This window comes from Neltuma alba, unplaced genomic scaffold (assembly GCF_004799145.2).
Source record: "Neltuma alba isolate B1F8T4 unplaced genomic scaffold, ASM479914v2 tig00000123_pilon, whole genome shotgun sequence".
In the NCBI taxonomy this organism is placed as follows: Eukaryota; Viridiplantae; Streptophyta; class Magnoliopsida; order Fabales; family Fabaceae; genus Neltuma; species Neltuma alba.
Window position 1 is genome coordinate 1,342 of NW_021631927.1, and position 72,083 is coordinate 73,424.

General features: G+C 33.0%; 5 protein-coding genes across 5 annotated transcripts in view; 3 read left to right on the forward strand and 2 right to left on the reverse strand.

Annotated features, from left to right (window-relative positions):
• LOC114746086 (LMBR1 domain-containing protein 2 homolog A-like) overlaps window positions 1–8,194 on the reverse strand; it is a gene marked incomplete at its 3' end in the record, with an annotated part of 9,495 nt that extends 1,301 nt beyond the window's left edge. The window contains exons 1-13 of the mRNA XM_028934301.1: window positions 8,027–8,194; window positions 7,573–7,649; window positions 7,170–7,328; window positions 6,854–7,067; window positions 6,289–6,375; window positions 6,045–6,184; window positions 5,844–5,924; window positions 3,340–3,434; window positions 2,874–3,049; window positions 2,226–2,356; window positions 1,837–1,924; window positions 763–982; window positions 333–439 (exon numbers count right to left, since the gene is read on the reverse strand). Coding sequence (XP_028790134.1) covers window positions 333–439; window positions 763–982; window positions 1,837–1,924; window positions 2,226–2,356; window positions 2,874–3,049; window positions 3,340–3,434; window positions 5,844–5,924; window positions 6,045–6,184; window positions 6,289–6,375; window positions 6,854–7,067; window positions 7,170–7,328; window positions 7,573–7,649; window positions 8,027–8,194 — 1,743 coding nt within the window. The remainder of the gene's footprint in view (window positions 1–332; window positions 440–762; window positions 983–1,836; window positions 1,925–2,225; window positions 2,357–2,873; window positions 3,050–3,339; window positions 3,435–5,843; window positions 5,925–6,044; window positions 6,185–6,288; window positions 6,376–6,853; window positions 7,068–7,169; window positions 7,329–7,572; window positions 7,650–8,026) is intronic.
• A 1,135-nt stretch (window positions 8,195–9,329) lies between these two features.
• LOC114745996 (beta-xylosidase/alpha-L-arabinofuranosidase 2-like) lies at window positions 9,330–15,799 on the reverse strand. The gene is made up of 7 exons (XM_028934203.1): window positions 15,261–15,799; window positions 11,766–12,053; window positions 11,494–11,663; window positions 11,297–11,394; window positions 10,818–11,168; window positions 10,284–10,694; window positions 9,330–10,104 (listed from the first exon to the last, which is right to left on the reverse strand). Exons 1-7 carry the CDS (start codon window positions 15,729–15,731, stop codon window positions 9,521–9,523), a joined length of 2,373 nt encoding a protein of 790 aa, XP_028790036.1. The 5' UTR covers window positions 15,732–15,799; the 3' UTR covers window positions 9,330–9,520.
• Window positions 15,800–29,395: 13,596 nt separating this feature from the next.
• Window positions 29,396–37,283, forward strand: LOC114746254 (BRASSINOSTEROID INSENSITIVE 1-associated receptor kinase 1-like). Its single transcript, XM_028934515.1, has 11 exons — window positions 29,396–29,734; window positions 30,559–30,691; window positions 30,767–30,838; window positions 32,607–32,750; window positions 33,964–34,035; window positions 34,135–34,206; window positions 34,292–34,371; window positions 34,890–35,018; window positions 35,115–35,456; window positions 35,813–36,207; window positions 36,701–37,283. The coding sequence occupies exons 1-11, from the start codon at window positions 29,623–29,625 to the stop codon at window positions 37,013–37,015; spliced, it is 1,866 nt and encodes a 621-aa protein (XP_028790348.1). The 5' UTR covers window positions 29,396–29,622; the 3' UTR covers window positions 37,016–37,283.
• Window positions 37,284–42,603: 5,320 nt separating this feature from the next.
• LOC114746354 (BRASSINOSTEROID INSENSITIVE 1-associated receptor kinase 1-like) lies at window positions 42,604–50,280 on the forward strand. Its single transcript, XM_028934606.1, has 11 exons — window positions 42,604–42,699; window positions 43,524–43,656; window positions 43,732–43,803; window positions 45,590–45,733; window positions 46,854–46,925; window positions 47,024–47,095; window positions 47,181–47,260; window positions 47,779–47,898; window positions 47,988–48,329; window positions 48,686–49,080; window positions 49,602–50,280. The coding sequence occupies exons 1-11, from the start codon at window positions 42,606–42,608 to the stop codon at window positions 49,914–49,916; spliced, it is 1,839 nt and encodes a 612-aa protein (XP_028790439.1). The 5' UTR covers window positions 42,604–42,605; the 3' UTR covers window positions 49,917–50,280.
• Window positions 50,281–51,250: 970 nt separating this feature from the next.
• Window positions 51,251–58,030, forward strand: LOC114746173 (BRASSINOSTEROID INSENSITIVE 1-associated receptor kinase 1-like). Its single transcript, XM_028934403.1, has 11 exons — window positions 51,251–51,675; window positions 52,401–52,533; window positions 52,612–52,683; window positions 53,290–53,433; window positions 54,273–54,344; window positions 54,444–54,515; window positions 54,603–54,679; window positions 55,988–56,116; window positions 56,213–56,554; window positions 56,911–57,305; window positions 57,413–58,030. The coding sequence occupies exons 1-11, from the start codon at window positions 51,573–51,575 to the stop codon at window positions 57,725–57,727; spliced, it is 1,854 nt and encodes a 617-aa protein (XP_028790236.1). The 5' UTR covers window positions 51,251–51,572; the 3' UTR covers window positions 57,728–58,030.
• Window positions 58,031–72,083: the final 14,053 nt, after the last annotated feature.

Below are 72,083 nucleotides of genomic sequence, written 5' to 3' on the forward strand. Positions count from 1 at the left end.
ACATAAGATATTAAATAGAAAAATTGTTGAAAGCTTTCCTATTGTAAAATTTATTATTTAAAGGCACCTGAGATTTGCTTATGGACCCATGTACAACTTATTTTCAGTAAATATAACTCTTTTTCGGCTTTGTGTAATTTACTTCAATTATGTGCAAAACAAAAGACATGTACACATAATTGAATATATGTTGCTGTTCATGCAGCCAAACAAAAGTTGCATTCGCTCAAGGACACGAGTCATTGGGTTATCTTTGGAATAAATTTTATAATGAGAAAATTTTCAGCAATTTCTCCCATTAAATATTGCAATTGAATTTGATAGTGACAAACCAAGGTATTGTTGTTGGTGGACTCAACATCAATACTAATGCTGAAACTCCTTGCTAGAGGGAAAACATGCTCCGCAACCTTGTGCCCCTTTTGCAGAAGGGAACGCTCTGAAAAGAAAATGAGAAACTATTCCTTTTCATCATTCCGATTAAGAATTACTCAAAACTTCCTTAATAAGTGCAATCTACAGGGGGAGTTTTAAAATAAATTTATGAAATAAAATAGATTGATATGTTACATTTATGGCTAAAATAATTTATGTAGAAAACATACTCCTCTACTAGCTCTTACATTTAGAATTGGGGGGAGTGAATTTTTTTTTTTTTACACTAATTGTACTATATCTAGTATTTCCAACTAATATGTGTGTGTGTGTGTGTGTGTGTGTGTTTTCTGGCATTAATTAAATATAGTATCGCAGTAATTGGACTGACCTTTTGTAGAATGATTATGCCAGAAGGGTCAAAACCATCCATATCTTCTGCATCATCTCTAAAAAACTTGAAAATCTTCAAATTTCCAAAATAATCAATGATGCGACTAAAAAAGTTGCCTGCTATTAGAAGTGTGTATACAACCATAATGAGCGGGTAAATTTTGTTGAATCCATCCCCAAAGAAAGGTACAGCATCGTCAATATTTCCCATCCTCTACACAGACAATGAATATCAATATCATGTAACCAACTCCAATCTGCTCAAATCAGAAAATAACATCGGTATGTGTTTGATAAAAAAATTTCCAATCCAAATACACCCTTTCAACTCAGTCTCTCTGGACGTTAACTTGGTATGACTCAATTTTTATAATTTTGACTCAGTGGTATTTTGATCCTTGAATATTTACTCCTTTGTCCTATTTACTGGATAGAGAGAAAAGACAATGTTTTGTACTATTTATAAGGCCATGAGAGAAAATTTTTGTATAGATATACCCTTTATTTATTATTGTGTTACTTTTATTTATATGAGATAATATATATTGAACAGGCATAAAGTTGAAAAATTATTAAATTTTAAATGAGAATTAATAAAGTTTAAGGTTTTTTTACCTCTATGAAACATGTTAAAAGTGATTTATAAATAAGACCAGAGGAGTGGCTCGACACAATTCAGTCCCTATAGTTTAATCACTTAAAATTATTAATCTTTGTATTTTAGAAAATAAAATTATATAGTTCATAAAGTTTAAAAACTAAAGTTGAAATGGTTAAAATTACAGAGATTGAGTTTTAGTGAATTAAAGTTAATTAAGGCATTGCGATTCAATTGAGTCAAAATTGTTGGATTAAGTTGCACTAAGTTAAAGTTTAAGTTGCAATCAAGTTAATAATTTTCTCAATAATAAATCAATTAAGGCTAAAGCATATGTTTAGTCATTTATATTTGTACCAAGTTTCATTCTAGTTCTTTAAGTTTATAAAGTGCACTTTTAATTCTTCAATCTTAATATCATTAATAAAAAATGCTAATTTATCAAAGTAATTACAATGCTAGAAAATGACCTGTTCAAAAATGGTTTTTTCACCCCCATCAAGGTGAATAAGGTTGAGAAAGTTGTACGAAATGGGAGGCGCATATCGTGCAACCATCCTACAAAACACGCCACAAGAAGAGCCAATTTTTAAAATGATTGTTCCGATAATCAAATCATCAATATCATCAAATAATAATATGAAGCAAAAAAAATTTATAGTAGGCCGTATAATTTATAATAACCTATTCACTATCCGTATTTCCTCTTTTTTTTTTTTTATAATGTGGGAAAGTGATTCATTTTGAAGAGGCTTTTAATGTTTTGGCGATTTGAAATTAAAAACATTAGATCAAGATCATTCAAGTCATCCACTTTATTATTAATCCATTTAGAGAGGGATGTGATAGAGAAACTTACGAGCAAATCATAAGCAAATTTACGGAGCTGGTTTGTCTTGGAGTGAGGGAGTAGAACATGAGCATTCCCATTTTGAACAACGAATAATATGTACAGACACACATATACATCAATGGGATGAAAGCTGCTAACTGCCCAAATCAAACAATCTAATAAATCCAAAAATAAGTCATATTATTCGTAAGCTATAAACAATACAACTCATTTATGATTCTTGTGCTGCGTATTGATTAAAAAAAAATAATGCTGATGTTTACATTCTTTCTGGAAAATCACTACGAGATTCTAAAGAATAAATATAATCATCAAAAAGTCTCACAAATAAGTAACCAGCGTCAGCTTGCTGTCATTTTTTTCCATTGAAACTAGTCATTCGCATATTGCAGGACTTTTGGGTGATTAAATTCTTTTCTTAAGATCTATGGTAATATTCTTCCCCCTTTTCAATTAAAAGGGGTAAAAAAAAAGGAATCTTAAACTATTGTTTTGACAAATTTAACAATGTAACCAGCGTTCCTTAAGATGCATGAGATAGTGAGAAATACCTTAAAACGTAAGAAATCAAAGTATCTTGGCCCTCACTTAAGAGGGAAGGGATTAGTACGTAAGAAAATCTGTCAAATTTGGAATTGGCATGATGAGTTATACCTGCACAAGCATCTCTTTGCTTGAGACAGCACGGATTAAGAGAGAGAAAAGGGAGAGATCAACACCGCCGGGTAGAATGGTGGCCTCTGCTAATAGAATTGCCACTGACATGCAACCCAATGCCACTGCCAATGATTTCTCAAGTTGCTTCTTCAATATGCACCTCCACACAAACTCTGACAATTAATTAAGAGATAATCAATTAAGAAAGTGGCATATATACTTATGTATGTATATAAAAGAACATCTCTATTAACTGTCTTGATTCTTCATCATCATCTGTGTTTCACTGTAAGGCTTGGTTTGGATGAAGAGGAAAATAGGAGAGAGAATACTATGAAGAGAGACTTCCAAACATAACAAAATCTAAGGGTAAGTTATTTGATGCATAAAGTAGAAAGTTGGTATGGTAAAAATGTTCCCAACATAGTTGAACTGTAAAAGACAAAATCTACGTGTACTTTACTGAATTTAAGTTTTTTGAGGTAAAGCGTACCAGTTGTATCCAAAACTCCAGCCAATCTTCCAGTTCGTTCAGGCCTGAAGCATGAAACATATTTCCTATGCAACGATGGAATATTACCTTAGTTTTCTAATGAGCAAAAAGGAGAGCAGTGAAATTATTTAGCTACATAGAAATAATATTTTGTTCATCTTAATGAGGATTTAGCCTATATATTGACTTAAACCTTAACACTAGAATATATTCCTAGAAATAACAGCAAAGAATTTGTCTCCCTCTGTCTGTGTATACCTCTTTCTTTTTTCTTTTGTTTGAACTCTTCAAAACATTTATGATCATCACTATCTATAGTATCATGCAGAAAGGGCTTGAGAGAAGCTTCAGTTTACATCGTTGTTGGACATAACTACAAAGAGAAGCTTCAGTTTTTTGTGATCATAATAATACAGGTATCATGAGTTTGCAGAAACTAAACTTAAGAAAGAGGGCTATTAAATCCTGCGACAGGAGTTTTTGGCACGAATAGGGATTCCTTGGAAGAAAGAGGAGTTGAAACTAAGCATCCTGGTAAGGAGTAACCAATACATAAATTGTGAAGTAATCTCTTTTTTAGCTTTGAAGAAGAGATTTTTTTTATCACTTTCACCTATGGCTATAACACTGCAGCTGAGAGAAAAGATACTGCCTCTGATCATAAATAGAAGATCTAGTTTATATAGTACAAATTGCACTACCAATTAGGTTTTATATTTCGGACTAGAGGTAGTATAACATTGACACATGAGCCAGTGCTATGAAGAACCGTGGGTTGTAATGGAGGATTTCAAATAATGTTCTGATGAATTTTGATGATCTCCTTGGAGGTTCAACAATCAACGCTATTGAAATGGATGATTTCAGAGACTGTATCGAAGCTTGCTCACTGACGGATCTAAAAGGCAGGGGTTTTCTCAAAAATTGATAAGAGTTTTAGTGAATTAGAAATGTTATGATCTTTTTGAAGATTATGAGGTTTTATTCATGAATGAAGTATCTCTGACCACTCCCTTTGCTGGTTAGATTGGAAACCATGTAGAGGAAGAGAGAAAAGCAGTTTAAATTTTTCAATACGGACTAATATCTGACAAGTTGGAAACATTGGTTTAAGAACATTGGAGATCGACGTGAGGCTAACGGCTCCAAACTAATGCATGTAATGGTAAAACTAAAAGCTCCTAGGCCGAAACTGGGAAGTCTTATAGAAATTGTTTACCAAACATCCTTGAACAAGTTCAAAAGGGCCTCTCCAAAATGATGTATGGAATACTGAACTACAGGAGGAAGAAAGGAAAGTTCACTTAAATGATCTTAGAGTGACTGCTATGACAGGCAGTTTCTATAAACAAAAAGCAAAGGCAGCCCAGTTGAGAAATGTGGGGCCTTAATACAAAATATTTCCATGGGATTTTGAAAGCTAGAGTGAGAAGGAATAAAATTCATGCTTTTCAGAATAGTGAAGGTTAGTGGTTGTATAATTATTTCCAAGGTATCTTGGGAACCATTGAAGCCATTAATGAAGGCCCAACTCTGAACGTTATGCAGCAGTGTCAATTGATCAAACCTCTTACCAAAAAGGATGTCAAAGATGTCATGTTCTCTATTGCATCCGATAAGAGCCCTAATTAAGCCTAATAGTTAGAGTAGTGAGTTTTTCAAGTCAACTGGGGATATCATTGGAGATGACATCTCTGAGGCTATCCTGGAAGTAATCAATAAAGATGCTTCTGTCTTAAGCTAGTCAATAGCATTATCTAACACTCTGTATAAGTGTATTTCAAAAATGCTTTTGTGAAAGTCTGGAAATGGTGTTGCCAGAGTTAGTCAATGAGTACCTCTTCTGGATTTATGATGAAGAAAGATATTAAGAAGGCTTATGATTCTGTGGCACGGAGCTTTGTTAAGGAATTACAAAGCGGGTTAAATTTCCCTGCCAAATTTGTTCAGTGTATTATGACGTGCATTAAAACTTCAACGTTTTCTTCATTCTTATCATGGCTTTTTCAAAGGTCAAAGAGGTATGAGGTAAGGTGAACCAATTTCTTCTTTATTTTCTGTGTTTGATATGGAGCATTTGAATAGATTATTATATCTTTTTGCTAAAGCTAGACCATTCAAGTTTCAACCTCAATGTAGTAAAGGAAATGTTGACTCATTTGAAATTTTAATAGAGGCACTCTCTGAATTTTCTGAAGCTACAGGTTAATTTGATTGCTAATCCTGACAAATCCCACTTATCCATGAGTGGTGTTAAAGATGATACCAAGGAGGAAATTTGTGGCTTGACTGATTTTAATATTCGGAATTTTCCTATGAAGTATGGGTGTCTCCCTTTCTATCTCCAGATAGAGGGATAATGACTACAAGAGCCTCATCCAAAACAAGACTGCCCCGGTAAACCAAAAATCCAGACTTGACTAATCAATGGAGACAAGACAATCAAAAGTAACAAAAGTTGGTTCAGGGCAAACCATCCAGTATTTTTGCGACCTCCAAAATTTTTTATGGTATCCTCCAGCTCCAGGGCTTCTAAGACGAACTTTATATATTCACTGCCAAAAAAAAGAAACAATTAAGCCAATTCAATCAATCTATAATCAACTTAAAATTAATAAAGCTCTAGAAGGAAAGATAAATATCTGATCCATCAGCCCAACCCTTAATGCATATACCTCCTATATCTGTAATACTCCTCCTGAGATCTTTTAAGGTAACGCCGTAGTGCTGCCATTGACTTCACGTCAGTGTCATAATCCATGTCACTTTCCCCTAATCTCCCTCCCTGTGGTTTGAAGGACGGATCTTCCTTCAACTATTAAGAAAATAAAAAAAAAAAACAATAATTACAATCAAGCATTAGTTGAACGAACTCTGAAACTCCAGTAGTCATATGCACAAAGTAATAATAGACCTTACCATCTGAAGCAGCATGTTATCAATGACATTCATGTAGGGTTTCAGAGGATCTCGCTTGGACATCTGCTTTGAGGTTGCTTGTGTGATCTGGTAATGCACACCATCATCACAAATTATATATGTCTGCAAAATATAATATAGTAGGAAAGAGTTTGTTTTTTTCCCCTTTTGAACAATACCCGATGCCCATGTTTTGATACAGTTTAGTTTTGTCAAATGGCTTCATCACACCGACAAAAGAAAAGAGTTTTAGGTAATACATCGACTAACTAGCTTCTACATTTAAAGGGGTGTTTGGCATCGTATAAAAGTGCTTTTGAAGAGCACTTTTTTACAAATCAAGACAAACTCTTTCATATATTTACTTCGTATATCTTAAAATCACTTTTCAAACTATAGTTTGGTTTTCATCCAAACACACCCTTAGGATCGAAGAAGTGCTAGTTTAATTATCTAACTGGAGGTGGTGCTAGCTTCTATCATGTTTGGTTTTTTTCTATTCATAATTTCATTCCATTATTGAATTGTACTTTGTTATAATAGAAGTAATTAAGAAGTGGCTTACCACAATGGCATTGGAAAAGTCTTGATGAGCATTGTCTAATTTGACAGCCATTTTTGCAACTATGTGAGAAAGAACCTTTTGGCGAGTGTTCCAATCTGCATTAATCCAAAGGCTCCTTGGAATTTCACTCAATCCAAATCCAAGCAGAAACGCACCAGTCACCAGACCAAATGTATTAGAGCAAGCCATCGCAAACCCCATAATATTTCCTGTCCTAAATAATTGAAAACATTTTAATTAAACATTAATTAATAATAATAATTAGCCCAAAATTCATGCATGATTATATATGGACAAAAGTATATAAGAAACAAACCAATCTGTGTGGAAAATAACCAGTAACATGAGTCCAAGAAGGCTGACAAGACCAATAGAGAGATAGAAAACTAGGTTTCCATGGATGCTTGTCTTTAGTCTTGCTTTCACTGTAAAGTCTCCAGCATCTTCATAACCCTGAATAGTGGGAACCACAGCCCTGTTTAGACCAATAATTAATTTAATACAAAGATCTCTCTGAGTTTGTAATTCTACCAACCTATTTATACTTCATCATCAACTCCCCCCCCCCCCCCAATTTTCATTAATTAAGGTTCAGGTAAGGCCAAGGTTCGAAACAACGTCGTATCTATATCATGTAGATCTCAAGGAAGCAGATCTACCAACATTAAGAGTTTTAAATGAGTAATCGTTGAAGAAAACTCCATAAAGGAGAAGCTTACCATGTAAGTAAGAACGTACTCCAATATGACAAACTCCACAAGATGGAAATCTCACCATTATAATCTCCATGAATCGTCTATTTCACGAAATAAAATGACTAGGATAAGGTTGCATTTCAGATAATATAATGCACTTAAATCTATATAAAACTAAGATCAGGATCCTTCAGAACACATATAAACAGCTTTATAATACATTTGAGTCCCAAGGAAATCAAATATTATGAATAATCCTTAGAAATTATCTTGTTTTAATTCCTTGCCTTATGAAAATATGAACGTTTTAAACAGATATGTAAAGCTGTCAACAAGAATGTCTTGTAACTCAACTGAATCGAGTTTTATCAGATAATTACCAACAGTACAAGAATACTACTGTACGTAAGTATAATCATATATACATATATATAAATATATAAAGCTAAAATATAAAACTATAACGGATTGGAAATACCGTCCATATGTCGGCTGGGACAAGGACAATGATGGAGATGGAGCAGAACCAGGTATAAGCAACGGTGAAGAACACATACTTTGGGACATCAGGTCCAGCAAAATATTTCAACGTGAAAATCACCATACCAATTGTTAGAGCCAACGAGAACATATAAAACAACCCCATTATTCTTAAATTGTTTTAATTATATGATTGTGTGCGTGTGTATGTATATCTATCTCCCTTGTCTTACATCTGCATGCGTGCATTTGTATGTTGGTGTTCTTCTTATTTAATTTTCTCTCCCGGTCTTTCTTCTCCTCTGTTTTTTCTGCAGAAGAAAGACAGAAAAGAGAATCATCGATGGAGTGAGGGTAGAGATCTAGGGTTTGGGAAAATAAACGAAATTGAAGAGCATTTTAAGTTAATGCTTAACTTGAAAGCAAGGAGAACCGGTCAAGGGGAGATTTTTTTGCCCTTAATTCAGTACCTCTAGCTCTTTTAGCATGCAATATAACAAAGACGTGCATTTACTTTATTTTATTGAGAGTTATTTTCGCTTATTACCATTGATTAATAATCACATTTTGACGTAAAATACATATTTGTACAATCCTTTCTTATGCATATTTTTCTTATTATGCTAGTCTGATTTTTTCCCGCAAAGAACCATACAAGAAAAGCGCTTGCCAGATGAAAGAATAAAATATTTCTTAATCTTAATGAAATAAAGTTTTGGCCCAAAAAGAAAAGAATAAATAATAGTTCTTGCATGGAATAGTCTGTTTGAATTTGCTTTGGTTTTCTTTATCCTAAACATATCTAATTGTGTGATGAGATTTTAAGCGTTGAAAATAATCTTTCTTTTTTTCTTTTTAAATCAAGGGGTATTGTTGTGATAAATCATTTGCCAGTAAAATCATTTGCTACCTAATTTCCATTTCCATTATTTCAAAGGGAAAATCTGGACTTTCCACCCAACTAAACGGGGCCTAAGAGTTTCTTTCACTGAGTTCGGTAAAGAGTCACTCAAGTCACTCAAAGTCAGGTGAAAATGGCAAGTTGACTGAGTTTGTTTGAGCTATGAATGAGTTTAACCGAGTCTCTTTGTGAGTAAGTTGACAAGGCGCAAACTCAATGAACTCGGTGTGTAACAACTCGTGAGTTTGACGATCTTGATTGCTAACAAAAGCAGATCAGATCTATTGAGCAAGGGAAGTCACCCAGAAATATATAACTTGGAACTTAAACATGTCTTTCTCCTTCTTTTTCTTATGTTCCTTATCATATCAGAAACAACATATAAGCAGAAACACATTCATTTGATAAATTTGACATTTTTTTAGTATTAATAATTGGAAAAAAAAATCAAATGATTTCGATACAATTATCTCCAATTCATCCCAACTATCCAAGTAAACCCTTGTAAGCAATGAGAGTATATTCCAAAAAAAAAAAACAAAGAAAGAAAAAGGGGAGAAAAAGTCAGTAGTGAGGATTTGAAAACTTATATCAAACCCTCACGCTCAAGACACGTTTCAAGTCTCCCACATGAAGCAAATGTTGTCCCAAGGCAACTTTCCTCTTCCCAGCTTCATCAACCACACTTAAATCCTTACAAACATCCACTTTAAACCTAACCAACCCTTCTGATTTTCCTGCCAAATGCACTTTCTCAAATCCCAACAAGTGTTTCAGAGGAGCATTGTGTACAGCAGGAGGGCTAGAGAACAAGAACACTGTGTGTCCACTACTCATTTTGCCCTTGTTCTTCACCATTAGATGAACATCAAAAGTCAAGTTTGAGCAATAGTGTTCTTCATCGGCAACATCAAGTGAATTGCACTCCGAGGAACTAGATTTGCAAGGATGATCATTTGCTAAGGAAACAGACACCAATTCTGGCGCTTTAACTAGTGTATGTTCAAACTTGGAGAAGCTTATTCCATCTCCAAAAGAAAATACAGTTTCTCCCTTATAAAATCTATATGTTCTCCCAGGATACCCTGTGGCTGGATCGGGCCTCATGTTCATGTTGGTCATTGGTACGTTATCTAAATAGGATTGTGGGTACCATGTCATAGGTAATCTCCCGCCTGCATTAAGAAAGTTCATTCTTTTGTGTTAGAAAGTTCACATTTTTCTATTACCCTCTTGGAATGTATGATTATATATGCAGTTAAAGGATCAAATTTAGAGCTTAAATTAGCTACTTAAGAATAAGCACGTTGTGTGTACATGAAGATGTCATGTGAAGAGAGTATGAGAGACTTACTTGGATTGTGAAATCCAAAAAGGACATCAGCTATGGCAGCACCACCGGCTTCGCCAGGATAACCAACCCACAAAATGCTTGTGATCTTATCATTACTTTTGGCAAAGGACACATCCATGCATCCACCAGACATGATGACAAGAACCACAGGTCCCTTAGACACATTTGCAACCTCGCTGATCAAAAGTTGCTGCTGCCCTGGAAGAAGAATGTTGAGTCTGTCAAGGCTCTCTGCCTCTATGGCCAAACTTGCTCCCACAACAAGCACAGTTGCATCTGCAGAAGCTGCAATCTTCTTCGCATCGTCTAGCTCTGCACTCGCGCATTGCACATCAGCACAACCAGCAGCATAACTTGTAGAAACCAGTGCTGTTAGCCCTTGCAATGGTGAAGTGTAGCTACAAGGGATGCCTATAAAAAAAAAGACACAAATTCTGTGGGTATTGCAGGTCAAGCTAAGTTTTAGTTCATGTAATTTCTCAAAACTTTATGAGTAAATCATGAATAGTTGTAAGATGTGGAGAATTTTTGTACCCTCATAATTTCCAATCATGGTCCTAGTGGCATTAGCATTGGGTCCAATAACTGCTAGAGATTTGATGGTCTTGGCATCAAAAGGTAGTGATCCTGGACTGTTTTTGAGCAGAACAATCCCTTGCCTCGCAGATTCTCGAGCGAGTTCTCGGTTCGCTTCAGTGCACACATCCTTGGGACCAAGGTTTCCGTAAGCCTGCTTGCTTGGGTCACCATCAAAGAAACCAAGCCTCATCAAAGTGGCAAAGTTGTTGGACAGTGCTTTGTCTATGGATGCTTCATCCACAAGCCCTTGCTTCACTGCATTTTCTGTATATTTCCCTAAGAAATCCCCACAGTTCAAGTCCAAGCCTGTCCATCCATTCGCATTTTTGCAGATAACAAAGTAAAGTCAGCAGGCATATCATCTAAACCTGCATAACCAATTAGTGTTCATCTATTGCATATCATTGAAGGAATCTTGTAATTTTTTTTAACACCTGCGAGAATGGATTTGGCTACTGCTTCTTCAGGAGTCTTTGTATAGTGCTGGTCATTAAAAAGCACTTTAACTGAATCACAATCTGAAACAATATACCTACATTCCAATATATACACACACATCAAAATAATATTAGTATTACACATGACTTAACACTTGGTAAATTTTTTCATATCAGAATAATTAGATTTATACCCATTTAGTTTCCATTGGCCTCTAATAATTCCTTTAAGAAGGTCAGGATCTGCACAGGTTGGCTTCCCATTAACCTGGTTATAGGAGCACATGACACTAGCAACATTCCCATCAATCACACAACTCTTGAATGGTGGTTGGAAAGTGTCATCCAAATCTTGTTGTGTCACCTAACCAAAATAAATAAATAAATATATATGATTTCTTTAGTCTTTTCTGCCTTTAAAAGAGCCTAAAGGGAAAAAAAAATTGATTTGAACCATATAGATTACCACAGCATTGAAGTGGTAGCGATCAACACCCTTCCAATTATCCAAATCATAAGCTGTGTAGTGCTTACAACAAGCAGCAACTTTGAGCTTGTTCGAATCGGCGTCATCGGTTTGTTGTAAGCCCTTAACATACCCAGTCGCGTATTTACTGGCGAGCAAGGGGTCTTCTCCGGGAGTCTCTTGGCCTCTTCCCCATCTTGGATCTCTAAATATGTTGATGTTTGGAGACCAATATGTTAGACCAGCTAATCCCACATTGTACATTGCTCTTGCTTCTGTTGAAACCACCTACAATGACCACAAATCATCATAAACATATCAATATATTACAGGGAAAAAATGAATTATTCAAAAAAGTTTCAATATCCGTCTGAAATGGACAAGGGAAAGCTATTCTTATAAGCCATAAAAATGGGGAATAACGATTCAATTTGGACCCATGTATTATATTCTTATGAGTCCACACTTTACAATATTCTTGTGGGCCTAAGTATTAATTCTTATGGGCCCAAAACTTCACGATAAAAGTCCTTTTTATTTTACACTACAAATCAGATGGGACCAATAAGAATATTTAGGCCCATAAGATGGTACCTATTTAAAAAAAAAAAGGGATGGTACCTATAATGTGTCGGGTAGTTTGAATTTATTTCTCAATGCTTTTAAATGCATACTCCACAACATAATTTTATTCATAAACTAAGAAGTAAAAAATATATTATTATCATCATCAATAACAATTAAATCGAGTGGAAGAGACCCAATTCTTATCAAACAAAGTTAAAAGATTTTAACTTTGTCGATAAAGAAAATTATGTTGACCGAGTTTGACAATGCTAAAAAATGATTTAGTAATACCGGGTACTAAACTACCAATACCTTTAGAGGAAAAAAAGCAATGAATTGCCATATAAGAATGTGGTAACTGGCCAGAAAAGTGTTATTGTCTTGACCTCTACATTTGATTTAAACCACAGAATGTTGTAATAATTGTTCAGCCAATTAAATTTATTGAACAATTAGAAATTAAGAATTGTGAGTGTGAGTGATTGATTAATTATTCAATTATGTCACAAACCCATCAGCATCACTCCTATCACTTTCACACTGCTGGGCGTAAAATTCAACATGCAAGCTGGATCCTCTCAATGTATTAATCAAAATCTGCAATATCCCACTAGGAGTTCAACCTACATTTCTTTTTTTAATTTTTGGGTCATTTATTATATTGTATAGTTCAATCATACATATACACCTAAAAGATTTACACTTTTAGGTCAAAATTCAACAGGGACAGATCAAAAATCAACCCCTTTAACCACCCTCTATCTACTTCTCTCAAGCATTAATGCACATAAAAACTCGGAAAATTCATGGGCGTATTCTACCTAGACACCAAATTTTATAAGCAAACAAAAATATAATTATTCAGTATTTGGTATTATAATTTACCTTCTCCCATTCTAAATATAGGAGCTAAATAATTAATTTATAAATATTAAAAAAATTTAAGTTAATCATTTATAAAAAAATATATATGTATTGATTTCTTTAAGATATATTTGTAATGAAAACTCTCATATGAAATTTTTTCTTTAATATATATAACCAATAAAGATAATTTAAAGGAAATTATAAACTTAGATACAAAATGGACTAGAATGTTACATTTATAACTAAAACAAGCATATACATTGACTCTAATATTTAGGAAACGAGAAAAAATAATTTATATGTGAGTATTGGCAAATCAAAAATGACTCTTCCAATATCCAACTTACTTTTATTCATTTATGATGTTTGAATTTTTAATTCAACTACAATTGGTTTTTTGGCAGTATTTTCCAATTTCCATCCTATATTAATTATATATCTACTTCAATTTTGATAAATTGCATTATAAATGCATTACAAGAAATTCCCCAACTCATTTTTTCTTTTTTCTGCCGACACCCCAACTTACATTTAAGTTTAGAGAATCAAACCTTTCGAATCATGATATTTAATTTCATATTCAAAAATCACCTAAATGTGTACGATATTTGATAACATGTTCTCAGACAGCTACCAATTCAAATCAATGAAGCTTCGTTGTAAAATCCAAAGCAGACCAGCTAATTGGTTTGTTGAACCAACAAACTTAAATTTTAGTACATTTTGAAAACACCACAAAAACCACCAGACTTCATTAAAAAAATATTATCAAGAATAAAATTAAAAACCAGTACTTTATGATGAATTCGTTCTCTTTTTTCACATATAAAATTTCTGTCATGATATTAAAAAATTTTGAGTGCTTCAATCATAAGATTTAATATCAAAATGATTTTTTTCCAACTTTCGAAGGACCAGACACATTTTATAAAATAAAGAATAAGACAAAAAAATTATTCCCCCTTTTTATTTCTTTTAATTCAATTCCATGTAGTTTACATATTAAATAAGCAAAAAAAAAAAATTGCACAAACTGATATATTTACATTTGAATAAATAATTCTGAAAGGATACGACCACATGTTAACCACAGAACCATAAACTCTCCGACGAGACACACGGGAAGAGAGGGAGGGATCTAATGAAACGTGCATATAATAGTAATAAGTCTTGTCCTAAGCTCTGCACTATGAACTGCACGATATATTCTCACATTTAATTTTACTAAGTGGGCCTAAGTGGAGTTTTTAAGGAATCAAATGTTATTAACCGCCTAAAATTAAGTCAAGGTGTAAAATGAGATGACCCCCTTTTCAAAAGTGAGATTTACTCCCGTAAAAGCGAGAAGTAGGTGAGTATAAACAAATATAAATACCCTCTCCATCTTTTATTATTAGAAACAACTATTAAAATTATTGGGCTCAAAATATTAGTTAAATTTAGATGAAAGTAATAAATATGTAAGGTATATACATATTTTTTTAATTACATTCTTATTTGTAAAGATAGTACATGAAAAATAATCTAATCAGTGAAAATTTATCACCGGAGGATAATAAGTGACATATATGTAATAGGGTAAAAATGAAAAGACTAATTTAAATTTTTAAATAAAGAATACTTATTTCTTATATTTAGAGATATCACATCTACCAAATTGTCTCTTGTTAAAAAAAAATCTGGAGGGAGTAGTATGTTACACTATTTAATTATCATGTGTGTAATTTTTTATTTGGTGACAAGTAAAAACGAATTCAAAATTTGTAAGCACTTCCTTCAATGCCCTTAACTATTCTTTTATTGTTACTACTACTACTATTACGATAGATATAGATTTGTCAATGCCGCTAGGCAAAAAAGGGTAAAAAAGATACACAGAATCTGGATTCCTCACGTCTGCTCTCTGTTCTTCCACAAAAAGCAACATCATGATTGCTAGAAAGAATCACAAGTTCACAGAACATCACACACATTGCTTCTCCTATCAAGCCAATCCCCTTATGCTCAAAGATAAAAACAAACAGGCAAACAAATTTATACATTAGAGAAGAGAAATCTGACCTTTCCAATGGCCTCAAACAGAGACGAGTTGAAAGAAGCGGCAGTGAGAATAGGCATCGGAAAACTGGTAGCTCCAGGAACCAAACTTGAAAACCGAGTTCCTGGGCCCACATTAGACACTCCATGAAGTGCCTCGGACCACCATTCATACTTTGGAATCCCAAGTCTGCTCACATTCGCCGCAGAATTCACCAGATTCCCTACCTTCTCTTGCAGAGTCAGTCTCTTCACCAAATCCCCCACCCTTGCTTCGATCGCCAATGACTTGTTGCAGAATCCGTACCCGGCGAGTTCCGGATTGTTGGCCACATCACAGGCAAAAACTGGTGACGTTTGGCCTGAAACTCGACCAGGACTCAGTAGAACAGAGAGGAAGAAGAAGGAGAAGGAGAATTGAAAACAGGGGAAAACAGAGTGCGAAACGGACACCTTCGGTGCTCTGTTTCTTAGTCTTCCGGTATTAATGGCCATTGTGGCCTGAGAAATAAATGGGGTTGAGAAAAAAAAAATGAAATGGGTTTGGTTTTTATGAGAAAAAATGAAATGGGTATGATTTATAGTGAGGAAATTCAATGTGGGGATCGGGAGGAAGAAGGGCAAGAATCTGTACAGAGTTTTTCTCTCAGGTTTTTCTGAGAGAAAACTTCTCTGGTTTCCACAAGGGAACTGGGTTTGTTTGGTTGGGAAGTTTCAGTACTGTGGTTGGTAATTTATATTACACACTGCGTGGACTGCAAAAGAAAAATAATAATAAATAATACTTCTTCTCTTTGTCTTTTTGGTATCGTGATTTGAAAATTTGGCCAGAGTTTCTTGAACAGGGTAAATGACGTGGGGAAGTGAATCATGATTTCATTTCAAACTGTGACATTTTATTGTAAAAGATTGGAAAGAAATATTGATAATTTGATGTTCACTTGTTGACAAAACGTGGATGAATATTGAATTGAAATCGTGGATTAAACACAAAGTTGTTTGTTTAGATTTAATTCAATGCACTAAGCGAACAAAAACAAGTTTCCATCTTTCTTGTGAGTTGCAAGTTGCAACCTTATCAACAAGAACGTATGTTTTTATTCTAAGCAGCTTTAAGATTTAAACGAGTATGGATTGGCCTCTACTGGACGGCAGCTGGGGAAAGAAAGGAACAAAAAACGAATGAAATAAATAATTTACACTGCTGAAAATCATTGATATAATCGATATGATATATAAAAAGGAAATTTTTTTTAATATTGAAAAGTTCGTGCATATTGTATAATATAAAAATTATCCCTTTTTCCTTTTTTTCTTTTCATTTTGCCTGTAACTAACCTTGTCGCATTTTTTAAAAAAATTGCACATGGAAAAATTGCTAATTTCAATTTAGATCTTCTATAATCAATAATATTGAATAATATAAATTTAGAAGAAAATTAATATATACATTTATAAGTTGTTATCCCTGAAAACTTCATTTCAAAATATTTTAGGTGACGTAAGAAAGAAAAAACAAATAATCGTTTCATGGGATCTCATCACATAAATGAAATCAATCATTTTTGGTTTGTCGCTTTCTTTACCTCATCTAAAATCACTTTTAAAAGATTAAAAAATAAGCCATTTATTCACCTTCTAAATACCAAGAAAAAATTCTGAATTGAAATATCTAAGGCAGTCATTATGAATTAGTTATGAGAGTTACTTGTTTAATCACTTCATTCAATTACTATCATAAATTACTTTCAACCATCTCTCTGGAATTAACAAAGAGCGTTAACTTGTTAAAAATGTCTCAAAAAAAAAGTCAAATTTATTTTGCCAACATTAAAGAAAAAGAAAAACATGATATTTGAGGAGTCATGTAATTAAAAAGTAAATTAGAATTAAATTCTTTTAATAATTTGCAGCTTAGATAAAACTGAAAAATGCTAATCAATAACCCTTTGTATTATTTATATTATGAACCATTAATCTATTCTAAAAAGCATCATATAATAGAGATCTAATAGAGTATATGGACAATGCTTAAACCAAAACTAATAATGGATATCAGATAATTAAGAGGAAGAAATTGAAGGTAGTGATTGAGAAATGGCCACACTTAGTGCATGAGAAAGTATTCCAAATGTGAGCCAACTAATTTGTGAAGAAGGGAAATGAATCTTGTGAAGCTGAGCTGTGTGAAGATATAAACAAGCATCTCAAATCCCAACTTGCTCCTATCACAATATAAGAGCCTTTTTCAAACTGTTTCAAAAAAAAATGAAACGGGGTCGTCAATTTCGTGCATTGAGCTACTTGCACTCTGATAACGTTAAAATGATAATTATTCGTATACAAAATTTAAAAAAATATATTGACATTTTTTATCAAATTTTTATCAGGAAATTACAAAAATGTGTCCATAGAAAAAATAATAAATAGTAAAAAAAATCAATATTTGTGTGGTTGGTCATGAAGGGGTACAATTTAAATGAATCTGAAAATTATGGTTTTATGGAAAAATAAACCTTACTAGAAAATCTCAAGTCCAACATAGTAGTAGTATTAAAATAATTATAATTTCAAATTATTTGAAATTCTTAAAAATTTAACATGCACAAAAAAATACAATTCAAATTTCAAAAAAAAAAATTTTTTATTCCAAGTTTTTAAAAATTGATGGAAATTTAATGCCGGTAGAAATAAGAAATATATTTGAATAATTGGGCCTCTAACTTGTACCTTTTTTAATTCTGATTAAAATGCTGCTGTGCTTTGTTTTGTACTTTTGTTTTGCCATTTTCTAGGGTCCAAGTTGCAATTCTTTACCGTGATATTAATTAATTGCCTATATCTTTTTCCCACTAAATTTTGCATCGTTAAGATGAATTTCATTAATTTCCCTTTTTCTCATAATCTTTTTCTAGCAACTTGATTACTTTAAAAAAAAGTAAAATAGAAAAATAGAAAAAATTGTATAAATAAAAAAGTAATTTAAAGAGCAAAAACAATTTACGGTGGGACTTGAAGGTGGGACCTCCACCTGCATGCACGCTCGTGGTCCTATCCTTAAACACGTTAGGTTACGGGAAATGGTTCCAACTTTGACCAGTCCTCTCAAATCCTCCCCGGGGAGTTCATTTACGTTATTGTAAATTTTACTGATCCGGTCCTTTAATTTAACTTTTGTATCATTTTTTTTTTTTGCCAAAACTTTTATGCCATTATATGTCAAGCGTTTAAATAAAACATTAAAATAGAATAAGGTGCTTAAATATTTTGGAAAAATATTTATAAAAGAACATCCAGCACTTTTGATTTTTTTTTTAACTTTTATATGTCTTGAAAGCTGAAAATTTATTTTCATAGCAAAAATACTTTAGTTATTATTTGTTGTTAAGTTTGATCAGTAAACTACGTAATTTGAAATGTGTTTTTAACTGTTAAACTTAAGGTAGATAATAGTTTAGAGAAAAAATATATAAATATAAATCTATAATATAAAAATGATAAATTAAAAAAAGAACACGAAATCAAGTTTGTGTCTTAAAATAAAATTACATTTAAATTAAGTGTAAAACAGTAACTTTTTATTAAAGTTAAAATAGAACAAACACTGTTAAAAACAGCAGGTTAGCCTTTGCAGATTAAGCAGAAGTAATTTGAAAAGACGCTCCTTAAACTAAGTATATAGTTGTATTTTGCAAACGCATCCAAGCCATCACTTTTTAATAAGTTAAGCCTATGAGTCTATTTCATATTCCTGCATCTAATTAAATATAAACATGACTTTAAGCGAAATCTGACTCAAAACTCGACCCATTAGCCTAACCAGGCTCTAATGAAAAAACTGCTTTTTAGGATTTGTTTGGATTGGCTTATTTAAGTGTTTTAAAAATATGTTTTATACAAGTTAAAATAAAATTCTTTTTACATACTTATCTTATCTCGTATTTTATAAATTATGATTAAAAGTTATTTATAAATTATTCAAAAAAAAACTTGAAAGAGAGGATCTAGCCGAGATTAACTCCTCTATCAAAATCATTTTAATTTGTGCATGTATATCTCTACCAAAATTTTATACAATATATATTCTGTTGATTTTAAATATAAAATTTAATTAATTAATTTATATAGATTAATATAAAGGGAGAATTGATTATTTTGTATTATTATGTAAAAATTATTGATTTTTTTCTAAAAATATGTCTATTTCATATGAGAATACATTGCTAAAATTAATGAAGACAATGTGAAAAAAAAAAAAATATAAGAGATAAATTATATCAAACCATATCGATCACTTAGATTTTACATTTAAGATTAAAGATAGTACTCGTATTGTTTTTCCTCAAAAAATCGTTTGCTCGACATTAACATCTGTGCAAGTAGCTAGAGAATATACAGTATTTTCAATAATTCTTATATTTAATTGTGTTATCATATAATTAGGGACGCAAAATGGTCATATTTCATCACATTTAAATGGTATAACCTGATGTGGCTTATCAAAAGGAAAAAAAACTTAGATTTCAAGTTCTCCGATCACAAATAGTTATGTATCTTTTTTTGTTTTATATGAATTTATAATTAAATGTTATTAAAAGCTAATATTTCAAAAATATGACACATGATGGCCATACGTTATTAGAAAATTTAATATAATGAATATAAAAAACTTGATTTAAGTTGTTCTTATCAAAATATATAAGCTAAAGTAAATTTAATATCAAATATTGATACTAATACGCAGCATTCATGGAATTAATTATTTTCATCTCTCAACTTTTTCATCATGTAATCATAAAATGAGAGACACTTAACACAACAGAAATTATATCTAAAGGTCAAATTCACAAAATTTTTTATTTTTAATTTAAAGACCACCGACAGCAACTAATCATTATATATTTTTATAGCTGCAAATTTGTATTATGTGAATGATAAAGACCCGTAATTCAAAAAATAAATTTAAAAAATTTTCTTAATAATTAATTATTCTATTAGGTACTTTTGAATATTCTCCGCTTAAACTACACATTTAGATTGGATAATGAGCATTTTTCACGAAGTCAATTATATTTTTCATAATATCGGCTAAAATTTTTATATTGTTCATAATTACTAGTATTGATCTTCACAATTTACTTTCATGTCCCAACTTTTCCCTTATGCATCAAATGAGGCAAACACATAGGCTTATCTACCCATTCATATACTTAATTTAAAAAAAAAAAAAACAGAAGAACTCTTTGCTAAAATATATGGGAAAAATCACAAAGAAGTTTTGAATTTTGTTTTATTGCCAATAGGTACCTTTTATATGTCAACTCGTGATATTTACATGTCACTAACACTACTGATAATTAAATTTCTTACAAGTGATTTCTCTCTATAATTTTTCTAAAGATATATATGTCCAATTTAATTATATAAGCTGATGATAAAAAAATTCACGTAAAGTCAAAGTCATTGTAAAACGAAGCAATCTCAGCTTTTGGATAGTTTGGAAAGATACTCAAGAAACATTGCTTCAAAATCTGGTGTCCCAAAAAATGATTGGCCATTATCAATTTTTCATTTCTCCACAAGTCATTATGACATCAATCAATTAATTCAAGCTATTTCAGTGGGAGCATCACTCTGTTATGTTTGAATGAAATTTCGGACTCAAACCCTGGTGTTTATTTATTTATATGTATATCTTTAAATTGTATTAAAAAAACTATATTAATCGACTATTTGATTCATTATATTGAAACACATATAAAATTGTTAATTTATTTTCATAATATACTGTCGTATTTAGGTGGACTATGAATTATTAAAGTCATAAATGTAACTTTTTGGGCATTCGTTGCATAGTATATATGCTAAAATGTCTAAACATTGTTTTGGTTTTCATCTTTATCTTTAATAATTACCAAAAATTTAAAGAACACATCTCATTGAAAATTGCGGAGAATGATATATTTGTAATAAAACAGTTGATGCTGCCTATATAAAATTTTCTAAAGTTTTAAGAGTTTATTTTTGATGATAAAGTACTTCATTTGACTCTAGACATAATAATTAAATAATTGATACACATAGATAAAAAAATTAATTAAATTAGTTTTTTATCTGAAATTAAATTAGTTATTTATAAAAATCAGTTATTAAATTGATTATAAATTAAATTAAATTATTTATTTATAAAAAATGTGTATTGTTTTCCTTAAAATATCATTTATTTTATTTATTTATATTGAAAACTATCCATATTAATTACATTTGCACAAATAAGTATACCTTAAAAGATAAAAGGAATATGGGAGATAAAATATATAAAGATCTTGTATTTATCTCATATTTGTTTGGTTGGAGGGTTGTTGAGGGGAGGGAAGGAGAGGGGAGGAAATAAGTGTGTTTGGTTGGGAAAAATAGAAGGGAGGGGAGGGAAGAAATTTGTCTTTTAGTGCTCCCCTCCCCTCCCCATGCTCCCCTCCAAATTTGGGGTTTTTTTGAGGGGAGAGAAATATTATGTCTAATATTGACCAAACTACCCATACTAATTTTTTAATATTTCAAGTTTGTCCATCTTATTAAAAATCTTTTTTCACTTTTTTCTTTTTTTAGCCACTAATAATATTTGATAATAATAATATAATTATATAAAATATACATATCATATGTATTAATATATACATATCATAACATGTGTGTATTATAATTATATATTATATCGTGTGTGTATTAAAAAAATAAATTAGTCTAAATATAGAGATAAGGGTATATTTGTCAATTTATAATTACCTCTCCTCCCCTCCCCTTATGAACCAAACAAGAAATCTCCCTTCCCTTCCCCTCCCCTCCAACCAAACAAAACCATGACCTCCCCTCCCCTCCCCTGAACCAAACAAAGAGGAAAACTTTGAAAAATAGTAAATTTTTTAAATTATTTTTGGAAGTTTTTACTTCCAAGTATTCTGCCTCCCATATTTCCCTTCCATCTCACATATATTTAAAGACTAAAATATATATTTAATCCTTTAATTTTATATAAGGTTTTAGTTTGGTCTTTTAACTTTAAAAAATATACTTTTAGTTGTTTAACCTCAAAGTTATTAGTCTTAAATGATATTTTTTGTAACAATCATGGTTGTTTTGAATATTAAATTTAATATGTTAGTATTTAATAATATTTTATCAGGATTCAAGAGCTCAATATTATTATTTTTTTGTCAATAATTTTAGGGTTAGATGACTAAAAATTTACTTTTTAAACTTATGGGGCCAAAATGAAATCTTCTGTAAAGTTAAAAAATTAAAAACATACTTTTTATTTAAGATACATATCTATGTGTAAAAAAGTAAAGGGGAGGGAGTATTTTTTTTTTTAAAAGTCAAACTAAGTTGACATACTACTCCTCTGACCTTAAATATAAGACTTATTTTATAGTATAAATTATATTATAAAATAGGTCTTATATTTGGACCGGAGCAGTATTAATTTTAGAGTATGATTCTTAGAAGGAATTTGGATAAAATCAAAACCATGGTTTCAGAAGTTCTTTTACAGCATACGAGGTAAATATATAGAAAGATTTGTCTCGATCTGTAAAAAAATACTTCTGAAAAGTGATTATTGAAGTATGTAAACACCCTTTTAAGCCCATCCCACGTCAACTGGACCAGCTTCACAATGTGGAGCTGCCGATCGACCTCAGCGTCATCGACTTCTAAAGCTACAGTCTAACTCTTCAACCTAACCACTATTAATTATTAATTATGAATTGAAAGTTCAACTAGTTGACAGGCTCACATGCTCTAAGCCTCTAGCAGCTTTGACTCTGCTATGTTAGATATAAAACACTGGCACTTGAAGTTAATTAAAACTAATTGTTTTCTTATAAAATATCAAAATTGCACTCACTAGAAATTATTTCAAAATCAATCTTCATATAAGATGCAAGTAATGAACCTACGAATGAACTTTTGAAAATCAATTTTTAATGGTAATGTTAAATTAAAGGATTAAGCCAACATCTAAAAGTATTTTGTCAAGTATATCCAGCATTTTAAAGTATCTTGTAGTGTGTTTAGTATCATGAAATATTTTAAAGTATTTTTTTAAATTTCTCTAGCACCTTAAAATATTTTTTTCAGGTACTTCTAGTATCCTAAAGAAATACTAAAAAATATTTTATGGTACTTGATGCATATTCATTTGACATACCTTTTGACGAATTAATAACAAAGCTAATATAGCTCATTAAATAATACTTCAAAAGCACAATTATTTTTGAAAAAAATAATACTTCAGGAGCAAAATTACACTACAAAATATTTTAAAATATTAGATGCATCTTAAAAAAATATTTTAGAGTGTTAGATGCATTGCAAGATATTTTATGGTGCTAAATGCACCTAACAAAATACTTTAGGTTGCTGACCTTAACCCTAAATTAAATCATACATTTTTCATGATTAGTGTTAAATATAATAATCAATGGAGTTGTTAATTGAAAAATGAGTTATAAATTTCCAAAACTTACTTGAGCATGTTAATTCTAGTCCCTCGGTAACTATACTAAATTTTAACATCATATTAATTTATCTTCTCTCAACATGTTTATTAAATAGGGACATATATTAAAAAAATTAAATGTTTATTGAAACTATCAAAAGATCTTATAAAAATAACAAAAAATTTCTTCCTAAGAATGAAAGGTTGATATAATAGCAAGAGGATACACACAAATAATGTATTAAATAAGCATTAATTAACAATTAATGTAGTAAAAAACAAATTGTGGGGGGGGGGGATTAATGGTAGGCATATCATTCTATTTTGTTAGCTACCTTGTCTCATCTATCTGTTCACGTTTGGACTAATCCCATTTTCTTCATAAGGCTTCATGATAGCAAAACTTTAACAATATATAGTCAATTATGAATATGATTATGGCTTTTCCTTCACTAGCATTACATACCATCAACAGTTCAAAACTCATCTTATTTTTGAATTTTCACTAAGTTTTGCTTTTAATCCCTATACTTGTTGGTGTTAACTATACTGAGTCCTTGTGAAATTTCATAGCAACCAAAAGCTACGATTTGAAACTCAGGACCAAAACTAAAATTCAATCAAACTGTAAGAATTTTGCCCAAGAAAATCAACCCATATAAGAATGAAAAATAATATTAACCGTTATTGTTTATTGTTTCTAACAAATCTAACATACGCCTATGGCAAGGAGGAATGAGGATAATATAGGAAGGGAGGCTCGTTAACGTTTCTGGTGGTTGTGATGCTTTATGCCATCATTGCTCGCCAATATAGATACATACATATATATATATCTTTATATATATATATATATATATATATATAACATACTATCTCCGGTCTTAAATACTAAATACTACCTCCAATGATAATTATAAAATCTCTCACAGGATTTCATGAGATTGATGATTTCATTGTCAACAATTGAACCACATATATAGTATATAATTTAAACCTATAAGCTAGCCAAAAAAAAAATTATTAAACCTATCAACAATTTATTATGTATAAATTATGAATAATATAATTTATTATTCTCCAAAAAAAGTCTTGATCAATGAGCTGTTTGATCCGGTTGAACCACTACGTTGAAAATGAGATAAGGTTGAATTAATTATAGAGAAAAGTCATACTATTGAAGGAACATTAAAATTTATATACATAGTATAATAATCTCATTAAAAGTCAGCCGCGAAGAACGCAAAATAATGTGACAATGTTGCTATGTTTTTGTATGTACGGGTTTAAATATAAGCAAGTTTAATTCTTTTTTAATTTTCAGACATAATTAATGATTTTACCCACCCATTTAGAAGTGTTCTACAAAAATGGATAGAGAGAGTATATATTATACTCCTCCGATCCTTAATGTAAGACTCATTTAACTAATTTGATTAGATTAAAGAAGTTAGGTAAATTAGTTAATTATAAGAAATGTGACATGTTTTTCCTAAAACACGAAAATCATCTTTTTTAATACCTCTTCTCCCTCTTCTACTTAATTATGGTTGAAGGAACATCATAGGGGTAATTTAGAAAAAATTAATAAATATGATAAATGAGTCTTATATTTAGGATCAAAACCAACTCAATAATTGGGTCATATATTAAAGACCGGAGGAGTAATATTTATAATATGTTTTGCGATCACACACATATATATGTATAATATTGTTGTAACCATTTCATCACACACACTTCTACATTTCATTTTGTATGAAATCAAACCACTGAAATGATTTTTATATATATCCACTAATTTAAATCATTTTTTCATCTAAATTCATTGCTATATGATTGATTATACAAAGAGATACGTTCCAGTATTTTATGATTTACAGTTTGTTAAAACTAAAAAGTGTGCATTTGTTAATCTCCTTACCAAAAAAACGTATATTTGTTAAACTAATTAAATATTAAAACGGTAAAAACAACTTCAAATTATGTTTCCCAAATTGACCTTTGATGTATCGGATGAGTTTTCAAAACATAAGCTTTTCTTTTAATCCAAACATAAATGAAGTAAAAGTTAGTTTATCAATAAGACTTCTTACTTTAGTGATTCAAATGTCTCATTCTCCAATTACTTGTTGTCTCTCATTAAGCCTTGAACACTCACCAAACAATAACATTCTCTTATAATAATACATCATTCTCTTTTTAAATTCATGATTATATACTTGCAAATTAATTTCTAAATTTTAAAAAAAATTAGGTTGATAAAAGGAGGATAAATATTATCTACAACAGCCAAAAAAATGTAATTTGCGAAGATATAAAGCGGATTAAATTAATTGTAATGCATGAGTATTTTATGGAAATGATTAATGGAGTCTGTGTGTGTGAAGGAATTGCTTTCCTTTCACTCAATAACTTTCTCATCCAATTATAAAAAATATCAGTGCATCAATAGGGTACTTTTTAAGTAGTTGTTGGATCACGGGTCCCAATCACCTTCATGGTATCTTTGTAGACATAAAAGTGAGGAAAATACAGTTAAAAGTTTAAATATTTTTATATTCAAAGATATTATATTATTCCCAAAAATGTAAAGATTGAAACTTTAAACTGCATACACTATATATATAACAACTTAATATATATGTTTTTTTTGTCAACTTCATTACATGGATACTTAATTAAGCTTCAAAATTATATATATATAATTTTAATAGGTACATGTGTCTTCTTATTAAAAATAATCTTGTTCCAAACTACCAAAAAGCTCAAAATTGTATTTGTAGGAGAAGATGATAATTTAAATGTCCAAAAGCAAAAGAAAATGATGTAGCCAAGCCCAAATAAATAAAAGAGCGTGGGCTCATTGTTATTATCCATCCGACCAGGGCCGGCCCAAAACTCATGGGCCTGAACACTATCTTTTAGTATCTTATAGAAGTGCCGATTGGTGGGGTACCGTTGAACGTTTCAACAATTATGATTTAACCCATAATTATCAACAAGTTCATCTTTAGTGCTTTAATTATTGACACAAAAAAATTATCATTTGAGGGATGAAATGATCTAAAAGGATACTTAATAACTTAAAGATGCCAAACTCGAATCTTATACTACCCTAGGTTTTTAATATAAGTGTTAGCCAAAGATTAAATTTGACTTTAAATATATGACCTCAATATATTTTATTTCTCAAATCATATTTTTAATATAAAAGCTAATTAGAGATTAAATTTGGCTCTAAATATAAGGTTTTAATCCACTTTATCTCTCAAATTTATAATATTTTTCTAAAATATATCCTTATTGATTATAAGAAGTCCTCACCAAAAGATAGTTATCCATAAACTTGATTAAATTAAGTAACTTAAAAAAATCAACACACTTTTGTCGCAATTAATTAACTTAACTAATTTTTTTTTAAATTTTCTCAAATTAGTTATATAACTCTTATATTAATGATATAAGGTAGTACAAAGTTAGAGGATTAAAAATATATACTCCTCCAATTCTTAATATAGGACCTAATTGTTGAATCAATTTTAGTCCTAAATAGAAGACATATTTCTCATATTTATTAATTTTTTCTAAATTACCTCTATGATACTCTTGCAATCATAATCAATTAGAAGAAGGACATAGGATATTAAAAAAAATGATTATGGTGTTTTAAGAAAAACATGTCATATTTCTTATAATTAACTAATTTACCTAATTTTTTTTAATCTAATCAAATTAGTTAAATAGATCTTATATTAAATACCAGAAAAGTATGTGTGTGTATATATATATATATATCTTATTTAACGCTAGGAAAAAGAGAGAAGGTCAAGCATGGAACACGGGTCAATCAACGTGGTTACGATGATTGAAGCTTAGATTATAACTCAAAAGATCAATGAGACTGGAAATTGGTTCCTAATCAACGGCTTGCCCCCTTTTGAACGGCTTTGAATGATTAAAAAAGGATCAACTTGCTCTGCCGCCTTATTAACGGTTCTGATTGATACTACAACGAATTCAAAAATATCACATTCTCTGATTTTGACGTCACACTTATTTAAGAATATACTTATTCTTATATACATCAAATTAATTATTTGCAAAGAGATTGATCATTAACTACTATCAAGCAAGTTAATATTTTAAGCAATCATGAAATAAAATATCTGAATTTGGACAAGCCAGCAGTACTAAAAACTAGTTAAGCTGAGATAACATTAGAAAAATTACTACTCCTCCGATCATTAATATAAGACTCATTTAACTAATTTGATTAGGTTAGGGAAGTTAGGTAAGTTAGTTAATTATAAGAAACGTGACACATTTTTTCTAAAATACCATAATCATCTTTCTTAATATCTCCCCTCCCTCTTTTATTTGATGATAGTTGAGGGAATATCTATAGGGGTAATTTAGAGAAAATTGATAAATATAAGAAATGGGTCTTATATTTAGGACAAAAACCAACTTAACAATTGGGTTCTATATTAAAGATCGGAAGAGTATTTTCTTAAACACATTAAGTCGCTATAAAGAATATGCTCAATTGTTAAAAAAAAAAAACAAACTAAATCTAGTTTAAGTTTTAAAGCATGGCTTTATTTTAAAAGAAAAAAGTACTTCCAGAAAAGAAAAATCCATGCCGCGTAAGGTCATGACAAAAAAGTTTTTCTTTGGAAAATGAAATTGAAAAGAAAGCAGGAAAAAAAAAAGAAGGCCATTATTATTAGTTTAAAATAGCTAGTGGGTCAAACACGGAAGAAAAAGAGAAAACCCGCAACACACGTAAACCAAACAACCAATGCATTTTTTCTTGGGACCAAACATGGATTGACACGTGTGAAAATTTTTTTATTTTTAAGTGCAAAAATTGATGATGTTTTTATAAATAAAATGCGGGACTGTTAACTTTTTAAAAAGCTGCGATGAAGTTTACTAGCCTAAAATAAAATATTAAAATTCAAGTAAGAAGATATAAACATCCTAATTTTTTTATTAAAAAGGTCACAGCACGTTGCCGACAGCCACATCAATCAATAATACTCCTTCCGTACTTAATATAGGACTTAATTATTGAGTTGGTTTTAGTTTTAAATATAAGACTCATTTATCATATTTATCAATTTTATCTAAATTACCCATATGGATACTCCCTCAATCATAATCGAGTAGAAGAGGAAGAAGGGTATTAAGAAAGATGATTATGGTATTTTAGGAAAAACATATCATATTTCTTATAATTAACTAACTTACCTAACTTTTTTAATCTAGTCAAATTAGTTAAATGAGTCTAATATTAAGAATCTGAGGAATATTATGCTATTGGGTTTTAAACATAGGAACTAGTTTTTTTTTTTTGGAACCATAAAGTTAGTTTGTAATTTAAATTATATTATAAATTAGTTTTTAGATTTAGTACCGGAAGTATTATATATTATAGTTTAGATTAAGTATATATTTAGTTTTTAAACTTTCTGTAAGGTTGTAGCTTGATACATTAGCTTTAAAAAGTATATTGTTTGTTAGTTGGGAAAAAAAAGAAGGGAGGGGAAAAGCAAGGGAGAGAAAGAAGTGATGAAATCTCTTAGTGAGACATGTAGCATGCATTGACTCAGCTACAATCTCCTTTCCACAGTCCACTCTAGAATGCCCTGCAAATTTTGAGGTTCCTCTCCTATCTCTTTCCGTTTACCAGCATTTTCAGCTAAATTAATCGACACCCATATGAGACTACAGCTTCAGATTCCAGAATAAAACTTGCAGGAGGAGAAAGGTGGAAGCTGCCCAGAAGGTGACTGTGGAAAATCCTCAAGAGTCCATTTGGTCAATGAGGTCAACGTGCTTGTGAGTTTATGACTCGTTATGAAGTTCATGGGCTTCTAAATGAAGAGGATGAGACATATGGACAGAATGGTTCCGTCTTTCATGGCCGCTTTACTCCTTTGTGCGGTCTTAGTGCTTGATTTGGTGCTAAATGTTTCTGGCAATGCCGAAGGTGGGTGGTGCCTTTTTGTCACTGCTCTTTTGTTTCTTCAATGTTTCATATTACGGATGCTTTTTGGCATTGATATAGGAAAAATTCACTATTTTGCTGCTCTTCTTGCTCTGTTAGCTATATTACTTCTTGGTTGACATGCATAACTATAGAAGTTAATAGGATTCCTGATGGAGTAGCTATTTTAATATTCCAACTTCAAGCTTTTGTCTGTAATGCTTTTGTTCGAGTATGAACAGAGAGGATTGAGGGGTTTTCAAAAAATTCATTCTTATGCTATATATGTTGGTCCTGGCTTCGGTTGATTCTCCATAATAAACGATAATACACGCAAAATTTTATTTTATGCTCACAGTTCAGAGAGACTGGTGTGTTCCTATACTTAATTGAGGATTGATAGGTCTGGGTTTTGGAAGATCTGACCATCGTCGAATGGCTTGTCAAAATGTTTTTGATATTAGAAATAGGTCACATTTTTCTTTCCATTAACGTAAATCTCTTACTGTTTAGCCGTGTTGTAGAACTCTGACAAAGAGTGAACTAAGAAAGTATCCCTCAATGCTTCTTCTTTCTGTATTTCCACTTCCCAGTGCAGCATAAACACTGACACGTTGTTTGCCTAAATATCTTCAATTACTACTCCCTCCTATCCTTAAAATAAGACCCACTTCATACTACAAAATATGTTTTATATTAAGGATACGGCGAGTATAATATATTTGGTCTTTGATTATTATGAGTTGTTGCGATGTTGCTAGCATAACACAATATATGATTTAATCTGGAGGATCTCTGCGTCTGAAAATTGCCCTTTTCTAAGACAGGTGATGCCCTGAATACATTTAAGACCAGCGTAGTTGATCCAAACAATGTTCTTCAAAGCTGGGATGCCACCCTTGTCAATCCTTGCACGTGGTTTCACGTTACATGCAATAGTGAGAACAGCGTGACCCGTGTGTAAGTTATTCCTAGGACTTTTACCTATCATTAATGACCATTCTGCAGCTAAAAATTCTATTTATTTCTGGTCAGTGATCTTGGAAATGCCAACCTTTCGGGTCCACTAGTTGCACAGCTTGGTCAACTCCCGAATTTGCAGTACTTGTAAGTTTTGAATCTGATATGGTTTTGTTGCACAGATTTTCATCTTTTTCTGGGAACATTATGACTTGACATTATTTCTTGAACCATTGTCTCTTCTGTTCTTTGGTGGTTTTTTAATCGATGATTTTACAACCAATACAGTGGCTGGGTTTATAGAGTAGGCTTCCATTTCATTTGTTTCTTAGTGTTCAGTCTCTGAGCTTCAAACTTGAGTCCAATTCACTGGTCAATGTCTAAAATTCTCAGACTTTGTCATAGATATTGTCCATATTGGCAAATTTTTTTCTATCTTCCTCCTCTACTTACGCCCCTTCATCTAGCAAAGTTCACGCGCTCTAAATTTCAACAAGCTATGAATAGGCTGTATTATTTTGGGGGAAAAGCAGTCCTTATTCTTGTGATCTTATAATACCTGCATATCATGCTACACTGCTCTACAGCTTGTTGGAACTCAAACTTCCTTCTGAATATTCATTGGTACTTATCTAGCTGTCTATCCCTTGTTCTCTTGTGATTTCCCACAGTAAAAATTCCAGCAGTTCACAAATTTCCATTTTTGTCCTTGCTTTAGACCACTTTCTTATTTACATGAGGCCTTTGATATGGGGACTATGAATAAACAATAATTAGTGAAGAACATAGTTTCCTGGTTGAAGTTTTGTTTGATGTGCAATGACTTTCTTATTTTGCTGGCCTTACAGCTCTAGGAAGCTTCTTTTCTCTTGCTGCAGTGAATGTCCTACTCTGATTTCTTCCTCTCCAAGTTTAGACATCACACACAAGATAGATTGAGCCTCCACTTTAGCATATCGGTATCTAGACCTCCCTTGGATGAGTATCCCCTTATAATTGGACTTGCAGGCATATGGGAAAGGTCAAACTTAGTTAGGCGCCATCTTTAGTACTTTCTTCTGGTTTTGGATGATGTCAGACTTATGCCTTTTAAACACTTCATATGAGGTCTCCACGCACCAGAACTTGGGCTCTCTTTGCTTCTTTAACTTTCCTACAAATAAATAAATCGAGTCCAACTAAGGTTTTTTCAACATAAAAGCATGTCAAATCTATGATTTTCTCCTATGGGCAAATTAAACTAGAAATGATGATACAATGGGAGGAAAAATGAAATAGACAAGTCGTTATTCATTGTTATGAAAATGCATATAAAATTGAGACTTAACAGTTAGCGCATATTATTGTATAGCATACCAAACCCAAATTTGTGTAGCAAAGGACATGAAGTCTCAATTGAATGTTATTGATCTTAGCGCCTACTTTATGAGTGTTCATCTTCATTAGTTCAATTAAATACAAAAAAGGGGAATGATTTCAAACCTTGAGTCCTTGAACCACTTAAGATTATCTCAAACTTTGAATCCTTCTATGTGAATTTAGAGCCAGAATACTTTTCTACTTTAGCTATTATCGGGAACTATGCTGTCTATTATTCTTAAATCTCGTGATCAATCTCTGGCTGTTACTATAATTTGATCAACTTTCTAATTCATGATGTTGATATTGAGACATCTTGGTCCTCCTGTAGTTGTTTAAGAGACTGAATTATCTCATGGAGCAGTTACACATTGTATGTCATATAAGCCATCAATATATGTTTTTTGGGGTGTGCTTGCTTCAGTTTTATCCTTATCAACATGAGGTTTCAACCGCTCCATATCAATTTTGGCCTCATATCTGTCATCACCTATTTGCGGGGATTTCTTTTTTTAATTTTTGCTCAAATCTGAATTTTTATTCCTTTCTATGCCAGGGAGCTTTATACTAATAACATAACAGGAAAAATCCCAGCTGAATTTGGAAATCTGACAAATTTGGTGAGCTTGGATCTGTACGCCAATCACATATCTGGTAGCATCCCAGAAACATTGGGCAATCTTAAAAAGCTACGTTTCCTGTATGACATGCTCTTCTTAAACCTGCAGTTTATATTTAAATCTTTTTCAGCTCTTTCTTGATCAGTGTGTCTTGGCTATCTGTTAGGCACTCATGCTGCACTGCATTTTGTTTGTGCTACTTAACATCAGACTGTCCTCAGTCAAATCGTTACAGTTGAATAATGCGCTTGTTGTCTTCCTAGTCTTTTCCCATGCAAATTTATACCAAAGTGCATTTTAAAATTGGATGGGTGGGGTTATTGTTTTTCTGTGTAATGTGTTCCCAGGAAAAGTGAATATTAGTAAGCTTGCAATCAAATGATCAGCAAGTTCTTAATGGATACTGTATTTAATTCTAAGATAAATTGTTGCTTGGATGCCGATGTCTATTTTTGTTATCCTCAATGGCAAAGAAGGAGACAATGCTCTGGATACCTTGTGCGGATATTGGGAGACTAATGGAATCCTTTTTGTGTTGCTCTCTGGGAATGATGGAGTGGAAACATTCAATGAATAGTTAACTGTGTTCCACCTACTTTCATTCCATCCCTTGATTCTATTAGTTGCGTTTGTATAAATAAAAACGACAAGTTATTATGGCATAAAACGACTTCGGATTAGTGTCAAAATTTATGAGATATTTATGATAATAACTTTGAATTCAGCTGAGGATTTTCGTTAATAAAAAAGTATTTCATAAACAATTTTTCAAGTATGTAGGATTATCTTTTTTGTTTTTTGACACCAGTGTCTATAAGAGAGGATTAGCACTTAATACCCATTTTGTTTATTGCCCATGGCAATCTATTAATCTTCATTGCAGGCTGTGATGGCTTGGGTTCCATCACGTTGGCATTACTTTAAAGCCGAAAAGGTCTATAATCATCTATGATGGTCTATGGTGTGTTCTTATGTGTCTTACCATGACCATTCGGTCAAAGGCCAAAGAAGAAAGGATTTGTTTTAACCTTATCTGTAAATTTCCAAATGTAATCATTCAATTCTTATTTGTACTTGAAGCCAATAGTCAATTTATGGATGCATCAGCATTGGCTATATTTGGACATATTCACTTTTCAACAAATTTATGTTCCCAAATACGAGTTTATCTGCAGTGGAGTGACACATTCTATTTATTTATCAAAATATTATGGTTTGTCCATTATTTTCATATTTCTATCTACCTTAACTTATTATTATGTGCAAACTAATCCGTCCTGCTATCTGAAATAGGCGTCTCAACAATAACACCTTGAGTGGAGACATTCCCATGGCGTTGACTACTGTTAATTCACTGCAAGTCCTGTGAGTTTTTCTACTAAGTTTCAATGATCTTGTGCAAATGTGGCCATTAAGTTATATATCTGTAATGATGTTTAAGCTCATGGTCATCATGGAATCTAGTGATCTTTCAAAAAACAAGCTAAAAGGAGTAATCCCAGTCAATGGTTCATTTCTAGCGTTCACTCAACTCAGGTTGGTGCAAGTGGTTTTGTTTATTTTTGGTGATTATTGAAGAGGAACACATCAAAGTTTTGCTAAACTCTATTCCACTTAACAGTTTTAATGATAATCCTGATTTGAAACCACTAGACGTTACACCTGGCCCAATTTCACCAACGCCGCCGCCATCTCCTTCAGGTTTGTTGTCGTTTGTCAATAATAATTTAGATTGTTGGAAGAACTACTCTACCTTAGCTTTAGTTGGAGAACAGACCTTCTTGTGCAAATCTATTGAGCTTCAAAATGCTTTGCTGGACTTACACATTTTACCCAATGATGTGTTTTCATATTCATGTTATATTAGTCGTGTAGGAATATGTAACCAAAAAAATTACTGTATGAATAATGAAAGAAGAGTGTGGGTTAAACAACCCACACCATAGCTTCCTTTGCTCCTTTATTCACCAATCATTATGCATGCCAATACTGGGCAGAACCAATAGTGGACAAAGTGTGGAAAAGGAGAAAGGAAAGCATCGACAAATCAAAGACTGCATCTATTTAAATGCTTTACCGAAAACATAGCTGATTCTTGTGCGAGTCTGTGACTCATTTATTTTTAGCATATATTTAATTCATAGAAAAGAGATCATGACTAAACTTTTTGAAGAGAATAATAATTTTCTGGTCAACTTGTAATCTGTAAACTATTTTAGGCAATAGTCGTACTGGAACTATTGCTGGAGGAGTTGCTGCTGCCGCTGCTCTAATATTTGCAGCCCCTGCAATTGCACTTGCTTATTGCCGGAAGAGGAGACCACAAGATTATTTCTTTGATGTTCCTGGTAAGCTGGATAATGGAAAAGATGGTATACATAATGATTAGTGAATTATGTGACAGCCATAATTGATTTATCAACATTTTGCCCTTTTACTGGCAGCTGAGGAGGACCCTGAAGTTCACCTTGGTCAGCTTAAGAAGTTTCCCCTGCGTGAGCTCCAAGTTGCAACAGACAACTTTAGTAACAAGAACATTCTGGGTAGAGGTGGATTTGGTAAGGTTTACAGAGGAAGGCTAGCTGATGGGTCTCTGGTTGCAGTGAAAAGACTTAAAGAGGAACGAACTCAGGGTGGAGAGCTGCAATTTCAAACAGAAGTAGAAATGATCAGCTTGGCTGTCCACCGTAATTTGCTACGGCTGCGTGGTTTTTGCATGACACCAACTGAAAGGTTGCTTGTGTATCCTTTCATGGCTAATGGTAGTGTGGCATCATGTTTACGAGGTATCCTTGTTCTTCTACTCTGGTTGTTTGATTAATTTTTTCCTAGGAATATTAAATTGATTAGCATTGGTTCTGCTTATAACTGAAACCTATGTAAGTTGGCATAAAAGGGATTACTGTATTTCCTTTTGAGGTAACATTAATGTTAACTTTAATTTCAAACTCTTTCGTTGTTTATCTTGATTTATTGTTAATGAAATATGAATGATAAGTTATCTTGCGCTAGGATGCAAACCCAATATAGATATAAATATACCCGGAAAAAATTCTCAATGCTAGATATTTAAATTGTAGTTTCATATTGAAATGCGTTTATGAATATTGGGTATGCCCTTAAATGTCTTCTAATGTGTTAGACCGCCCGGAATCAAAACCCCCGCTTGAATGGCCTGTAAGGAAGCGAATTGCACTGGGAGCTGCTAGAGGGCTTGCTTATTTGCATGATCATTGTGATCCAAAGATCATTCACCGTGATGTTAAAGCTGCCAATATATTATTGGATGAGGAATATGAAGCAGTTGTTGGGGACTTTGGTTTGGCAAAACTCATGAATTACAAAGATACTCATGTTACCACTGCTGTGCGCGGTACCATTGGGCACATCGCGCCGGAATACCTCTCCACTGGAAAGTCTTCAGAGAAGACTGATGTTTTTGGTTATGGCGTGATGCTTCTTGAACTAATAACTGGACAGAGGGCCTTCGATCTTGCACGACTTGCCAATGATGATGATGTCATGTTACTTGATTGGGTATGTTTTCTATTTTCTCATAGGATTTTACTACCATCTAGTGATTGGCAACCCTTAAAATTTTCCGTAAAACGAGGCAAACTCCTCTACGTATTTATTTCGTATTTTTAAAACCATGATCTTGTTTCCACCCAAACAGCCCTGTAATCAAACACCTTTTGCTAAATATAGTGTCAGTTAGTTTCCTTAAGTGGTTTCTTATGACCAAAAAGTTATTAAGCAATCAACATGACAATGCCAACCTCAATTTGCATCGCATTTCCTAACGTCCATTCTCCACAACCATAGGTTTTTGTAATAACTGAAGAAAGCACTATTCTTTACCAATAATTGTCCTGAACAACTTATATGTTGGTTTAGTTGGATTGCTGGTTTAAATGTTACTTGGGCCGTAACAGAAGAACCAACGGATTCTACCTTAAGTAGATAGAATCTGGACAATACCCCTTTCCTGTTTCCATGATTTGGCAACTTGACTCTGCTTTGGATGCAGGTGAAAGGGCTTTTGAAAGACAAGAAACTGGAAGCACTAGTGGATGCTGATCTGGGTGGTGACTATAATGAAGAGGAGGCGGAGCATCTGATCCAGTTGGCATTGCTTTGCACACAAAGCTCGGCTATGGAAAGACCAAAGATGTCTGAGGTGGTAAGGATGCTTGAAGGTGATGGTTTGGCTGAAAAATGGGAACAATGGCAGAAAGACGAGATGCATCGGCGAGATAATCAAACCCTTCTCCCCAATTCTAGTTGGCCAATTGTGGACTCAGCTTCACATATTCCCCCAGATGAACTCTCAGGTCCCAGATGATCTTCTCAACCTTAATACTACTCATCATCTACACAATCCTTTCGTAACTATAGAAGATGGCTCGAAACATTTGAAAGTGATAATAGTGAGGAACTTCAGGGCATATGATTTTCTTTGCAGCTGGTTTTTCTTCCCTTTTGATTATGCTGTCCTGATCCCCCGTTGATCGTGTTGTGATTGTTGCAAGAAGTGTATAATTGGAACTCTAGTGCACAAGTGACCATCGTTTGTGTTGTATTATATGTAGGAAAAATTAATGTATAGAAAAGATATGGAAGTCTTCTTTTCCTTTCAAAATTAGATACACAGACAAAGATGCAAATTTTGGGGATTTCAAAGCCAGTGCTCTTGAATTTCATTGAAATCTGCTATTGTCAGGATGACAGTGATATGGGGTTGTGAATTTGTGTGCAATGTGGTACTTCCAGTGGATAATTACAGTAGAAAACAGATGGCAACTAACGCACACAAAAAGAAAACTAGTCACCAAAGCAAAATTTTGATGTAGTTAAAACATTATTGTTTGAAAGGAAGAATTCATTTGATGGAGTGCATCTAAACTCATATAGATCAATTATACATGTTTATGAAATTTCCTAGAGTAAAAAATGTGAGTCTAGCAACAATAATGGTGAGGTCAAATAAAAGGATTTAATTAATGTCTAGAGATGAGTTTTCAAAACATAAGCTTTTCTTTTAGTCCAAACATAAATGAAGTAAAAGTTAGTTTATCAATAAGACTTCTTACTTTAGTGATTTAAACGTCTCATTCTCCAATTACTTTTTGTCTCTCATTCAGCCTTGAACACTCAGCAAAAAATAACATTCTCTTATAACAATACATCATTCTCTTTTTAAATTCATGATTATATGCTTGCAAATTAATTTCTAAATTAAAAAAAATTAGGTTGATAAAAGGAGGATAAATATTATCTACGACAGCCAAAATATGTAATTTATGAAGATATAAAGTGGATTAAATTAATTGTAATGCATGAGTATTTTATGGAAATGATCAATGGAGTTTGTGTGTGTGAAGGAACTGCTTTCCTTTCTCTCAGTAACTTTCTCATCCAATTGTCAAAAATATCACTGCATCAATAGGGTACTGTTCAAGTACTTGTTGGATCACGGTTCCCACTCACCTTCATGGTATCTTTGTAGACATAAAAGTAAGGAAAATACAGTTAAAAATTTAAATATTTTTATATTCAAAGATATTATATTATTTCCAAAAATGTAAAGATTGAAACTTTAAACTGCATAGGCTCTATATATGACAACTTAATATTTTATATTTATTTTTTTTTGCCAACTTCATTACATGGATACATAATTAACCTTCAAAATTCTATATATAATACTACCTCCGTTTCTAATTATAAAAGCTAGTTGACTAATTTGAGGAAATTAAGAAAAGAAGTTAAGTTAGTTATTTGTAATAAATAAGTATTGTCTTTCCTAAAATATCCTTACTAGTTAAGTATGTTGGCTAAAACTATAATTATTAGAAGGACTATCTTGAAAAAAATTGAATAAATATGAGAGACAAAATGGATTGGAGTTTTATATTTATGACCAATATAAAAATCAAATGGGATCTTATATTAAAGACTGGAGGTAGTATTTAATAGGTATATGTATTTTCTTATTAAAAATAATCTTGCTCAAAACTATCAGACATCAATTATGAGCACCTCCCCAAAAAGCTCAAAATTGTATTTGAAAGAGAGGATGATAATTTAAAGAGTTAATATCATTTTTGGTCCTCATACTTTAACTTTGTTTTGGTTTTAGTCCCTGAAATTTGAAGTCAATATTTTTGGTCCCTCAAATTTATTTTATTTATGACGGTTGGTCCTTATAGTTTGAAAAGGACTTGGAGCTAGTATTACCGGTGTTAAGTTCACTAACACCGTTTAAATTGCTGATATTGACTGCTGACTGGGCACGCTCATTTGCTGACCTGGATATGCGACTTCTATATGAAGGGGAAAAAAAGAAAAAAAGAAGAAGCCAAAACACCTTAACGCCGTCGTCATCTTCTTCACTGGGGACGGCACCATCTTCTTCAGTGTCCGTGTTAATGCCGAATTCGTCAAGCTCCTCTAGCTCCACAAGAAGATGACGTCGTTCCTTGCTCACTGAAGAGGATGATGAACAGCATCCCCTAGTCCTTTGCCACGCCTTGCGTTTAAGTTCTAATGAAGGTAGTTCCACTGTGTCTATCTTCTCTCTCTAAAGAAGTCGACGGTGTCCACTCCAGGAGGAAGATGATGAATAGTGGGCTCTATCATGGGCGTATTGAAGATATGTACTGCTTCCTTCATGTATTTCTTTATTTTCTTGTTGCTTCCTTTTACAACTTTGGTGGTATTAACTTGGGTTTCCATGACATCAAACTATGTTTCTTCTTCCTTTTTTTTTTGGCATTAAATCAAACTATGTTTCTGGGTAATATATGTTGTGTGGGGCCACTTGTCGCAAAAGTTCTGCATCAAAGGTTTCGTGATGAACACATCAACTCGAGCTGGTGCCTTCATTTACTCTTGCTGTATGTATATTTGTGCATGTGTTTTTGGGCTCTTAGAGCAATATGCATTTTCTGATTCAAAATCAACAAATCTCCAACATGAGGTTGATTTCAAGCAAGTTGACAATGAGAGGGACTGGTAAAGAATAATAAATTATAATTAACTAAGTATCATGGAAGTTGGGTTTCATATGGACAAATTGCAGAGTAGTTAAGTTTTTTTTTTTTTTTTTTTTTTCATTTTTCTCTTGCAGTAGGGATAATTTCTTAATATAATCCTTTAAGCATTAGTTGCTTGCATGATTTTCTATATGTTTCCATTTCTTAAAAACATTCCTGTTCGGAAAATGAAAGGTTTTTTTTTTTTTTTTTTATGGCTCTCTATCTGGGAATCTTAGAGCTTCTCCCTAACCCCAACATCCTCTTGTCCTGTCAGCGTCTCTTGTTTAGGATGATGAACAGTAGCTGCCTCCAGCTCATCCACTCCTCCTCACCAAGACAACGAACAGTGACCGAAGAGAAGCACCCAATTGGTCGGAATCCACTTATCGATTTCTCAAATTGTGTTAAAGCTGGCAATTACTTCACTGTTCTTCTGCTTCAACCTTCATCGTCCAGAGCAGTGATGGCCTGTAGAGAGGAGAACAACCACCGTCTCTTCAGTCATCCTTGCCCAGTCAACAGTTGACATCATCAATTTAAACAATGTTAGTGACACATAGGCAAACTTAATACCGTTAATATCAACTACAACTCCTTTTCAAACTACAAGGACCAACGGTTATAAACAGAATAAATTTGAGGGACCAAAAGCATTAACTTCAAATTTCAGGGACTAAAACCAAAATGAAAGCAAAGTGTAAGGACTAATAATGATATTAACCCTAATTTAAATGTCTAAAAGAGCGTAGGCTCATTACTATTATCCATCCGAACAGGGCCGGCATTCTTATGGGCCCATACATTACATTTTAGTATCTTGTAAAAGTGCCTATTGGTGGGGTGCCATTGAACATTTCAACAATTTTGATTTAACCCATCATTATCAATAAGTTCATCTTTAGTGCTTTAATTATTGACACAAAAAATTATCATTTGAGGGATCAAAGGATACTTAATAACTTATGAGATAAAGATACGAAACTCAAATATCATACTACCTCAGATTCTTAATATAAATGTTAGCCAAAGATTAAATTTGATTCTAAATATAAAACCTCAATACATTTTATCTATCAAATCATGTTCCTAGTTAGAGATTAAATTTGATTCTAAATATAAGACTTTAATCCACTTTATTTCTCAAATTTATAATATTTTTTTCTAAAATATTCTTAGTGATTATAAGAGGTTATCACCAAACGATAATTATCCATGCACTTGATTAAATAGAGTAATTTAGAAAAGTTAACATATTTTTGTTACAATTAACTAATTTAACTAATTTTTTTAATCTTCTCAAATTAGTTATATAACTTTTACATTAATGATAAGAGGCAGTATATAGTTAGAAGATCAATATATATATATTTATATATTATATTTAACGCTGGGAAAAATAGAGCAGGTCAAGCATGGAACAAGAGTCAATCAACGTGCCAGGTGGTTACGATGATTGAAGCTTAGATTATAACTCAAAACATCAATAAGACTGGAAATTGGCTCCTAATCAACGGTTTTGCCCTCTTTTCAACGGCTTTGAATGATTAAAAAAGGATCAACTTGCTTTTGCCACCTTGTTAACGGTTCTGATTGATAATCCAATGAATTCAAAAAATATCACATTCTCTGATTTTGAGATCACAGTTATTTAAGAATATACTTATTTTTATACACATCAAATTAATTATTTGCAAAGAGATTCATCATTAGCTACTATTAAGTAAGGTAATATTTTAAGCAATCATGAAATAAAATATCTGAATTTGGACAAGCCAGCAGTAGTAAAAATTAATCAGGCTGAGATAACATTAAGAAAATTTCTATTTTCTTAAACACATTAAGTCACTATAAATAATACGCTCAGTTATAAAAAAAAAACACAAACTAAATCTATTTTAAGTTTTAAAGCATGGCTTTATTTTAAAAGAAAAAAGTACTTTTAGAAAAGAAAAATCGATGCCGTGTAAGTCATGACAAAAAAGTTTTTCTTAGGAAAATGAAATTGAAAAGAATGCAGGAAAAAAAAAGGCCATTATTATTAGTTTAAAATAGCTGGTGGGTCAAACACGGAAGAGAAAGAGAAAACCCGCGACACACGTGAACCAAACAACAAATACGTGTTTTCTGGACCAAAAATGGACTGACACGTGTGAAAAAAATATTTTCAAGTGCAAAAATTGATGATGTTTTTATAAATAAAATGCGGGAGTGTTAACTTTTTACACCGGCTACTAATGAAAATGGTACAAAATGTCAAAAAGCTGTGATGAATTTTACTAGCCTAAAATAAAATGTTAAAATTCAAGTAAGAAGATGTAAATATCCTAATTTTTGTTTTTATTAAAAAGGTCACAACATGTTGCCAGCAAGCACGTCAATCAATAACATTATACTATTGGGTTTTAAACATAAGAGTTAGTTTGTATTTTTTTTTTTTTACTAGAAAGATAGTTTGTAATGTAAATTATATTATAAACTAGTTTTTATATGGAAGCATTAGTTTTAAAAAGTATAATGTTAGTCAGTTAAAAAAAAAAAGAGGGGAAAAGGAAGGGAGAGAAAGAAGTGATGAAATCTCTCAGCGAGACATGTAGCATGCCTTGACTCGGCTACACTCTCCTTTCCACAGTCCACTCTAGAATGCCTTGCAAATTTTGAGGCTCCTCTCCTATCTCTTCCCGTTTACCAGCATTTTCAGCTAAATTAATCGACACCCATATCAGACTACAGCTTCAGATTCCAGAGTAAAACTTGCAGGAGGAGAAAGGTGGAAGCTGGCCAGAAGGTGATTGTGGAAAATCCTCAAGAGTCCATTTGGTCAATGAGGTCAACGTGCTTGCGAGTTTATGGCTTATTATGAAATTCATGGGATTCTAAATGAAGAGGATGAGACATATGGACAGAGTGGTTTCGTCTTTTATGGCTGCTTTACTCCTTTGTGCAATCCTAGTGTTTGATTTGGTGCTAAATGTTTCTGGCAATGCCGAAGGTGGGTGGTGCCTTTTTGTCACTGCTCTTTTGTTTCCTCAATGTTTCATATTACGGATGGTTTTATGCATGGATATAGGAAAAATTCACCATTTTGCTGCTCTTCTTGCTCTGTTAGCTATATTACTTCTTGGTTGACATACATAACTATAGAAGTTAATGGGATTCCTGATAGACTAGCTATTTTAATATTCCAACTTCAAGCTTTTGTCTGTAATGGTTTTGTTCGAGTATGAACAGAGAGGATTGAGGGGGTTTTCAAAAAATTCATTCTTATGCTACATATGTTGGTCCTGGCTTCGGTTGATTCTCCATAATAAAGGATAATAAACGCAAAATTTTATTGTATGCTCACAGTTCAGAGAGACTGTTGTGTTCCTATACTTCATTGAGAATTAATAGGTCTGAGTTTTGGAAGATCTGACCATCTTCGAATGGCTTGTCAAAATGTTTTTGATATTTAGAAATGTATCACATTTTTCTTTCCGTCAACATAAATCTTACTGTTTAGCCGTGTTCTAGAACCGTGACAAAGGGTGAACTAAGAAAGTACCCCTCAATGCTTCTTCTTTCTGTATTTCCACTTCCCAGTGCAGCATAAACACTGACACCTTGTTTGCTTAAATATCTTCAATTACTACTCCCTCCGGTCCTCAAAATAACACCTACTTTATATTACAAACTAGGTTTTGTATTAAGGATCGGACGTGTATAATATATTTGGTCTTTAATTATTATGAGTTGTTGCGATGTTGCTTGCATAACACAATATATGATTTAATCTAAAGGATCTCTGCATCTGAAAATTGCCCTTTTCTAAGACAGGTGATGCCCTGAATGCATTTAAGACCAGCGTAGCTGATCCAAACAATGTTCTTCAAAGCTGGGATGCCACGCTTGTCAATCCTTGCACGTGGTTTCACGTTACATGCAATACTGATAATAGTGTGACCCGTGTGTAAGTTATTCCAGGGACTTTTACCTCTCATTAATGACCATTCTGCAGCTAAAAATTCTATTTATTTCTGGTCAGTGATCTTGAAAATGCCAACCTTTCGGGTCCACTAGTTGCACAGCTCGGTCAACTCCCAAATTTGCAGTACTTGTAAGTTTTGAATCTGATATGGTCTTGTTGCACAGAATTTCATCTTTTTCCGGGAATATTACGATTTGACATTATTTCTTGGGCCATTGTCTCTTCTGTTCTTTGGTGGTTTTTTACTTGACGATTTTACCACCAATACAGTGGCTGGGTTTATAGAGTAGGCTTCCGTTTCATTTGTTTCTTAGTGTTCAATCTCTGAGCTTCAAACTTGAGTCCAATTCACTGGTCAATGTCTAAAATTCTCGGACTTCGTCATAGATATTGTCCATATTGGCAAAATTTTTTCTATCGTCCTCCTCTACTTATGCCCCCCCAATCTAGCAGAGTTCAGGCGCTCTACCTTTCAACAAGCTATGAAAAGGATGTATTATTTTGGGGGAAAAGCAGTCCTTATTCTTGTGATGTTATAATACCTGAATATCATGCTACACTGCTCTACAGCATGTTGGAACTCAAACTTCCTTCTGATTATTCATTGGTACTTATCTAGCTGTCTATCCCTTGTTCTCTTGTGATTTCCTACAGTAGAAATTCCAACAGTTTACAAAGTTCCTTTTTTATCCTTGCTTTAGACCACTTTCTTATTTACATGAAGCCTTTGATATGGGGACTTTGAATAAACAATAATTTGTGAAGAACAGAGTTTCCTGGTTGAAGTTTTGTTTGATGTGCAATGACTTTCTTATTTTGCTGGCCTTGCAGCCCTAGAAAGCTTCTTTTCTCTTGTTGCAGTACTCTGATTTCTTCCTCTCCAAGTTTAGACATCACACACAAGATAGATTGAGCCTCCACTTTAGCATATCGGTAGACCTCCCTTGGAGGAGTGTCCCCTTGTAATTGGACTTGCAGGCATATGGGAAAGGTCAAACTTAGTTAGGCGCCATCTTTAGTACTTTCTTCTGGTTTTGGATGATGTCAGACTTATTCCTTTTAGTCTCTTCACATGAGGTCCCCAGGCATCAGAACTTGGGCTCTCTTTGCTTCTTTAACTTTCCTATAAATAAATAAATAGAGTCCAACTAAGGTTTTTCCACATAAAAGCATGTCAAATCTATAATTTTCTCCTATGGGCAAATCAAACTAGAAATGATGACAGAATGGAAGGAAAAATGAAATAGACAAGTCGTTGTTCATTGTTATGAAAATGCATATAAAATTGAGACTTAACAGTTAGTGCATATTATTGTATAGTATACCGAACCCCAATTTGTGTAGGAAAGGACATGAAGTCTGAATTGAATGTTATTGATCTTAGAGCCTACTTTATGAGTGTTGATCTTCATTAATTCGATTTTAGACCTCATGTCTGAAGATGAAATAGATGCAACAAGGGGGAATGATTTCAAACCTTGAGTCCTTGAACCATTTAAGATTATCTCAAACTTTGAATCCTCCTATGCGAATTTAGAACCAAAATACTTATCTACTTTAGCTATTATCGGGAACTATGCTGTCTATTATTCTTAAATCTCGTGATCAATCTATGGTTGTTACTATAATTTGATCTACTTTCTAATTCATGATGTTGATATTGAGCCATCTTGGTCCTCCTGTAGTTGTTTAAGAGACTGAATTATCTCATGAAGCAGTTACACGTTGTATGTCATACAATCCATCAATATATATATATTTTTGGGGGTGCTTTTGCTTCAGTTTTACCCCTACAACATAAGGTTTCAACTGCTGCATATCAATTTTGGCCTCATATCTGTCATCACCTATTTGCCAGGATTTTTTTATTTCTTAATTTTGCTCAAATCTGAATTTTTATTCCTTTCTATGCCAGGGAGCTTTATACTAATAATATAACAGGAAAAATCCCAGCTGAATTTGGAAATCTGACAAATTTGGTGAGCTTGGATCTATTCGCCAATCACATATCTGGTAGCATCCCAGGAACATTGGGCAATCTGAAAAAACTACGTTTCCTGTATGACATACTCTTCTTTAATCTGCAGTTTATATTCAAATCTTTTTCAGCTCTTTCTTGATCAGAGTGTCTTGGCTATCTGTTAGGCACTCATACTGCACTGCATTTTGTTTCTTCTTCTTAACATCAGACTATCATCAGTCAAATCGTTACAGTTGAATAATGCACCTGTTGTCTTCCTAGCCTTTTTCCATGCAAATTTATACCAAAGTGTGTTTTAATTCTAAGATAAATTGTTGCTTGGATGCCGATGTCTATTTTTGTTATCCACAATGGCAAAGGAGACAATGCCCTGGATACCTTGTGCGGATAATGGGAGAGTAATGGAATCTTTTTTGTGTTGCTCTCTGGGAATGATGAAGTGGAAACATTCAATGAATAGTTAACTGTGTTTCACCTACTTTCATTCTGTCCCTTAATTCTATTAGTTGCGTTTGTATAAATAAAAAAGATAAGTTAATATGGCATAAAACGACTTCGGATTAGTGTCAAAATTTATGAGGTATTTATGATAATAACTTCGAATTTAGATGAGGATTTTCGTTAATAAAAAAGTATTTCATAAGCAGTTTTTGAATTATGCAGGATTATCTCTTTTGTTTTTTTGACACCAGTGTCTATAAGCGAGGATTAGCATTTAATATCTATTTTGTTTATTGCCCATGGCAATCTATTAATCTTCGTTGCAGGTAATGTAGCTTCAGAAATTAGGTTGTGATGGCTTGGGTTCTATCACGTTGGTATTACTTTTAAGCTGAAAGGTCTATAATCATCTATGATGGTCTATGGTGTGTTCTTATGTGTCTTACCATGACCATTCGGTCAAAGGCCAAAGAAGAAAGGATTTGTTTTAACCTTATCTGTAAATTTTCAAATGTAATCATTCAATTCTTATTTGTACTTGAAGCCAATAGTCAATTTATGGATGCATCAGCATTGGCTATATTTGGACATATTCACTTTTCAACAAATTTATGTTCCCAAATACGAGCTTATCTGCAGTGGAGTGACACATTCTATTTATTCATCAAAATATTATGGTTTGTCCATTATTTTCATATTTCTATCTACCTTAACTTATTATTATGTGCAAACTAATCCGTCCTGCTATCTGAAATAGGCGTCTCAACAATAACACCTTGAGTGGAGACATTCCCATGGCGTTGACTACTGTTAATTCACTGCAAGTCCTGTGAGTTTTTCTACTAAGTTTCAATGATCTTGTGCAAATGTGGCCATTAAGTTATATATCTGTAATGATGTTTAAGCTCATGGTCATCTGGAATCTAGTGATCTTTCAAAAAACAAGCTAAAAGGAGAAATCCCAACCAATGGTTCATTTCTATCGTTCACTCAACTCAGGTTGGTGCAAGTGGTTTTGTTTATTTCTGGTGATTATTGAAGAGGAACACATCAAAGTTTTGCTAAACCCTATTCCACTTAACAGTTTTAATGATAATCCTGATTTGAAACCACTAAACGTTACACCTGGGCCAATTTCACCAACGCCGCCACCATCTCCTTCAGGTTTGTTGTCTTTTTCAATAATAATTTAGATTGTTGAAAGAACTACTCTACCTTAGCTTTAGTTGGAGAACAGACCTTTTTGTGCAAATCTATTGAGCTTGAAAATGTTTTGCTGGACTTACACATGTTACCCAATGATGTGTTTTCATATTCATGTTATATTAATAGTGTAGGAATATGTAACCAAAAAAATTACTGTATGAATAATGAAAGAAGAGTGTGGGTTAAACAACCCACACCATAGCTTCCTTTGCTCCTTTATTCACCAATCATTATGCATGCCAATACTGGGCAGAACCAATAGTGGGCCGAATTGTGGAAGAGGAGAAAGGAAAGCATCGACAAATCAAAGACTGCATCTATTTAAACTCTTTCCTGAAAACATAGATGATTCTTGTATGAGTCTGTGACTCATTTATTCTTATCATATACTTAATTCATAGAAAAGAGATCATGACTAAACTTTTTGAATAGAATAATGATTTTCTAGTTAACTTGTAATCTGTAAACTATTTTAGGCAATAGTGCTACTAGAACTATTGTTGGAGTTGCAGCTGCTCTAATATTTGCAGCCCTTGCAATTGCACTTGCTTATTACTGGAAGAGGAGACCGCAATATTATTTCTTTAATGTTCCTGGTAAGCTGAGTAATGGAAAAGATGGTATACATAATGATTGGTGTGACAGCCAGAATTGATTTATCAACATTTTGGCCTTTTACTGGCAGCTGAGGAGGACCCTAAAGTTCACCTTGGTCAGCTTAAGAAGTTTCCCCTGAGTGAGCTCGAAGCTGCAACAGACAACTTTAGTAACAAGAACATTCTAGGTAGAGGTGGATTTGGTAAGGTTTACAAAGGAAGGTTAGCTGATGGGTCTCTAGTTGCAGTGAAAAGACTTAAAGAGGAACGAACTCAGGGTGGAGAGTTGCAATTTCAAACAGAAGTAGAAATGATCAGCTTGGCTGTCCACCGCAATTTGCTGCGGCTGCGTGGTTTTTGCATGACACCAGCTGAACGGTTGCTTGTGTATCCTTTCATGGCCAATGGTAGTGTGGCATCATGTTTACGAGGTATCCTTACTCTTTTACTCTGGCTGTTTGATTATTTTTTCTCCTGGGAATATTAAATTGATTAGCATTGGTTCTACTTATAACCAAAACCTGTATAAGTTGGCATAAAAGGGATTAATGTATTTCCGTTTGAGGTAACATTAATGTTAACTTTAATTTAAAACTCTTTTGTTGTTTATCTTGATTTATTGTTATTGAAATATGAATTATAGTTATCTTGCACTAGGATGCAATCCCAATATAGATATAAATATATCCAGAAAAAATTCTGAATGTTAGATCTTTAAATTGTAGTTTCATATTGAGATGCGTTTATGGATATTGGGTACGCCCTTAAATGTCTTCTAATGTGCCAGACCGCCCGGAATCAAAACCCCCACTTGAATGGCCCGTAAGGAAGCAAATTGTACTAGGAGCTGCTAGAGGGCTTGCTTATCTGCATGATCATTGTGATCTAAAGATCATTCACCAGAATGTTAAAGCTGCCAATATATTATTGGATGAGGAATATGAAGCAGTTGTTGGGGACTTTGGTTTGGCAAAACTCATGAATTACAAAGATACTCATGTTACCACTGCTGTGCGCGGTACCATTGGGCACATCGCGCCGGAATACCTCTCCACTGGAAAGTCTTCAGAGAAGACTGATGTTTTTGGTTATGGCGTGATGCTTCTTGAACTAATAACTGGACAGAGGGCCTTCGATCTTGCACGACTTGCCAATGATGATGATGTCATGTTACTTGATTGGGTATGTTTTCTATTTTCTCATAGGATTTTACTAACATTTAGTATTTGGCAACCTCTTAAAAATGCTTTTAAAAAGCACTTTTTAAAACGAGGCAAACTCTTCCACATATTTATTTCGTAGACCGTGAAAGTACTTTTAAAACTATGATTTTGTTTCCACCCAAATACCCCCGTAATCAAACACTTTTTGCTAAATATAGTGTCAGTTAGTTTCCTTAAGTGGTTTCTTATGACCAAAAAGTTATTAAGCAGTCAGCATGACAATGCCAACCTCAATTTGCATCGCATTTCCTAACGTCCATTCTCCACAACCATAGGTTTTTGTAATAACTGAAGAAAGCACTATTCTTTACCAATAATTGTCCTGAACAACTTATATGTTGGTTTAGTTGGATTGCTGGTTTAAATGTTACTTGGGCCGTAACAGAAGAACCAACGGATTCTACCTTAAGTAGATAGAATCTGGACAATACCCCTTTCCTGTTTCCATGATTTGGCAACTTGACTCTGCTTTGGATGCAGGTGAAAGGGCTTTTGAAAGACAAGAAACTGGAAGCACTAGTGGATGCTGATCTGGGGGGTGATTATAATGAAGAGGCGGCGGAGCATCTGATCCAGTTGGCATTGCTTTGCACACAAAGCTCGGCTAAGGAAAGACCAAAGATGTCTGAGGTGGTAAGGATGCTTGAAGGTGATGGTTTGGCTGAAAAATGGGAACAATGGCAGAAAGACGAGATGCATCGACGAGATAATCAAACCCTTCTCCTCAATTCTAGTTGGCCAATCGTGGACTCAGCTTCACATATCCCCCCAGATGAACTCTCAGGTCCCAGATGATCTTCTCAACCTTAATACTACGCATCATCTACACAATCCTTTCATAACTATAGAAGATGGCTCGAACCATTTGAAAGTGATAATAGTCAGGAACTTCGGAGCATATGATTTTCTCTGCAGCTTGTGTTTCTTCCCCTTTGATTATGCTGTCCTGATCCCCCATTGATCGTGTTGTGATTGTTGCAAGAAATGTATAATTGGAACTCTAGTGCAAAAGTGACCATCGTTTGTGTTGTATTATATGTAGGAAAAATTAATGTATAGAAAAGTGATGGAATCTTCTTTTCCTTTTAAAATTAGGTACACAAACAAAGATGCAAATTTTGGGGATTTCAAAAGCCAGTGCTCTTGAATTTCATGGAAATCTGCTATTGTCAGGATAACCATAAATGAGGCCTTAAGTTTTTAAATTTGTAAATTTTTAACTAAATATTTATAACTCATTTTTCAGTAAAAATTTTTAGGATAAAACTATCATATAATTGACATTTTTGGAGCTAATTGTCATTCTCAAAAAATTGATTCTAGTTAAAACTGGTTGGATTTTCATTCCCACCTCCATTTAGAATAGATCTCGGTTTTGTTAGCCCAACATTAATTTGTTTACTCTATTTGTAATTCCCCTAAAAATCAAAATCTAATTTTGGAAAAAAAAATCCTCAAGACAATTTTAGCAAGAAAAAAGGAAAAACAGAATGTTGCCAATATAATGCTCCTTCCATTAAAAGTGTGGCAAAGAGAGGCCTTTAAATACAGCATATCAAAGAGTGACAAAAAGAAGACCTATTTACCTCATATTTTCTAATTATAATAGTGCAAACATTTTGGCATACTTGTACAGGACAAATAAAAAAGGACATAAGCGCATCATACCAAGGTATTTAAAAAAATTCTAAATACAATATAATATCGTAATTCTTTAGTAAATTTCATCAAGAATTTTTGTTTCTCGAAGGCTACATTCCGCTCCATACTTTAATATTGTGAGTTCGTCAAATTGTATCTCTTTTCAGGTCAATATTCCCGTGTTCTTTCCTATTTATATCATATCAAATTATGAGGGTTTTTTTTTTTTTAAAAAAAAACATATTCTAATGGTCCAAGAAAGGATAAATTATTCTCACGTGCGAGAAAAAGCAAGGAGGTGGGGTCATCCACAGACCGGTAAGCGTCTGGCGCGTCTTTGACCCTTCTCACTCTTCCCAAACCCCACCCTCCCTCTCCGGGCTCTGGGTCATTTTCCTCTGAATTTCATTTTCTCATCACAGCTCATCACTCGTAAATCAAATAAAAACGAAACGAAATTGAGTTAAAAAAAAAACATGGAAAAGACCAACGAAGAAGGGAAAAGAAGTGGAGAAATTTCTCAGTCAGACGAGGGAGTATGCATTGACTCGACTATACTTTGCTTTCCGCAGTCCCCTTTACAATACCTTGCAAATTTTGAAGCTCTTCTCCTATCTCGTCCCGTTTGCCAGCATTTTCAGCTAACTTCATCACAGTTCCAGATTCCGGAGTAAAATTTGTGGGGGGAGAAAGGTGGAAGCTGCCCGGAAGGTGATTGTGGAAAATCCTTGAGTCCATTTGGTCAACCAGGTCAACGTGCTTGTGAGTTTATGCCTCGTTATGAAGTTCATGGGATTCTAGTTCAAGAGGATGAGACATATGGACAGAGTGATTTCGTCTTTCATGGCCGCTTTACTAGTTTGTGCAATCTTAGTGTTTGATTTGGTGCTAAATGTTTCTGGTAATGCCGAAGGTGGGTGGTATCTTTTGTCACTGCTTTTTTATTTCTTTGATGTTTCATATTACGGATGCTTTTTAATGCATTGAGATGGGAAAATTGACTTTTTTGCTGCTCATCTTGCTCTGTTAGCTATATTACTTCTTGATTGACGTGCATAACTGGAAAACTTAATAGATGGAGTAGCTATTTTAGTATTCCAACTTAGCTTCTCTGTCTCTAATGCTTTGTTCGAGTATGAACAGAGAGGACTGAGGGGTTTTCATGAAATTCGTTCGTATGCTATATATGTTGGTCCTGGCTTGGGTTGATTGTCCATAATAGAGGCTAAAAGTTATTTTATGCTCATAATTCAGAGAAACTGTCGTGTGCTTATACTTAATTGAGTCTGTGTTTTGGAAGATCCGACCATCTTCGGATGGCTTTTCAAAATGTTTTTGGTATTTAGAAATAAATCATATTTCTCTTTCCGTCAGGATAAATGTCTTACTGTTTGGCCGCGTTCTAGGACTGTGAGTAAGGGTGAACTGAGAAAGTATTCCATCATGCTTCTTTTCTCTGTATTTCCCACTTCCCAGTGCAGCATAAACACTAACACCTTGTTTGATCAAATAATTTTAATTACAATAATAAAATTGGCTTTTCATAATTGTGAGCTGCCGAGATGTTGCTTGGATAACAAAATATATGATTTAATTTAAAGGATTTCTGCATCTGAAAATTGCCTTTGTCTATGATAGGTGATGCCCTGAATGCATTTAAGACCAGCGTAGCTGATCCAAACAGTGTTCTTCAAAGCTGGGATGCTACCCTTGTCAATCCTTGCACGTGGTTTCACGTTACATGCAATACTGATAATAGTGTGACCCGTGTGTAAGTAATTTCTGGGATTATTACCTATCATTTATGACCATTCTGCACATGTTAAAAATTCTACTTATCTTTGGTCAGTGATCTTGGAAATGCCAATCTTTCGGGTGAACTAGTTGCACAGCTTGGTCAACTCCCAAATTTGCAGTACCTGTAAGTTATGAATTGGATATGATTTTGTTGCACAGATTTGCATCTTTTTCTGGGATATTATGGTTTGACATTATTTCTTGAGCCATTACCTCTTCTGTTCTTTGTTGGTTTTTTATTCAGTGATTTTACCTTAAGGTCTTGAACCATTCAAGATTATCTCAGCCTTTGAATCCTCTTATGCAAAGCTAGAACCAAAAATCTTAACCACTTTACTTATTATCATGAACTGTTTTGTTACTATCATTAGATCAACTTTCTAATTCCTGATGTTGATATTGCTCCTCCTCTAGCTGTTTAAGAGATTGAATTGTCTTGTGCAGCAATTATGTGTTAACAACTTTGGCTGTCTCCCAAGCTTATGCTTGATATCAACTTGCCTCTAGAGATTATTTTATAAATGAGCGAAGCAAAATTCACACATTGTCTGTTGTACGATCCATTAATGATTTTTTTTTCCCAGTTGTGTGTGCTTGCTTCAGTTTTCACCTTATCAATACAAGATTTCAACCACTCCATATCAATCTCGGGCTCATATCTGTCATCATCTATTTGTTGGGATATTTTTCTGTTTGCTCAAATCTGAATTTGTGTTCTTTTCTATGTCAGGGAGCTTTATAATAATAACATTACGGGAAAAATCCCAGCTGAATTTGGAAATTTGACAAATTTGGTGAGCTTGGATCTGTACACCAATCACATATCTGGCAGCATCCCGGAAACATTGGGCAATCTTAAAAAACTACGTTTCCTGTATGACATGCAGTTTATTTTTAATTTTTTTCAATTCTCTTTCTTAATTAAAGTGTCTTGGTTATCTGTCAGGCACTCCTACTGCACTGCATTTTGCTTGTTCTTCTTCTAAACATCAGACTGTCATCAGTCAAGTAGTTAAGGCTTTCAGCATGCATGGTTGAGGGCAAGTAATGTGTTACAGTTGAACAATGCACTTGTTGTCTCCTGGTCTTTTTCCATGCAAATTTATTATATCGAAGTGTATATTAAAATGGGAAGGGAGGGTGTTGTTTTGCTGTCTAATGTATTCTCAGAAGAACTGAGTATCAGTAAGCTTGCAATCAAATGATCAATGATTTGTTAATGGACACTGTATATTAATTTTAAGATAAATTATTGCTTGGACTCCAGGGTCTATTATTTGTTATCCTCAATAGCAAACAAGGAGGCAATGCTCTGGATACCTTGTATGGGTATTGGGAGACTAATGGAATCATTTTTGTCTTGCTGTCTGGAAATGATGAAGTGGAAGCATCCAATAAACAGATTAACTGTCTTCTACCTTCATCATTTAATTCTTATTTATTTTAATCTTATTAGTAAATTTTCAAATGTAATCATTAAATTATGTACTTGAAGCTAAAAGCCAATTTATGGGTGCATCAGCCATGGTCATATTTAGACGTATTCAATTTTCAACAAATTTACTTTCCCAAGTACAAGTTTATGTTATCTGCATTGAAGTGACACATTCTATTTATTTATCAAAATATTGGGGTCTGTCCATTATTTTCATATTTCTCTCTAGCTTAGGTTACTGTTATTTGCGAACTAATCCTTCCTGCTATCTGAAATAGGCGTCTCAACAATAACACCTTGGCTGGAGTCATTCCCATGGCCTTGACTACTGTTAATTCTCTGCAAGTTCTGTGAGTGTTTCTTCTAAGTTTCAATGATCTGACGCAAATGTGGATATTAAGTTATATATCTATAATGAAGTGTAAGCTTATGATCATTGTGGAATCTAGTGATCTTTCAACAAATAAGCTAGAAGGAGACATACCAACCAACGGTTCATTTCAATCATTTACTGAACTCAGGTTGGTGCAAGTGGTTTTGTTTACTTCTTGTGATTATTGAGGAGGAACATACCAAAGTTTTGCTAATGACCCTGCTCCACTTAACAGTTTTAAAGATAATCCTCGTTTGAAACCACTAAACATTACACCTGCACCAATTTCACCTACGCCGCCACCATCTTCAGGTTTGTTGATGTCTTTTTTGGTGATATTTTAAGTTGTTGAATGAACTGCTCTACCTTAAAGCTTTAGTTAGAAAACAGACCCTCTCATGTACAAACCTACTGAGCCTGAAAAGCAGTCAGTATAGGTTTTCATTATAACTACCTTAAGTTATAACTAAGCATTAAAATTTACAAGCACGCTTAGCTGGCCTTGCACATGATATTTTCAATCTGACTTGGGCTAATGAGAGCCCAACATTGCTGTAATTGTTTTGTCTTTTCTTTTCGTTGTATCAAAAAAACGCTGGACTTGCACATGTTACCCAATGATGCATTTTCATATTCATATTCCCTCCAGTCCTATTTATAAGCTTCAAATTTTGGGAGGGGTGTGATCCATTTTATAAGCTTCAATTTGGTGTTTGTCTTAATATATAATGCACTTTTTCCAATTTTACCTTCAATTATTTGTTCTCGCTCCTTTATCATAATCTCTTTTATCACATTTTTTCATACATTCTCTTTCGTCCTCTTTTCCATTTATTATAAAGACATTTGAAAACAAAAGTATATTTATAATATATATATTGCTTTTAACTAATTTTAACTTATTGTTCATTGTCCGTGAATTAGTTATTTGAAGCTTAATAAGGACCGGAAGGAGTATTATATTAGTACTGGAGGAATAATGAGAGAAGGTTGTGGGTTAAACAACCCACACCATTACTTCCTTTGCTACTTTCCCTGAAGATAAGTGTGCAAGGTGGGATAATTGTTGGGTGGGAAGGTGGCGAGGTTGAATGAAATAATATGCTCGCCAATTCTGGACAGATGTGTGGGGAAGGAGAAAGGAAAGAACTCACAATTCAAAGACCGTATAGCTTTTTTAAATTCTTTACCATAGTCATTGATGATGCCTCTGTCTGTGATTCATTTATTTTTATCAAATACTCTCTGTGGTCCTTATTATAAGACACTTCTAACTAATTCACACATACTAATAAAAACAATTAAGAGCATTGAATTTGTCATAAAATTCACGTGATTTCCAACAATACCCTTATTATCTATACTAAACTCCAATATCTTATTAATTTTTACTCTCTCAATACCCTGATTAAATATATGCATATATTGAAAAAAACAATATTTGATATTCATTGAAACTATTAAAGCGTCTTATGAAAAGAACAAAAATACCTTCTCGAAGGTGTCCTATAATAGGGAATGGAGGAAGAATTTGATTTATAGAAAAAAAAGAGGTCATGATTTTTTTTTTAAATAGAATGATGATTTGCTGGTGAACATTTAATTTGTAAACCGTTTTAGGCAATAGTGCTACTGGAGCTATTGCTGGAGGAGTTGCTGCTGCTGCTGCTCTATTATTTGCAGCCCCTGCAATTGCACTTGCTTATTGCCGGAAGAGGAGACCACAAGATTATTTCTTTGATGTTCCTGGTAAGATAAATAATGGAAAATATGGTATACATAATGATTGGTGAATTATGTGACAACTAGAATTGATTTATCAGGATTTTGCCCTTTTACTGGCAGCTGAGGAGGACCCTGAAGTTCACCTTGGTCAGCTTAAAAAGTTTGCCCTGCGTGAGCTGCAAGTTGCAACGGACAACTTTAGTACCAAAAACATTCTGGGTAGAGGTGGATTTGGTAAGGTTTACAAAGGACGGTTAACTGATGGGTCTCTAGTTGCAGTGAAAAGACTTAAAGAGGAACGTACTCAGGGTGGAGAGCTGCAATTTCAAACAGAAGTAGAAATGATCAGCTTGGCTGTCCATCGTAATTTGCTCCGGCTGCGTGGCTTTTGCATGACACCAACTGAAAGGTTGCTTGTATATCCTTTCATGGCCAATGGTAGTGTGGCATCATGTTTACGAGGTATCCTTATTCTTCTACTCTGGCTGTTTGATTTTTTTTTCCTTAGGAAGAATTAATTAATTAGCATTGCTTCTATTCATAATTGAAACCTGTTTATGGTTGGCTTAAAGGACTTATTGTTTTTCCTTTTCCTGTTACATTTAAGGTTGACGTTTATTTCAAACTCACTTGTTGTTTTCCATTAATGAAACATGCATTATGCAATTCCTGGAAGTTATTTGGCACTGAGATGCTAAAACAATATAGATATAAATACCTCTAAAAAAATCTAACTGTTAAATATCTAAATTGTAGTTTTATAGTGAGATGCGTTTATGCATATTGGCCATGCCCTCAAATTTCTTCTAATGTGTTAGACCGCCCGGAATCAAAACCCCCACTTGAATGGCCTGTGCGAAAGCGAATCGCATTGGGATCTGCTCGAGGGCTTGCTTATTTGCATGATCATTGTGATCCAAAGATCATTCACCGAGATGTTAAAGCTGCCAATATATTATTGGATGAGGAATATGAAGCAGTTGTTGGGGATTTTGGCTTGGCAAAACTCATGAATTACAAAGATACTCATGTTACCACTGCTGTGCGAGGTACCATTGGACACATCGCGCCAGAATACCTCTCCACTGGAAAGTCTTCAGAGAAGACTGATGTTTTTGGTTATGGCGTGATGCTTCTTGAACTAATAACTGGACAGAGGGCCTTTGATCTTGCACGACTTGCCAATGATGATGATGTCATGTTACTTGATTGGGTATGTTTTCTGTTTTCTCATAACATGTTACTAACTTTTATGTGATTTGGACGCATATCTTTTTCCTGTTTCCATGATTTGGCGACCTGACACTACTTTGGATGCAGGTGAAAGGGCTTTTGAAAGACAAGAAACTGGAAGCACTGGTGGATGCTGATTTGGGGAGTGAATATAATGAAGAGGAAGCGGAGCAACTGATCCAATTAGCCTTGCTTTGCACACAAAGCTCGGCTATGGAAAGACCAAAGATGTCTGAGGTGGTAAGGATGCTTGAAGGTGATGGGTTGGCTGAAAAATGGGATCAATGGCAGAAAGACGAGATGCATCGGCGAGATAATCAAACCCTTCTCCCTAATTCGAATTGGCCAATTGTGGACTCAGCTTCACATATCCCCCCAGATGAACTCTCAGGTCCCAGATGATCTTCTCAATCTCAATACTACTTAGCATCTATGCAATGCTTTCATAACCATAGAAGATGGCTCAAACCATTTGAAAGTGATAATACTCAAGAACGTTAGTGCATATGATTTTCACTGCGGCTTGTTTTGCTTTCTTTTTAACTATGCTGTCCTGATAAGATCCACCATCATTGATCGTGTTGTGATTGTTGCAAGATATGTATAACTGAGACTCTAGTGCACCAGTGACCGTCACTTGTGTTGTATTATATGTAGGAAGAAATCAACTATAGAAAATAAATTAAAGTCTGTTTGCCCTTTCAAGGTTATGGGACACAGACAAAGATGTAGATTTTGGGGATTTCGAAAGTCAGTGCTCTTGAATTTCAACGAAATATGGTTGTCAGGAGGACACTGAAATGGTTTTCGCAATTTCTGTGCAACTGGCAGTTCTAGCGGACAGTTACCAGAAAACAGAATACACAACTAACTTAAAAAAATAACTAAAACAAAGTTTTGATTGAGTTGAGAGATTAGCGTCTAAAGGGAAGAATTAATTTAATGGAGAGCATCTAAACTCATAAATCACTGAAATATGTCCTATTAAATCTAGAAGAGTAAAAATGTATCTCTAGTAATTAATTAATATCGAGAGGTGTGCGGCTAGGCTGAGCTTTTTGTTGGATTCAAAGATGTTATGTCACTTATTTTTATGATAACAAAATTAAGAAAAAAGGTTGTTTTGCAGGATTATAAATGGTTTATTCATAAATGTAATAATTGGATCAAGAAGAGAAGGGGTGAATTTTGTAACTGTCATGTTTTATCTATTTTCTCAGAGTCTCTTGTAAAAAGAGGTGAGAGCTTTGATTTCAAAATTGCATGTGCTTAAATGATTTATAAAATCTAGAAATCAACGTTCTTGTGCAAAAACATTAAACTTCAAATACATTAAAAAAACTTCAAATATGTTAGAGTTTTCCCCTGTTCTTAACACGCCAAGATTTGGAGAGTCCATTACTTACAGCATTTACATTCCGATATCTCATTTGCCTTTAACAATTAAGTCATAATCTACTTTCTTTTCTACATTGTGAAAAGTTTTAATCAATTTTATTACTCACCCAATTCACTCCCTCTTTGACCCTAGCATGATTTGACAAAAAATATAACTTAAATCTTACTGAAGAACTTCAGTAATTGGTAAAATCAATTTTACTTTGGATGCAGTAAGAAATAAGAGGAGGTTGCCATGACTAGACATCAGCTTTGGGACAAAAAACAGAGCTTGCACACTCATTTGAGTATGACATTTTTAACTTAATTAGATATATACAAGTTTATTGAATCATTATTGAGTTTTTATTCCATATCTTTGCCACTTCAAATTTTGATGGTTGTTTCAATGTATAGATTCCTTATAATTCAGTTTGGATACCTCATTATTTTAACAAAATAAGGTTATGCCAAACTTGACATGTAAAGAGTTTTTTGATAGGCAAATATCAGCTGCAAGAAATTACACATATGGCAAGCTTCAAATCTAGACTTTGTGACAAATGCTTAAAGATTTCATGTGAGGCATAAAGCAAACATAAAACTGACAAATCCTTAAAGGTTTCATCAAAGGCACCAAGCAAACATAAAGCCAGATCTCATAGCTATTTATTAGACTAGATTATTCACACATCTTGATTCACTAAATGCTGGATTGAGATATCATTCAAAGGAATGGTTAGTGGCAGTTCGGAGGATAAAAACCTTTTAGACACTTGTTGCATTGTTGGTCGAAATTTGGGAGATGGATTCAAGCATACTAATGCTATTTTGACCAAAAGAGTCACATCTCTTGCATCTTTTTGTAATGGCAGTTGGACATGTGGGTCTAACACGTCCTTTAGCAAAATGCTTTCAGTATTGTCCTTTGACAAAGATGATATTAAATCTCTAAGATGTCTTCCCATAATTTTTTCCATTGTAACTACTCCAAAACCATAACATCACATTTTTCAGTCACAACCAAGGTGTATGCAAGTTCTGCAAGGAACTGAAAGTTTAAATAAATATTTATCAAAAGATAAATAATTGTAAAATACAACACAATAAGATAAGTAGCAAAGAAATCAGGAAAGCTGACTTGGAGCAATATAACCATAAGTACCAACTAGAAGAGTTTGATTAGATGCATCTGGATTAATAATTCTAGCTGTGCCAAAGTCAGATAGAAAAGCCTCCATCTTTGAGTTCAACAATATATTACTACTTTCTGTGTCTCGATGGATAATTGGAGGAGCACAGTCATGATGCATATAGAATAAAGCATTTGCTATTCCTTTGATGGCATTCACTTTCTTACTCCAATCCAACTCTTTAGCTTCAGCATCATTATTCAACACATAAAAAAGGCTTCCCCTTTCAATGTATTCATAGACGAGAAATATGCATTGATTATGTATGCAAAAAACATGAAGCTTTACAATATTGTGATGTCGAATTTCACTTAACATCTTCACTTCATCGTGAAAACTCTTAGCAAAAGATGTGTTTTCATATTCTCTTCCATGGAGCTTTTTCAATGTTACAATTTTGCCACTAGAAAGTTGTGCTCTATAAACACTTCCATAGGAACCAGTTCCAATTCAATATTTGATGTCAAAGTCCCATATTGCTTCAATAATATTTTCATATGTAATTTTTCCATCATAATTCCATATGGAAAACAAATCCCAATTTTTTGTTTCTCTTTTCTCAATTATGAATTTTTTGTTTTTTTTGAAAGAATGAAACCAGAAGAAACCCACAACAAATATGATGACAACAAAAATTGTCAAAGGAATGATGATTTTCAACAAAGACTTTGAACCTTTAGAAGAATCATGTATCTTCTCTGTATCAAGTAATTCTTTATTACCATTTAAAATGTCATAAGGAAAAGAGCTATAAACTTCACTAGGGACATAGATGCTGAGATGATTGTATGACAAGTTGATGTTGTACAGCTCACCAAGCTCTTTAGGTATATTACCAAAGATATTATTATAGCTCAAATCAATGCTACATTTTGATGAAAAAGTGCATATCCCAGATGGTAATAGTCCATTGATTTTGTTGGGACTAAAGTCAACATTGAACCTATTCCTAAAGTAAGACACTATTCCACTTAGCTTGTTTTGGGAGACATTTAGAAGAGAAAGGGAATATCAATATCCAAACTTCAATGGCATGCCACCAATTATTTGATTTTGAGAAACATCAAACTCCTCTAGATTTGTCAAATTGAAAATGGAAGAAGGGATATCACTTGCAGTGAATAAATTTGTACACAAGTCTTTAGTTTTTGTCATAAAGGAATGACTCTAGGTAGATTGCATTTATTCAAATTGAGCAAGGGTGGAAGGTAACTAAGATTATTGTAAGACAAATGTAAATATTGGATGAATGAACGACGAGCAAGGATTTGAATTAGAGTGGTACATATTATTCCTATTCTAGAAAGATTCAACTATTTTAGTTTTGGAAATGTAGTGAAGTTGAGATATGCTAGCCGAGGTTGTTGTGAATGAATTCTTGGTTGGTCAATTGAAATTACATTTTTGAAGATATTGCAAGATATGCCATGCCAGTCACAACGATAGTTTGAGCCACTATCTTTGATGTTCCACCATTTGCTCTGAAGTAGTGCATCCTTCTCCTCTGCAATCATCACAGTAGCTTTAGCATTGGCGAACAAAATAATGGCACTGTTTACTAGTCATGTGTCTTCAATGTATCTCCCGTTAAAACCAAAAGCTTGTTTATGCATGTCTTTTATTATATTATTGTGGTTAATTTATAGAATACTCAGTTTTATTTGAATTGTTAATATGACTTCTTGATACCAAGGCTTTTTTCACTTAAAACATGCTAAGTATTTTAATCCTTTAAAATGTGTTTTCAATGTGTTATTTCTCAATTTTTTTTTTTTTAGTTTGGAAAAGGATGAGATGTAACTCACTTGAACTAATATGGTTATTAGACAAGTTTCGATATTTGAGATATGGAAGATCTTTAGCTGAGTTGGAATAGTACCTGTCAAAACACATCCCTTTGGGTTGCAAATCTTTTGATCAAAATAAAAATCCACAGGGTAAGAGTGGAAGATAGCGCACATCTAAGATTATTCGAAGACAAGTTCAAGGAAAAGAGACTTTGAAGATCTCTTATTTGCGCTGGAATTGCACATGTCAAAAGCAGTTTTCATTAGCAGATTGCTAATAAGCGAGTCTGGTAGAGTAAACAATGGCAATTAACTTACCAGTAAGATTGTCATGAGACAAGTTTATATAGGTAAGATTATGAAGAGCTCCTATCTCAGTTGGAATGGTACCTATCAAACCTATTCCAGTAAGTGTCAAATCTTCCAGGTTGGGAAATACAGTGATGTTCAGATCTGCTAGCTGAGGGTGCTTTGGAATAATCATTGGTTTATCAATTCCAAGAACGCTTACAAATTCATCGCAATATATCTCTTTCCAGTGACAAGGGTCTAAGGAGTTATAGGCACTATGGCTAAAATTCCACCATTTGGTGTGAATCAGAGCAAGTTTTTCCTCTTCTATCATATTGGCCTTAACAGCACCATTAACGTGCTGGAAGGAAGCTATAGCAAAGCATACTAATAAAATTACCAATATCATCACACCCATCTTTCTTTAATTTTGTTTGCACAAAGTGATGATCACACAATGAATGCACCCACGAAATACCTTTATATAGACAAAAGCTTAACAACCATGAACCTGGGAGTATTGGTTCCACGTCAATGTTGTCCAGTGACAAAATAATAAAGGCAAAGAGAACGAGTTGCCATGTCTTACTGGAAATACAAGTCCAGTTTACTTACATGTACTGCTCTGGTAGTAAATGTAAGTCACTTATAAGGGAAAATTTTGGTCTTAAATATAAGTCATTTAAGTACTCATTTACTTTTAGATTATTTCGCATCATCTCCTTTCTCCTGGAAAAAAAAAAAGGAGCATATCATCCTTTAAGAAGAGGACTTATGCTTAAAAATCTTATCCTTTAATTTGAGTCTTTATATGTAAATGGGAAGAAAGTTGAAAGCAGAATGTGTCCCATGACAACCAAAAAACGTGTTTATGCTTTTTATCATTATTGTGGGGTGATTGAGACAGGGGCACTTTTCTGTTGGTTCTTTTAATTACATATGAAAGATCGTATAGCTTTGCAACTTCTTTTTTAACGTTTATAGAAGCTTGTTCACCGCTTTTAAAATTTAGTGACTTCTGATTCCTCTTTCGAGATAGGAAAGACTTCAAAACAGTTCCATAGTGGATTATCCGTTGGTGAGTGAAAATCACTTGTGCCTAGAAACACACGCGCTCTCTCTTTCGTTCTAAATATACATGAAATTATAATGAAGGGTTTGGTTTAATCCTAAATACTACCTCTGGTCCTTAATATAAGAGTTTATTTGACTTTTATTTTAGTCCTAAATATAAGATCCCAATCTATTTTGTCTACCATATTTATCCATTTTTTCAAGGTAGTCCTTGCAATAATAGTAATTCTGATTAATATACTAGATTAACGATAATATTTTAGGAAAGATAACACTTATTTATTATAAATAACTAACCTAGCTAGTTTTCTTAATCTACTCAAATTAGTCAATTATCTCTTATATTAAAGACTGGAGGTAGTATGATCTAATATCATCATTTATTCTGCTTCACAAATTTATAATTATTTTTCCAAACAATCATATTAATTACACAAATTTATTGGATGCAAGTGATAATCAAACACGCACAGAGGCAGAGAGTCTTTAAATTATATACTCTTGTAGTCCTATTTATAAGTCACTTCTAATATGTTTTACACAGACAAAAAAAAACTTTAAACTTCATTAATTTTCATTTAAAATCTAATAACTTTCTAACTTTCTAACTTTATTTCTATTTAATATACATTATACCTCATGTAAACAAAGTTAAGACAATAATAAATGAGGGGTAAAATTGTACATCTATATAAAAAATTTCTCTTGGTACCTAATAAATAGGATAAAAAAATATCTTTTCTTTCTATTCTATATATAGGGCCAGAGAAGTATATAAGATCAGTATGGAACGACGAAAGTTGAACAAGCTTATCCCTTAGCAACCATACAAACGTGCTTGCACTTTTTCTTTATCATTATTGTGTGGTTAAACGATATATAGGGCCTTCCTTTAATTTGATAGCAAAAAGCATATAACTTTGCAACTTCTTTTTAATACTTTATTATAAAGACTTTTCCCTTAATAAAATGTGGTAACTTTTTTATTGTTCTAAAAAATAAGAGAGAATTCAAAAAGTTCCATTATCAACGTGAAAGATGTCCCACATTTGGATTCCTCAATTTTTTTATCTTTTGCGATCAGTTAGTTTTTTCTTCTTATTACTTTTCCTGTCCTAAATATAAAACCTATTTTGTCATATAATTTATACTAATTACACTACAAAATAAGTCTTGTATTTAGGACAAAAAGAGTATTATTTATTTCAGAAAGGCATCATAACTATTGCTGCTTCAGTTCTATGCGCGACAAATTCCATTTCAACCACCAATAGATGAAACAACATGGACTTTCTTAGGATGAGATAAATGACATTATTATTTGACCCCAGGAAACAGAACTTAATTATTTTATGTCTGGTCATTCAATTCAACTTTTCTGGTGACTCTGGGATGAATTCTATTATTATAATTGCTTCAACTTCATTTATCCTCAATTCTTTGACTTCGACTTCATTTTATATTTGGGTTATGGTATATCTAGCACCTCACACTCTAAAGTATTTTGTGGTACATCTGGAAGCATTTTTTTAGGTGCGTCTAGTACCCTATAGTATTTTTTTGCGCATCTAACATCTGAAAGTATTTTTTTAGGCGCATCCAGCACCCAAAAATATTTTTTGGTGAATCCAGTGCCAAGACAAAAAAAAAATACTTTAGAGTGCTGGATGTACACAAAAAATAATTTGAGGTACTAAATGCACCATAAAATATTTTGGAGTACTGGATACATCTGAAAAAAATACTTCGGGATACTGGATGCACTTTGATCCTTGTCTTTTGCACACCAGAAAATGCCATTTACTGGAATTACAGATGATCCATGCATTGAACACTAAATTAATCAACGAAATACGTCTTATTAAATTTAGAAGAGTAAAAAATGTGACTCTAGTAATTAATTAACATCTAGAGGTGTGTGGCCGGGCTGACTTTTTTTGTTGGATTCAAAGATGTTGTATCCCTTATTTTTATGATAACAAAATTAAGAAAAAAAATTGTTTTGCACGATTATTCATACATGTAATAATTGGATCAAGGAGAGAAGAAGGTTTGAAGTTTGTAAGGATCTTAACCTTAAGTGTTTTTCTGGATATCAGAAAAATAAAAGAATTGGGAATTTGATCTAGGAGCTTTGATTTCAAAATTGCATGTGCTTAAATGATTTATAAAATCTATTGTGCAAAAACGTCAACAAAGCTTCAGATATGTTATTTTCCCCTGCTCTTAACACGTCAACATTTGTATTATGTGTCAAACAGTGATCGAGTCCTTAAGTTCTTCCTTCTTAACGTGTTAGACCTACATTCTAACGTGTTATCCATTACTCACAGCATTTACATTCTGACATCTCATTTGCCTTTAACACTTGTCATAATCTTCTTTCTTTTCTACATTTTGCTACACTGCGAAAAGTTTTAATTAATTTTATTGCTCATTCAATTTACTCCCTCTCTTTAATGCTAGCATGATTTGACAAAAAAATGTAACTCAAATCTTATCATGGAACTTGAGTAACTGGTAAAATCAGTTTTACTTTGGATGCAACAAGATAGAAGAGGAGAGTTGACATGACTGGATTTAGCTTTGGGACAAAATACAGAGCTTGCATGCTCATTTGAGTATCACCTTTTGAACATAATTAGTTATGTCCAAGTTTATTGAATCATTATTGAGTTTTTACTCCATAGCTTGCCACTTCAAATTTTGATAGGTGCTTCAATGTATAGATTCCTTATAATTTAGTTTCGATACCTTATTATTTTAACCAAATAAAGGTTATTCCAAACTTGACAGGTAAAGAGTTTTTTGATTGGCAAATTTCAAATCTAGAATTCGTGACAGATCCTCAAAGTTTTCATCTGAGGCGCAAAGCAAACCTAAAGCCAAATCTCATAGCTATTTATCAGACTAGATTATATGCATATCTTGATTCAGTAAATGGTGGATTGAGATGTCATTAAAAGGAAGACACTTGTTGCATTCATGGTTGAAATTTAGGAGATGGATTCAAACATGTTAATGCTATTATGACCAAAAGAGTCACATATCTTTCATCTTTTCATGATGACAGTTGGACACGTGGGTCTAAGACATCCTTTAGTAAAATGCTTTGACTATAAGCCTTTGACAAAGATGATATCATGTTTCAAGGATGTCTTCCATTGATTGTTTCCATTGTCTCCACTCCAAAACTATCAACATCGTATTTCTCAGTCACAACCAAGGTGTATGCATGCTTTGCAATAGACCAAAAATTAAATAATTATGTATTTATCTCAAGATAAATAATTGCAAAAATAAAATATAACACTACAATATAAGTAGTAGAGAAATCAGAAAAGCTGACCTAGAGCAATATAACTATGAGTACCAACTACAAGAGTTTGATTAGATGCATTTGGATCAATAATTCTAGCTGTGCCAAAGTCAAATAGAAATATCTCCATCTTTAAGTTTAACAATATATTACTACTTGTCATGTCTTGATGGATTATTGGAGGAGCACAGTTATAATGCACATAGAACAAAGCATTTGCTATTTCTCTAATAGCATTTACTCTCTAACTCCAATCCAACTCTTTAGCTTCTTCATCATTATTCAACATATAAAAAAGGCTTCCTCTTTCCATGTATTCATAGACGAGAAACATGCATTGATTATGTACACAAAAACCATGAAGCTTTACAATATTGCTATGTCGAATTTCGAACAACATTTTCACTTCATTGTGAAAACTCTTGGCAAAAGATGTGTTTCTATATTCTCTTCTATGGAGTTTTTTCAATGCTACAATTTTGCCACTAGGAAGTTATGCTCTATAAAAACTTTCTTAGGAACTAGTTCCAATACAATATTTGATGTCAAAGTCTTCTGTTACTCCAATAATATTTTCATATGCAATTTTCCCATCATAGCTCCATATGGAAAAAAAATCCCCTTTTTTGTTTCCCTTGTCTTAATTATGGATTTCTTGTTCTTTTTGAAAAAATTGAAACCAGATGAAACTCACAACCAATATGATGACAGCAAAAATTGTCAAAGGAATTTTCAACAAACACTTTGAACCTTTAGAAGAATCATGTATCTTCTCTAGACCAAATAATTCTTTATTACCATTTAAAATGTTACAAGGAAGAGAGCTATAAACTTCATTTGGAATATATCCACTAAGAAGATTGTATGACAAGTTAATGTAGTGCAGCTCACCAAGCTCTCCATATATACTACCAGAGATATTACTATTGATCAAATCAATGATACATTTTGATGGGAAAGTGCATATCCCAGATGCTAATAGTCCATTGATTTTTTTGTGACTGAAGTCAACATGAAAATCGACATCGAACCAGTTCCTAAAGTAAGGCACATTTCCATGCATCCTATTTTTGGAGACATTTAGAAGAGAGAGAGAATAGAAACATCCAAACTTTATTGGTATGCTACAAATTAGTTGATTTTGAGAAACATCAAACTCTTCTAAATTTGTCAAATTGAAAATGGAAGAAGGGATATCACCTGCAGTGGATAAATTTGTGCACAAGTATAAGCCTTTAGTTTTTGTCATAAAGGAGTGACTCTAGCTAGATTGCATTCATTCAAATTGAGCAATAGTGAAAGGAAAGTAAGATTATTTTAAGACAAGTGTAAATATTGGATGATTAATGAACGAAGAGCTATTTAAATTAGAGTGGTACGTGTTATTCTCGTTCTAGAAAGATTCAAATATTTTAGTTTTTGAAATGTAGTGAAGTTAAGGTCAGCTAATTGAGGTTGCATTGAATCGATCCTTGGTTGGTCAATTGAAATTACATTTCCAAAGATATTGTAAGAAATGCCTTGCAAGTCATCACAATGGTAGTTGGAGCATTGATGTTCCACCATTTGCTCTAAAACAATGCATGCATCTCCTCTACTGTCATAGTAGTAGCTTTAGCATTGGTGAACAAAATAATGGCATCATATGATAATAATTAATAGAAGTGATCATAAAATGAGTGCAAAGTCTTTAAATATCGGGAAGTTGGCTATTACTCTTTTAATGATGTGTTTAAATGACAAAAGCTTACCATCACTTTAAAAGTTTTGCAAAAAGAGTTTCCCCTACTACAACCAAAAGCTTGTTTTTTCTTGTTCGATCTTTATTATTTGTGATTAGTTTATAGAGAATTCAATATTATTTTTTTTCTTTTTATAGTTGAATTGTTTATATCATAAGTGTAACGCTGGAATTTTCTGACTTAGAATGAATAAGAAAAGAAAAAATTTATTAAAATTATTTAATGACAAAATAAAATTAGAAAAAAAATTATGAAATATTGATTTTCAGGGTTTAGAAATATTTTGGAAAATTTATTTCTCCAAAAATGACTTAAATAATTTTAATAAACAAAAATGATCTATTTCTCTAGAAAATTCAAGGAAAAATAGTTAGAGATTTATATTTGAGTTGAAAATTTTAGGATAATTATTTCATGAGATAAAGAAGCTAATTGAGCCATAAAATCCTTAAAATGAGTTAATGATTAATTTTCAGAATTAAGTGCTATTTTCTCGAGAAATTCAAGAAAAATAGTTGAGAATTAATTTTTGACCCATAATTTTTATGGAAATTATTTTAGGGGTCAGGAAGCTATTGGATAAGGAAAATACATATGAAGTATTTTACAATTTCTGGAGATAAAAACATGTTGAAGGGTATAATGGTCATTTCGACCAGTCTAATTCGATTCAAGTCATCGGCTCCATCTTTCTTCTTCATTTGCGCCTGAAACCCGAGAGAACAGAGACAGGGAGAGACGTGAGGAACAGAGGAGAAACGGGGAAGGAGCAGCTGATGATCGGAGGCCGTTTTCGTGCATGCAAGCGTGGATTCTCAGCAAGGTGAGCCTCCTAAACCTCCTCTGACTTTTGTTTTCTGGGATTGGTGACTGGCTGGAGTGTTGATGATGAAAGAAGTTTGAGTTCTAGTGAGAGAAACTCCCAGTGAAGGCTGAAACTTGATGATAATTAAAGAATAATGCTTGTTGATGATAATGGAGTATGATTTTTAGCTTGGATGTCGATTATTGTTGCTGCAAGTGAAGGGTGGCTCTGTTTTGTGATAGCCTAAACAGGGATTTTTATATTTATGGTTGTGGCTTCGATATTCCTAGGTAACCAGATAAAAAACCTCAGTCCTTATGATATAGAAATGTAAATACGATGCTGTTAGGAGATGGAGTTGTTCTGTGATTTTCGAAACTAATCTCCCCTGTTCTTGGTTGTGAAGTGTCGAGTATAATGAGAAGGATGTGTGCTTAAAATAAAGGAGCAGTGGCTGTTTGATATTTTTGAATGCTAGGAAAGAACTTGAAATGATTAAATTACAGATAAAGATGTATAAGTCATGCTTAGAAGCAACAGAATGATGATTGAGTCTTGATATTGATGCCGGAAATTGTATAACAGTGAAGATTTCAGAAAAGAGAATTATGTTTGTCGAAACTAGTGATTCTCTTTGATTAATTAGTTGTTAGCTATTCAAATTATGTTTCAAGTTGTGAAATGATGGATTAAGACTAGTTATGAGAGTTACAATCTTAAAGGGATCCATTTTGTGCAAAATCGAAATGGCTAAAGGATTTAAAGGAAGTGTGTATATGGTGATGTAAAAGGCAACTGATTGAACAATTAAGAAGAGATAAAAGGTTACTTAGAGAGTTATGAATAAGATAAATACATAGATTTAAGTATATATATTTAATGTAATGAATGTGCGGCTGTAAAAGTGATGATAACTCACTGATTTGGGACTTCTCCATGTTAAATAAGTATTCTACCTTGTTAAATCAGGATTGAAAGCAATGGGATAATGATTTAAAGAATGTTTGAATGTGGGAAAATAATTTCAGATTGAGAGTAGGATTAGTTGAAGCATTATCTGGGGTATTAAACCGGGTACTAAGCAATAGTTAGGAAAGTGAATGGAAGCTGGGAGTTGATTTGGTTTTACTGATTCATGATTATGAAATATGAGTCATTGTTTAAAGGTGTTAGAGATCACTAAGGGTTGAATTGTGAATGCTGAAGTATGTTGGTAAATCTGGTTAATATTTCCATATTAAGTGTAAGGTTGTTTGAATCATTGGAGATATAAATATATGTGCATAGGCATGTGATGCTATGAATACTCAATAAATAGTTACTGTTTGGTTTTGAATAAATATGAGTAATGAAATGTTCAGATGGTTATAGCAAAGAGAAAAGGAGAAATCAAAATAGGATGATAGGCTTGAATTTTTGGTGTAAAGAGATTAAGAATGAAATTGGAATGAGAATAAAGGGATTAAGAACATGGTTTATAATCAGTTATGATTTTAGGTCATTTAAATGGGAACCTCATATGGTTGATTTGAGGTTGTTACATTGAATGGGAAAAAGAAATTGTTAATTGAAGGGTGTGCAGAGGAGGTTAACCTTGAGGTTTAATTGATAGAACTTAAGTGAATTTAAGCATTAAGTAAAAAGAATTTGAGTTGAATATAGGTGTGCCTATGTGTGTGTCGGCCAACATTTGTAAAAATTGACATGAATTTGATTGTTTGAGGTTTGCTTGAGGTTTCTAAGTGATGGATGGGAAGCTTAAACAGATAAATTAATAATCATGGTATTTGGAAATTATTTCAAAGGTATACATTAGGAAAATTTTAATGGCACAGTCAATGGTTAATTGGGATAAAATTTGTAATTGATAGAATTTATGAGAATGGTTGTTTGAGGACTATAATTTAAAATTAAGGATGTCTAGAAGTTGAATTGCTTAGCTTGTCTGGTTTGGATTTCAATATTGATTAGGTGAATATATTTGTTTTCACGTGTGTCTTGGTCAAAAACTATTAAAATTAAACTTACTTCATTAAGACTCAATTAAGCAAACTTGTGTGTAAATGGTTAGAATAGGTGATGACTAGTTACTAAGTAAAGTAACTGTATGGGTTGAGATAAAGGAAAAAAAAAACTTCCAAAGTGAATAGTTTGAATAAGAAACATTTTCTAGAATGACCAATTATTATATAAGGGTAGAATTTAAAGAAATTTAGAATTTAAAGAAAGTTAGTTAATTTATAAATTGTATTGGATCAAGCATTAACCTACCCTTACTAACATAATAGGTTTTGATATCTGTGAAAGCCCACCAAGGAAGCTAAAAGAAAGAAAGAAAGTGAGGTTTAATTTCGAAGCGAAAGGCTTAGGCAGTAGTTCTTTCCTACCTTACACTTGTATATGATTGCTGCATGTCTGTTTATACCACGTTATTCCAAAGCATGAGAACATGTAGTCCGTAATTCTTTGCATGAGTTATTAGTTGTGATCACATGCAATTGAAAGATATGAAGCCTTTTATGCCTTTATTTGCGTGGCATTACATGCCATTACGAGCACGACTTTATGAGCCATTATTTGTGGGGCATTACGTGCCATTGTATGTCTGGCTTTATGTGCCGTTGATTGCACATTCAGCTATTCAATCTGACTATTGTCATTGCATTCAAATGCTTTATATGCATAGCCTGCAAGGTTATGTTTCAGTTGGCTTGTTTTGCCTAGTTTGTGTGATCTGCATATGTGTTTGATGAAATTACTACTACGGTGATTCTCTAGGATCTTACCCTCCCTTCTATGATTTACAGCAAGGGTAAGGACGTTGTAAGAGTTGAAGGTGGGCATTTATGAAGAGCAGGAATGGTTGCTACTTTTTATAATTATGAAGTAAATTATTTTAGTAGTTAATTAGCTAACTTATTTAATAATGTTTATGGGCAAGTAATCAATACTTGCTTACGTATATACTATTATGTAGGGTCCATAAGGAGGTATGCATTACCGGCACACAGGTAAGTACCATTAGCCGAGATGGCCAATGTATCTACCTATGCATATAGCGTTATTATTAAGTTTGTGTGCCTACGTTATTAGTAATACTAGCAAGGTTCAAATGTGAATCATTCATCAGTTTTCAGTTAGTATATGATTTGGGAAAAAAAAATTACCCA

Bases quoted from the DNA above. Each gene is read 5' to 3' on its own strand.
- LOC114746354 (XM_028934606.1), top strand. From the start codon at position 42,606: ATGGACAGAGTGGTTTCGTCTTTTATGGCTGCTTTACTCCTTTGTGCA. The intron at 47,899-47,987 runs GTAAGCTGAGTA...TTTTACTGGCAG, and splicing joins TTATTTCTTTAATGTTCCTG to CTGAGGAGGACCCTAAAGTT. The intron at 49,081-49,601 runs GTATGTTTTCTA...CTTTGGATGCAG, and splicing joins ATGTCATGTTACTTGATTGG to GTGAAAGGGCTTTTGAAAGA.
- LOC114746173 (XM_028934403.1), top strand. From the start codon at position 51,573: ATGAGACATATGGACAGAGTGATTTCGTCTTTCATGGCCGCTTTACTA. The intron at 52,684-53,289 runs GTAAGTTATGAA...TTTCTATGTCAG, and splicing joins CTCCCAAATTTGCAGTACCT to GGAGCTTTATAATAATAACA. The intron at 54,345-54,443 runs GTGAGTGTTTCT...TGTGGAATCTAG, and splicing joins GTTAATTCTCTGCAAGTTCT to TGATCTTTCAACAAATAAGC.
- LOC114746254 (XM_028934515.1), top strand. From the start codon at position 29,623: ATGAAGAGGATGAGACATATGGACAGAATGGTTCCGTCTTTCATGGCC. The intron at 34,036-34,134 runs GTGAGTTTTTCT...CATGGAATCTAG, and splicing joins GTTAATTCACTGCAAGTCCT to TGATCTTTCAAAAAACAAGC. The intron at 34,372-34,889 runs GTTTGTTGTCGT...AAACTATTTTAG, and splicing joins GCCGCCGCCATCTCCTTCAG to GCAATAGTCGTACTGGAACT.
- LOC114745996 (XM_028934203.1), bottom strand. From the start codon at position 15,731: ATGGCCATTAATACCGGAAGACTAAGAAACAGAGCACCGAAGGTGTCC. The intron at 11,664-11,765 runs GTAATCTATATG...TATTTTGGTTAG, and splicing joins GCTACCACTTCAATGCTGTG to GTGACACAACAAGATTTGGA. The intron at 10,105-10,283 runs GTAAGTCTCTCA...TTCTTAATGCAG, and splicing joins TTTTGGATTTCACAATCCAA to GCGGGAGATTACCTATGACA.